The sequence below is a fragment of the Solanum dulcamara genome, chromosome 7 (genome assembly GCF_947179165.1).
Source record: "Solanum dulcamara chromosome 7, daSolDulc1.2, whole genome shotgun sequence".
NCBI lineage: Eukaryota > Viridiplantae > Streptophyta > Magnoliopsida > Solanales > Solanaceae > Solanum > Solanum dulcamara.
In genome coordinates, this window is record NC_077243.1 from 11,713,611 (window position 1) to 11,785,699 (window position 72,089).

General features: G+C 34.6%; 5 protein-coding genes and 2 pseudogenes across 11 annotated transcripts in view; 5 read left to right on the plus strand and 2 right to left on the minus strand.

Moving 5' to 3' along the window:
• The first annotated feature begins 12,341 nt into the window (after nt 1–12,341).
• On the plus strand, nt 12,342–19,123 carry LOC129896459 (CDT1-like protein a, chloroplastic). 6 transcript variants are annotated; one of them, XM_055972373.1, is made up of 10 exons: nt 12,342–12,493; nt 13,835–13,905; nt 13,972–14,081; nt 14,164–14,283; nt 15,417–15,642; nt 16,197–16,844; nt 17,738–17,939; nt 18,033–18,123; nt 18,657–18,726; nt 18,841–19,123. In XM_055972373.1, the coding sequence occupies exons 2-9, from the start codon at nt 13,861–13,863 to the stop codon at nt 18,709–18,711; spliced, it is 1,497 nt and encodes a 498-aa protein (XP_055828348.1). In that variant the 5' UTR covers nt 12,342–12,493; nt 13,835–13,860; the 3' UTR covers nt 18,712–18,726; nt 18,841–19,123. The 6 variants fall into 6 exon arrangements, 5 of the variants coding, with proteins under 5 accessions (XP_055828348.1, XP_055828349.1, XP_055828345.1 ...); XM_055972374.1 differs by having other exon boundaries at nt 12,342–12,481; XR_008767980.1 differs by lacking the exon at nt 18,841–19,123 and adding an exon at nt 18,359–18,429 and having other exon boundaries at nt 13,835–14,081.
• Nucleotides 19,124–19,563: 440 nt separating this feature from the next.
• LOC129894507 (putative F-box/kelch-repeat protein At1g20790) lies at nt 19,564–21,097 on the minus strand. Its single transcript, XM_055970219.1, has 2 exons — nt 19,933–21,097; nt 19,564–19,672 (listed from the first exon to the last, which is right to left on the minus strand). Exons 1-2 carry the CDS (start codon nt 21,095–21,097, stop codon nt 19,578–19,580), a joined length of 1,260 nt encoding a protein of 419 aa, XP_055826194.1. The 3' UTR covers nt 19,564–19,577.
• Nucleotides 21,098–26,450: 5,353 nt separating this feature from the next.
• On the plus strand, nt 26,451–27,811 carry LOC129894508 (putative F-box/kelch-repeat protein At1g20790; annotated as a pseudogene).
• A 2,234-nt stretch (nt 27,812–30,045) lies between these two features.
• On the plus strand, nt 30,046–38,698 carry LOC129896168 (uncharacterized; annotated as a pseudogene).
• A 2,319-nt stretch (nt 38,699–41,017) lies between these two features.
• LOC129894509 (pentatricopeptide repeat-containing protein At2g22410, mitochondrial-like) lies at nt 41,018–42,625 on the plus strand. The gene has a single exon (XM_055970220.1). It carries the CDS (start codon nt 41,018–41,020, stop codon nt 42,623–42,625), a length of 1,608 nt encoding a protein of 535 aa, XP_055826195.1.
• A 1,581-nt stretch (nt 42,626–44,206) lies between these two features.
• LOC129895138 (kunitz trypsin inhibitor 5-like) lies at nt 44,207–45,180 on the plus strand. Its single transcript, XM_055970796.1, has one exon. It carries the CDS (start codon nt 44,368–44,370, stop codon nt 44,983–44,985), a length of 618 nt encoding a protein of 205 aa, XP_055826771.1. The 5' UTR covers nt 44,207–44,367; the 3' UTR covers nt 44,986–45,180.
• A 571-nt stretch (nt 45,181–45,751) lies between these two features.
• The window catches only part of LOC129894273 (protein virilizer homolog), a 28,368-nt gene continuing 2,030 nt past the window's right edge, over nt 45,752–72,089 (minus strand). Inside the window, exons 3-28 of one of the 2 annotated variants that reach the window (XM_055969884.1) lie at nt 72,089; nt 66,170–66,832; nt 65,654–66,022; nt 65,450–65,554; nt 65,157–65,336; nt 62,299–62,440; nt 60,811–60,992; nt 60,448–60,533; nt 60,320–60,368; nt 60,019–60,085; nt 59,417–59,895; nt 59,236–59,335; nt 58,394–58,527; nt 57,891–57,958; nt 57,574–57,790; nt 57,229–57,444; nt 56,607–56,762; nt 56,450–56,503; nt 56,118–56,314; nt 55,926–55,995; nt 50,298–50,620; nt 49,050–49,224; nt 47,648–48,973; nt 46,684–47,487; nt 46,373–46,444; nt 45,752–46,084 (exon numbers count right to left, since the gene is read on the minus strand). The exon at nt 72,089 is cut by the window's right edge and continues 123 nt beyond it. In XM_055969884.1, the coding sequence (XP_055825859.1) occupies nt 46,064–46,084; nt 46,373–46,444; nt 46,684–47,487; nt 47,648–48,973; nt 49,050–49,224; nt 50,298–50,620; nt 55,926–55,995; nt 56,118–56,314; nt 56,450–56,503; nt 56,607–56,762; nt 57,229–57,444; nt 57,574–57,790; nt 57,891–57,958; nt 58,394–58,527; nt 59,236–59,335; nt 59,417–59,895; nt 60,019–60,085; nt 60,320–60,368; nt 60,448–60,533; nt 60,811–60,992; nt 62,299–62,440; nt 65,157–65,336; nt 65,450–65,554; nt 65,654–66,022; nt 66,170–66,832; nt 72,089 (6,256 nt within the window). In that variant the 3' untranslated portion in view covers nt 45,752–46,063. Of the gene's footprint in view, nt 46,085–46,372; nt 46,445–46,683; nt 47,488–47,578; nt 48,974–49,049; nt 49,225–50,297; nt 50,621–55,925; nt 55,996–56,117; nt 56,315–56,449; nt 56,504–56,606; nt 56,763–57,228; nt 57,445–57,573; nt 57,791–57,890; nt 57,959–58,393; nt 58,528–59,235; nt 59,336–59,416; nt 59,896–60,018; nt 60,086–60,319; nt 60,369–60,447; nt 60,534–60,810; nt 60,993–62,298; nt 62,441–65,156; nt 65,337–65,449; nt 65,555–65,653; nt 66,023–66,169; nt 66,833–72,088 lie in introns of both variants that reach the window. The other variant, XM_055969883.1, reaches the window with a different exon arrangement.

Consider the following 72,089-nt stretch of genomic DNA (forward strand, 5'->3'; position numbering starts at 1 on the left):
TGGCCTTGTTTAAGATTACTAATTAATAATAGTACTATATAAAGGATGTCTTATAGACTAATGTGTTCTATTGTCTGCAAAATAAACCCTTTTTATTGCACTAATCCAAATGTTCTCCTCACGTGGGAGTATTCACATAGTTAATTATTCCCAAAGAAAGAGAAACCAAAAGAGGCGTTGTTGTTACTCCATCTCATTTTATTAATCGTGTGCTGTTACAAATACGTAATCAAAACGCCTATATATTTTTTAAAAGAAAGAAATTAAAGTTTCACCAAACTTATATTATATATAGTTCTAAAAATGATAATTAAATATAAATATGAAGATTTCTATATATGATAACACTAAAAGTTACGTACTAAATTTACAATAATGAAAATTAAAGGATTATATATACCCTAATATAGTTCAATAGTTGGATCCCAATATACTCTCTCCATTCTAATATACTTGTTACAAATGATATGAACTTTGACCAATATTTTAAGATAGTACTTTTTGTATAGTTTTTGAATATCTAAATTTAAAATTTAAAATATTAAACTAATCTAATTTAATTTAACTTTGAAAATTAGTTAAATTAATTTTCAAAAAACAAAACGTGACAACTATTTTAAAATGGTGGAAGTATTATTTAGTATCGAATATGTATATTTCTTGTACATGGTCATTGTCCATGTCCTATTTTCTTTTTAACATTATATAAGGAAAAAGGTAAGCTATTAGTATATGCCGTAGTTGAAACAGTGAAAATTAGGTGGGATGGCTTCTTTTTCGGGCATGTTATGAGTTTTTATCCATAGTTTGAAAAATAATAGCTGAAATAAAATTCATATAAAAATAACCCGGCTTAAAACGTGAAAGAACTTATAAAGATTTATACTCATAAATAGTTTTTTGGTTTTAAACTTATAAAGATTTGAATTTCATGAATCTTTCCTAGGTTTTGAAACTTAGTAAAAAAAAAAACTAATCCCATGAATTGTTTCTTGTCTTTTAAAATACTTGTTTTTCAAGAAAATATTTTTTAGAAAAACATTTTCTTTTCTACCAAACACACCCATAATAGCTGGTATTAAAAATAGCTACCTATTTTATCCTTTGATACCTGATTGGTAGAGTTTGGTTTTTTCTATTCTAGACTAGATACTAGATTAAACTATAAATTGACCCCTTAAAAGTCTTAAACTATTGATTAGTCAATCTTTTCTTAACTATCAATGAAACAATTACTAATTGTTATTGTTATCACTTTTGTTGATGCTGTAATATGACAATTACACTAATATACAATAACTTAATTTTTTATTGCACAGGCTTTGACTTCCAAAGGGACACTACCATAGATTCAGGTTCCATGCACTTGAAATATTGATATCATATTAAGATTTATTAGGGATATTTACCTAATTGAAACGATTATTAGTTCTTAGCTATTTGTGTTAATTAATCAACTAAATTATTGGTAACTAAAATTTATCATCGGATAGTCATATCAAAATAATGGATGCATAGCATGTGTATGAATATATACATAAATATCATTTAACTTTGCTTGCTTAATTTATATATTTCACTTTATTAAATCACTTAACTACAATAAGTTGCGTTAATTTGATATAAACGTACAATGTAAATAAGTTTTACCCTAAATATCAATCTTCCTAGAAAATCCTTTTCAACTTTGCACCTAAATGTTTCATTTTGAGCAATTTTTTTCAGCAATGTGTGTATATTACATTTTTATTTGAAGTCAGTTATTTATCCAATATTTATACTTTATGTGCAAAAAAATTGAGTTAAACCGCTCATTGTTGGTTCACGATTAAATATATCGCCCGCATACATACAACTCATTTTTTGATAGGGAAATGCACATATATAATTTGATAATGGGGTGAATGGTTTTTTAACAATAAATGATAAATAAAACGAATTGAAAATAAAAACACAATAATTTGAGGATGGAGTGATCAATAATATATGTTTGTATCTAAAGTTATCCGAGCAGAGAATTCTAATAAAGATTAAAGTGATTAGAAAACTATGTATGGACCATATATGTGTTGGTGCAAATACTTTCATTGTGTGTTCTATATCACTTTATCATATGACCAATGTTATGATCTGTTATTGGAGAATATATCTATTATATATATAAAGTCATGAATTACATATATTGTTTGAAGAACCCATTACAAAAAGACGTGAGTTTTAAATTTAGTGAACAACAAAAAAGATAAGTTTCAATCCAACAAAATATATATGTACAGATCTGAATTCGATTCCCAAATATATTAAATCTGGTCCCAACCCAAACAAAATTGCTTAGAAATATACTAGCTCGACTAATTCATATTTGACATGGGATTTAATAAGGTAAAGGCTCTTTATCATAGATTTCTTCATGAGACCTTTAATATTTAAGGACGAAAGATCTCAATCATCGTATGACACCGTTATCCCTATCTAACCTAAAATAATGCATAAAATAGGGGATGTCGTACGTAGACTCCCTCCCCTACCACGTTTCATTATTTGGAGATTTAGGTACTTTTGATACATCTGTAAAGTGTCCAGTAATGCAAGAATTGACATGAAAGAGGTGAGAGTACGTAGTGCAAGCTGCCCCTCGATCTCTTTAAGGAGTGTTTGGATTGATTTTTTTAAATAGTTTATAAGTTAAAAATTAAAAGTCATGATTAAGTTGGGTAGTCAATTTTTTATTTTTAGCTTATTTTTGTACCTTTTAGCCTTAAAAAGTGCTTAAAATACTTTTTGTCTTTTTCAAACACTTTAAAAAAATTAAAAAAAGGTTTAAAAGCCAAAATCTACTTAAAATAAGTCAATTCAAACACTCTCTAAGACAATGACTTATTTATCTAACTGTTGTAGTAATTGTTAGGGTTTTGCCTTGATTTTCTTACCATATTTGAATTTTCTTTTGAAGGAAAGTTAAAGTATTACCATGATATTTTTACTTTTTCTGAAAGAAAAATATAATTTTCTTCCATATTTGATCGTTCTTTTCTTAAAGGAAAGTTTTGAGCTCTATAAATTGAAGGTTCCTCTTCTCATAGCATAACACAATAACATTCACAATGCAGACGTTTAAGAGTTTTGTTTATGGGAAGCTTTTCTCTCTGCGGTTATTTTATTTTTATTAGTTTTTAAACATGTAGGCCAATTAGCTAGACCATATAATAATATTATGTTTTTAGTATTATTTTATGTGTCGTCAGATTTATCGCCGACATAATTGTCATTGTAAGCTTTTGCATGACGCCTTGATTTTTTCGTACCCAACACATTATGTACATCGACTGTGTAAAGCTAATTTCACAATGTCATTGGGAGACTATTTATATCCAACACTCTGTGATAAAGTATAATTCCTACTCCCTCCGTCTCATATTAAATGGACATCTTCTTAAAAATATTTGTCTCATATTACTTGATCACTTACTAAATTAAGATAGAATTAATTATTTTTTTCTCATTTCACCCCTACAATTAATATGCTTTGGAAGTTTAAATAAATTTTGAAGATCCAAAAACTTTTTTTTTCAAGAGGCTAATTAATATGAACAAAAAGTAAAATAGTAAAATTAAACAATCTATTAATAATTTCTTAATTATCGTGTAAAATATAAAATGTTCATCTAATATGGGACGGAAGAAGTACTTAATAACTTGTAAAAACGGTAGTAATTGTTTTTACTTCATTAGATTATTCAACTATGATAAGTTAGGGACGGAGCCGCGGAGGCAGACGGGGTGGAAGGGGTAAACATTATTTATTTATTTATTTTACACATATATATAAATTGTTGAATTCTCTTTACATAAAAAATATGTCTTATTTATTTTGCACATATATAAATTGTTGAATTCTCATTACATAAAAATATTTCTTTTTTGAATCTCATTATTTGAATTAATTATTATTCTGCCACTAAATTCAGAAAATGTGTGCATTAATTAATTAAACAAAATATAAAACCAACAAATGCCAATAACAATGAAGGAATACACCCCCCTTGGGATTGGCCAAAAAAAACTAATTTAATTTGTATATGATGCTATAAAGTGATGGAAGTTCGAATTATAAAATAGACGTAGATGAATATGCGCTATTATTATTGAATTAATTTATATTTATCTAAATCATTTAACAATGATAAAATTGTAGCATTAATTTGATAAGTATTTATGATATTTACAATGAGACCGTGCATGATTTTGTGACGGAGGCATGACCAATCAATAACTGTAAAAGGCCATAGGCGCCGTCCATTTATTCTGAACTATATGAAAGTATATTATATGCACCTTTCTTAATTTCAATAATGTCAGTTTCAATGTATGTTGGTGACCTAAGCGTTTTATTTTTGACTTTCGAACTCGCTTTTTAAGATACTAATTATTTCTTTCCTCTTCATTTATATGATATATTTTTTTAATTAATTTTTAAAATAATAATATATTTTTATATGTAATAAAATGTAATTTAATTTTAAAATATTAATTTTATTCTTAATGAGATGATTTATAATCATATAGATACATATAATTTATTTTAGATCATAAGTTTTTTTTAAAAAAAATTAATTATATCTTAAATTTTGTGGTCAGTCAAATTACATAATATAAATTTGAGACGTGAATAATAGGTATCATCATATATGAAAATTCTTGTGAAGTTGGCCAAACAAATGTGGAAAATAGTGTACAACTTCTACTATTCTTACGTGGTCCAAACTTGTACTACTACTCACCATGTTTGTTCAAATTAGTATGAAACAAACAACTACTCAATGTACGTGTAACGCATGCAAAGTTGTGAACTCTAGCTAGAATTTGTGGAGAAGAGTTCAATTTTAAGTGAACGATTCCTAAATATCTAATGATGATGAATCAGACTTCAATTAAATTGAAGTTTGAAATGGACAGAGAAAGAAAAAGAAAAGAGAACAATGCAAAATACAGCACCTACGTGTCGATCAGAGGTAGAGTCGTATTAATTATGAAATATCATGTCCATAAGTCCTTTTCAACATTTTATTCTCCCTAGTTCGTTTTAGATTCATAAGACTAATTAATTATCTAATGAAATTAACTTCATTTTTTTGGTCAACATAATCCTGATAGCGAAGAAGAAAATATTGTACTACTATATATTATCACATATAAATTCAAAATTTAAAATTTATATATTTTACCTTTAAATAATTTAAGCATTGGACTTGTTATATTTTGAAGTTATAAATTCAATCTTATTCACTATTTATTACAATTACAAAAAAAAGTTCACACATAAATTTATGCTCTAAATTAAACGAACTTAATTGAACTCATACCAATAATAATAATGCATCCGCCCCTGACCATTTTGTGGTCCAAATATTTAGTCATGGTTGTTCAATGCATCAACTATCAAGCAAACAAAGTAACTAATTATATATGTGTTAAGTTGTGACCAAGTGGCAACACTATTAACTTAACAACTAATTGTGCTGCAACTATATATATCGATCTTACTAAATAGTATATACGCGTATAAACTCTAGTAATAAATAATATACTACATTTTTTTAATATATATATATATTGGCGTCTTATATAAACTATTTAAACAAAGAAAAACTTGTGTTTTACAAAGCATATGGTGAATCAGAATAGGAAGCCGTTTGAAATTTGAATTGACTTATAAGCTGTTTTCAGTTTTTTTGAGTGTTGTTTAGCTGGTCAACTTAAAGTCGTTTTGTGCTTAAAATAAGCCCCAATACATATTTGAATTTATTTGAATGAACTTATTTTATTATAAGTTGAAAACAGCTTATAAATCAAAAAAAAAAATTGGCTTGCACCTATTTTTTTTTTAAAAAAACTTATAAGCTGACTGGTCACGTTTCATTTAGTAATTTCTCCCAATTTTTTTTCTAAAAAATGTTCAAAAGATTGTTATTGTTAGAAATTTCATCCGTATGCGCTACAAATTCTCTCAATTACTCAACTTTCAACTCAACACAAAATTATCTATAGAAAGAAAAGAATTCAATACAATAAAACCTCACTAAATTAATACTCAATAAATTAATAATTTCTTTAAGATAAAAAAAAATTCCGGTCTCAATTTGGGCCAATAAAAAAAATCACCTATTTCAATAAGATAATAAGATAATATATTTTTTTAGAAGACCCATTTATAAATATATAGTCTCATTAATATTATAAATTAATAATTCTATAAAAGTACAAATATATCTAAGACAATTTAATGAAATATGATTCTATTGTATTTTATTAAATTTAAATCTAGTTGAAACTCATCTCTAACTTTTCTTATTGCATTCAAAAGTTTCGGTGTTGTTTGTTTGAACCGCATTATAAAATTGCGAAGAGTTCTAGATTTCAATAAATGTTTCCTTATGTTTAACTGGTTCCAAAGATATTGTATCATCTTCAACATTATTTTTTTTTCAATGGTATCCATAATTTCTTCTAAACTTTGGACCTCTAATACTCAGTTCTTTTCTCCCACACACCCGCTTTTGCAAGGCTAGCCGGGGGGGGGGGGGGGGGGGGGTTTCAGTATCATTTTTATCTGAATAATCCAACAAGTTGTTAACGTTTATTTTATTGCGGTAATCGAGATAATTAATTATAATCTTGAGTTAATGAATGATGTTTTCACAAGTGTATTTATTAACAAAAATGACATTTTTTAGGGATACCAATTTTGTCTCTATATCTTGTATATTAAAATTAACCTTCTTTAAATCTCAAACATTCTTTAAATTAATAAATATTAATTTATTGATTAAATAATATTTATATAAAATATTAATATTTTATGATTTCACCTATATTAATTTAATAAAATTTTAACGTATTTCATAAATATCTAACGGTGAATGGGGAACTCTATGAAATGGACCCAAAAAAGGCAGCGATGCAAACCTCAAATTACATACATATGCAGCAGCTACGTGTCACGGTTTGACTGTTTTAGTAAGTGCTCTCCCCATCAACATTTTTATATAAATTGAATGGGGGACCAAGTTTAACTAATTAAAGTAAATGTTATCAACATAGGTGGTGGTATAGTTGTGACACTGTTTTATTTTTAATTAGAGCTAATTTAAATTGGTATGAAAAGTTTTTTGTTGAAAGCACCACATCTGAATGAGTGTTGTAATTCAGAATTCAAATTTAATTGAAACTTCAATACAGACTTCAAATTTCGAATGAAAAAACAAAATAATAATAAAAAATTAAAGTAAATAAATTCAAAAGAAACAGGCCAGGTACATCTAACAACTTTTCAAATTTGTCACCAAATTTCATTTACTTGTTTTAATTGAGCATCTATATACATGAAAAAAATATTCTTATTAGACTTTTTGAATTTTAAAAAATTGTGCGTTATCGCAAATGTTCATTCTGTATTTAAATTATTCACTTAAAATATGTGATTTCTTTAAACTATATACACCATCCTCGACATGTGATTTTTTTATGAGAGACTAGTTTGTATAATTGGATGAGGCGATATGTTTTAAGTGATTAATTTATTTACTTAATAAATATTTTGAGGATACGCATAAAAATTTTTAAAATTGCTCTGAAGTGTCTCTCAAAAATATTTTATCATACTTAATTACGATGAAATATAATTTAAATATATAAATAATTTTTTTTTCAAAATTTAACCTTTTAGATGTATTAAGGCTAGGGGTGTACATAGGTTAGTTTAGTTTGATTTTTTCATTAAAAAATAACCAAATCAATTATGTCGGTTTATTAAACTTATAAACCAAATTAAACCAATCTAATGTCAGCTTTTTCGATTTCGATTTTAGCCGATTTTCTCGATTGTTTGATTATTTTTTTTACAATTACACCGAGATTGAAAAATAGAGCAAATTAAAGAGGTTGTTCCTTTGATCGTATATTTAATGCCGCACTTGAAGTACTCAATTGAAGATTGTTCTCTTGATCGTATGATTATCTTGGTTAAAGAGATCTCAAAGACACTTGAATAAATAAAATTGAAAAACATAAGATGTATAATGTCATTTTTAAGAACTCACGAAAAGACTCAATACATGTCAATTTTTTTAATTATATTACAAGCTCAAACATGAAATATTATATGTAAATATTGAAAGCTATAAACTAATTTAAAAAATAGTTACAAAGCATATTATAATTAATATTTTTTTGTATATAAAAAAATAAAATTATATATATATTATATCAATTCAATTTAATTTTTTTCTATTAATATCAAACCAAACTAATAATGATTGATTTTCTTAACATCAAACTAAACAAATCAAACCATAAATCGAATTTTTTTATCATTTGACTTAACGTTTTGATTTTTACACCCCTAATTAAGGTAAAGAAAAAAGGAAAATGTGAATTGTAAGGCAGAGACGGCAACGGAAAGCAACCACCTTTTCGCTATTTGGCATTTGCCCATACAAGTAATATCACGTACTGTCCAAGCCAAGCAGCCGCTTGTGTGTCAACGCGTGTCTTCCATTTCACCCTCCCCTTCTCCATTATTACCACTTTTTCTTTATTCAATTCAATCATTGTATGTCCCTCTATTCGTGAATTAAACGGTGTAAAGTTTCATATAAATATTTGAATTTTTTTCTTATTTTCTCCAAATCCTTTTGAGTAATAATTATTTTTTACTTTTAAGAATAATTTGACAATAAATAAAAAAACAATAGTGAAAAAAATATAATTTAAATTATATCCTTAAATATTTTTCTTTCGTAAATTCACTTAATATAAAATTGAGGGAGTACAAAATTCACAGTTTGAATTTATATGAAGATATTTAATTAAACATAAAATTTAAAATATAAGAAGAATTTTTAAATTTATGATTCAAAGTAAATTATAGATATTTATGTGAATAAGTAATCTTATTAAGAATAAAATAAGAAGTTTGAATTTAAATTATTATTCATGGTGAAATTTAGGAAGATGGGAGGATATTCACGCAAACTTTTTCAAGCAAAAAATTATAGCATATATATATAAAGAGATAGAGAGAGAAAGTTTTAATACTGAATAAATATTAGAGATCGATTCAGTGATTTAGGGGGTTCAAAATTTACTTTGAGGTTTTAAGTTAAAATTTTAAATACTATATTTTATTTTTTGAATGCTTTTACCGAAAATCTTAAATTCACCATTATTATTATTATTATTAGATAAAGAAAAACATTATTCTTTTTGAGAATGACAATAAATAAAAGAATCTTACTTAAATTGAAACGAAGTGCTTATTTTTCAAGTTCTAGCTTTTATACACAGATATTATTAGAAAAGTTAACCATATGAAGCCATGTACAGAAATATAATTAAAACCTATTCATAATATAATAAATGAGATTAATGACCTCGAATTATATTGTCTGCTACAATAACTAAATAAACAGTAAGTATATGAATTTTCTTGCAATCAGATACTAATATGCTTACGTCATGACGGTGTCTTCGCCGCGTGTAAGGTGCACGTGGAATGACCAGGGAAGTTGGTCGGCGGGGGGCCCACAATGATTTGTTAGGTGGGGCCTGGTGAGTTTGCCGCTATCAAATTAAAGATTCGAGGGAGATTTCTGGACAGGAAAAAACCATAAATAGAAAATGATAGTACCCTTTCTTTGATGTCAGATTTCAGATTTTTTGTAAGTTGATTGATGTTGTTTATAAGGATTTTCTTCTTACGCAATGTAATTAAGTTCATCGAAGACATCATTTTTTAAATAAAAGTATATACAGGTTGAATATTAGCATAGAAGATTCAAACATACATCTTTTTCATCTATCGTATGAATACTATTTTTGTATTTTCTTAATTTTAAATTTTTATTACTACTTATTGTTTATGTAGCATTGATTATCATTTTAATTTGTTATTATTGCCTTCTTTTCATCATTCTTGAGTTAATAATCTATCGAAAAAACGAAAACAACATCTTTATCTTCTTGAGATTGGAAAACGATATGTGTAAATATTACCCGCCCAAAACCTCATTTTGTGAACTTTGCTACTGTCTTACTCCCGAAAGACTTTACAGGCCTCAAAATAAATATCTTTTTTATTTGACACAGTAGTAAAATCTCATTTTTGTTGATTCATGGGACATTTGAAGGTTATTATTTTGATTAGTCATATGTAATTCATTATAAGATGCAAATAGAATTTCCTCAATTCCCAGAAAGAATGTTTAAATCTTTATTTTGTTATATGATCATAATTTACGTTTAATAATAGTGATGTATCAGTGTCATTTAACCAAAAATGTTGATGCTCTAAGATCAAAACTTTAAGAAAATGACACTTTTTGACTGTTTGATAATTAAATTGAACTATATATGGTGTGACTTTCTAATAAAAAGTTTGAATTATAGGAGTAATACATTTATCCATTAATAGGTTACTTTTACTTGCATATAATCAATCTTATTTTTAATATTGTAACACTCTCATATTTTAAAGAGTAGAATTTAAAAAGAAGTTGCATATAAATATAAACTCTATAATAAATAGCTAGAGATAACATAATAACTATCTAAAAGAAGCAAAAACGAAAGTTATATTGGTTCTTTCCCATTCTTGGGTGAGCTCATTTATTGATGATAGCAATAGCCAATAGGGATAAAGATGGTAAGGGAATTATTCTGGAATTGAGCCCCCCCCCCCCCCCCTTCTTTTCTTTTCTTTTTTTGGATTTTTTTGTTACCTCTTTAAGATAAGTTTGTTAGAAAAAAGAAAAAAAGGTGTTCCAAGAATTATCCTTCTACTATGAGCCCGTTTGGATGGGCTTAAAAAAAGTAACTTTTATGTATGAAGTGCTTTTAGAACTTTGAAGTGCTAAAAATTATTTTTATAAATAAGCAGTTGAGTGTTTGGATAAAAGTGATTAAATGAGGAAAATAATGTGAATTTTAGGGTTAAAAGAATAAAAAAGGTAGTTTGAGAATTTAGTTAAAATATAAGAGATATAAAAGTAATTTCCATGGTCAAAGAAAATGACTTTAAGCACTTAGAGAAAAAAGTTCGGAATCCTAACTTTTCATTTTTGACTGACTTTAAGAACTTTATGGCTTAAAGGTAGCATTAAGCAAACAAGTCCAAAAGCTAAAAGGAGGTTTTAAGTTGATTTTCAAACGGGCTCTATGTTTGCTCCATGTAGGGGTGTTTAATGATTATTGAGTTAAATTTGGAGGAGTTAACCTTCAAATTGATAAATAGGGAGGTTAATTTTTAAGTTGATAATTTTGATCAAGATGGCTATGTAATGGATCATTTACTAACCCACCTAATTATATCCAATTTTTGGTTTCTGGTTTGTCTTCTTATAGTAATTTGTTTAATTATTAAATAGAATTAATAAGAAAATTTATTATGATTATATTTTACATATAGGCTAACTTGAGCTATGCCAAATTAGGAAAAACCCAAATATTTTGTGTTCAATCTTTAAAAATAATCCGTCATGAAAATATGCTTTGTGCCATTTAAGGCACTTCTACTTCTTAATTATATTTTAATATTTGTAGTCAATATAAACAATTTTTTTTTAAAAAATAATAAATATCTTGTGTTGCTTCTATTTCTCCAGGGTTAGTTTGGGATACATATATAGCCCAAATGATGCATGTTTTATATCGACGGACTAAGGCTATATGTTGTGGAAATATACTAGTTCCATTTAAGGCATAGTATAATAGTACTTTTCAAATCTATAGCAATCCAAGAACAAATATCTAAAGAAGTGAGGTTTAAATTTTGAATATTAAAAGTGAATTTAAATCAAGTGGACGTTATTAAAAGCATTGCCAATTCATAATTGTTGCAAACTTGAAGAAGTGGGTTTTAAAATTCAAATATGAAATCTGAGTGTGGAAAAAACTCGTGGACAATTGAAAACACATGCGTGATTTTTCCACCGGGTAAAACTCATTCAATTAAACAATATAAGTAAAATGAAGACCATCAAATTAACTTATCTAACAAAAAATTGTAAATAATTTAACGACACTCAAAAGAATTGTCCATCAGACAAAAAAACGTGCCTCAATTTATTGAGATAAGTGCAATGAAAATGGCATTAAATTATACCTTCCAATAATACCGAAGAACAATTGAACAAAATAGATACGATAAAGATAGTATCAAGTTATGATCACTGGACAAAACTCATAAACAATTGAGATTAAGAGCCTGTTTGGATTGGCCCAACTGCCTAGAATTGTATGGGCCTTCTGGCCCAAAGTTTTATAACGAGCAGATTTTTGAATGAAGATCCAACAGCTCTTTCCCTCCTCTCACAACGGAAAAAAATAAATTCGACTAGGGTTTCCAATTGATTGGCTAGTTTTTCAAATCGCTCTTGTGATATACAAATTCAATAGCTGTAAGAGCTGATTCATATTCCCCAAGGTAGATTTGAAGGTGACGGTTTCTCCATTTTTTTACTTTTAAACTTGCTCGGACCATTTTAGGTTAAATTTTCTTTTCTGTAATTACTGGGTAATACAGTTCATGGCAACCATGTTTCACTTACGAATTTGAAGATCAGTAGGTTATATTCATGATTTTTCAAGTAAATGTTGAGAAGAAGGATTAAGATTAATGATGGAAATAACTGTGAATTACGGTACTGAAAAGTAATTTATGTGTACTCGTACTTAATGCTCAAGCTAGCATTACCGAAGATGCAATGACTCGAAATGATCTCCGAGGTTTAGAAAAAGGCTGATAATTTTTTGTTACACTGTAGCTGTTCATACTAGGAACTTATTTTCCATTTTGGATGTGTTTGGCATGGATTTTCAATTTTCCTGTGTTTGGTTTGTCAAAATATTTGAAAAATATTTTCTCTAGGAAATCAAGTTCCTTAAAACTGAGGAAAATGAATTCCCCAATGAAAGTAGGGAAAACAAGCCGTTCCAAGTTTATTGTCTCTTCCCACCCACCCAATCCCCCCTACTCCCACCCCCGCTACCCCCGAACGCCCACTCCCCATCTCATCCCGCCTCCATAGTGTTTTGCTAGATATCATATAAATGCTCTTGAGATAATATTTTCTTGCTTACTTACCAAACAATAGAATATAAGTAAGAAATCACTTGTTTTCAAGAAAACATTTTCCGCGGAAAACATTTTCCTTCATACCAAACACAATGAGTTTTAATTTTATGTTGGTCAAGTTGATCTGTATTTTCTCAGTGGCCAATTTGTTCAACATAGGACGTCGTTGTGCTAGCTATATGCCTAAATGCTAGTAGAATATAAAAGAGAAAGCTTACATCCAACCTATTCCCATAGAATGACGTGGGATTTTGGTTGTAATTGAATTTTTTTGAAATTGTAGCTCACGGCTACTCTTTGTCTTCCTAATTATGTTTGTGTTTGCTGTTTTTCTTTTCATCTCTTTTAAAGTAAATTGTGACTTGATTATACTTTATTCTGTCCATGTGGGAGACTATCGGCTTCATGTATATAGTCCTCCAAAGAAACTGTCACCAGTAGGCTTTTTATTTGATTGCAGGAGTTGGTCTCTGGTCAATCAACTTCATTATGTAAAAAACACTTAAATAGTTGTTTTAATGAATGTCTCAATTAGTTTTATGCTGTTCTCCATTCAGTTCAGTGGATGCGTCCCACTTTTACATGTTGTGAATGTGTTGTCCAATGTCCTTGCATTAGATTAAGGTAGCCAGTTCCTATATGATTTTATTGATTTTTTTTTGTAATGTAAAGGTGCTTCTAACACGAGCTTTCTTCTTCCAGGTTTGTACTGCTCTTTATATTAAAACATGGAGAAAACAGATGCCGTAGTTGCTGAAGCAGGAGTTCTGGAGGTAAAAAATCAAAGCTTTGTGCTCGGGACAGAGAAATCAAGTGTTTTATCTCCTCTACCCTTGCAGAAGAGGGAGATCACTGGAGTTGCAACAGATTTTTCATCTTTGACACCAGCGAAAAAGAATGAGCAATCACTCATTACCCGTGAGATAGATATTGCTGAGCTTCCTGAAAAGTCTGCTCCTCATTAAACTAGATTACAAGTTTATCCATGTAATAGTTTCTATCTCTAATAGTGAGTCTGTATTGATCTTCAGGTACAGAAACTTGTCGGAGTTCTTTGATCGCATGCTTTGTTCATTGAGGTTGATTAGTCTACGAAAACGGTCACCTACTTTTCAGAACGTGTCCAGTCAGATTGAAGTACTGTCAGGAAGGTAGCTGGGTGCATAACTCTTTTTTCTTGACTATCTTATCACTGCAGATTTTCTTTTATATCTGTTCTATACTCTGAATCTCTTTCCTGCATGTGGTAATTGGTCTTACCTCTGCAATTTTTTCTTGATGGTGGCAGCTCTCTTTCTGGTTATCATTCTTGAGAAAATAAAAAAAAAAGTGTTCTGAAGCTAGTAAATCATGTTATAGTTTACATGAAAGATATTACCTTCCTTCAAGCTCTTGTAAATATCTCTTCTTTCAGAACTACCCATGTTTGGATTAATGCCTTGAGAAAAAAGAATTTAACAAATTGAAGCTATTAAATGGCGCTTGCTTCAAAACCAGGTGAATTTTGTTTCACCAAACACCATTCTCTAATAATTTGGTTGAAAAAAAAACTTCCAAAAAAAAAAAACTTCAACATTTTTTTGGAAACAAACACCACCTAAATCCATTCATTGAACTTTCATTTAGTCTAAAAAATCTTTTCTGATTTATCCCTTAAATAGCGATATAATGTGCGTTGCGGTTGAATAGTAAATCCTTGGTGTTGCAAATAGCAACATTTACTGAAAAGAAGGGCTTGAGAACTACTCGTTTTTAATCTGCTGAAAATTGCGGTTTCTGAAAGAACTAGAGCATTATGTATATAACAGTTGTTTGTTGACTGCGAGCCATGAGATTGGGATGCCTGATGTTTGTTCTATTACCAAGAGCAACTAGCTCACTGGTAAGCATTGATGGGTCACGGAGATCTGTTTGGCTTGTTAGTTGTTACACAGATTTCCCCTTATATAATAAGTTGTATGAAGTGAATTATCATGACTTTGTTTAGTGACAATTAGTCCTTCTTTTGTTGGAAACATGTGGATTTATGGATTTTATGAAAATGAGCTTTGGAAGGGTGGTAAAAAGTGGGTTCAAATTTGCCTACGACTGAGGGCGTAGTGTTGATGTGGATTTATGGGGTTGCAAATGCTATCAGTTTCAATTCACTAGTAAATCTACTGTCTACTAACTGTAGCCATATAATGTATGATACAAGAGTATATTGGTATCATTTTCATTCTCAGTCCATAGTCAGAACATTTTTCAACAATTAATTTTATACTCCACTACTTCCTTTTGTCAGAAAATTCACACACAGGCATCTCGCACAGATAATGTACATAGTCCCTGAAGCCATTCAGATAGAAAAACTACTTGTACATGATGTTAAGACCATGTGTATGAAGCCAGATGTTAAAATTACCTTGGATTTTGATGTTGTGGAAGATCACCAAGAACACTCAAAGTTTATGACCCTCAGCAGTCTTTTTGTGTCCAGGCTTATGAATTTTCTCCATAATCATGCTCAGGTAATAACCCTTAAAGTTTTGGTATTTGCTTGTTTCCAGAAGAATTCTTCAAACTAGTCTTGACAACGAGTAGAATTATGCAGAATCTGGTCGGTAAACAGTTATATCTAATTGAAGAATACCCTCCTTATTTTTCTTTTTTTCTACTTGTGCATAGATCTTTTCTCCTCTAATTCTTGAAAAAATTGCTGTTTGATAACCAGATAAAGCTAATTGTTCAAAAATATTTCTCGCAATATCACATAACTTTCAATTGCTGATTTATTAGGTTCTTTATTGCCTATTTTATGAGGATCAATTGTAAAGGATTTCTTTATTTGGATGGATATAAGTCTTCTTAATCCTGAACTATGTATTATAATTCTATGCATTGGACTTTGGTCTTGCTATAACTTATTAACTCTTTCTTGAAATAATTTTCTCTTTAAATTGTTTTTTGAAGCTTAGAATGTGTGATTTCCCGCTATTTGGAGGTCAAGACATAGGTCATGCATCTTTATTTGTGCAACTAAGTTGATTCCATATATACTGAGATTTTTATTTTTTAATGTAAGCAGGATTGTGATATCCCCGAAGCCGTACTTCCTGACCCGTTTAATCAAGGATGCCTCCCTAGCAATGCAGACTTGCCTGTGGATTTATCAAGTTCTCATGAATTCAAATCATTATCATCATCCCATCTCTGTCCATTCTTCAGTCCACGCTTTTCTCGGCAAACGGCTTTTGTAGAAGCAAAAATAGATCAGTTCTCGGTACCTTTGTCCACATTCTCACCTTGTGAATCTGAATGTACATTGAATCAGGAATTTGACTCTTCAAGGACATTTCCTGAGTCATCCAAATCTTCCATCAACCTGAACAATGTTGAAGAGTGCCAACCTATATCTGGTTGTAGTTTGGTTGGAAATGAAAGCACTCCTACGAAGATTCTGCCTGAGAGTGAAATAATGCTTGAAACACCTACCCAACCCACACCAAAGAGATCGGTTCCAATTACCGAAGATAAGCACAAGAAAATGACAGACCAAGACTCTGTTGTTCCCAGTCTAACTGTCAAAAGATCATTAGATTTTTTTACATTGGCTGGCGAAGCGATGTCTTCAGATTTCATTTCTGGCAGTATAGAACATCATGACCTTAACATAGAAAGGAAGACTATTTCAAAGGAAGATCATGTTAATTCTGATATATGCCCTAATGAGGTAACATTTATTACCTGGGAGTTCTTAGATGTTCTTACATTTAGAAAAGCCACACAGAACTCTCTGATATCAATGTGAGCACTCAATAGCTTACCCTGGGATTACTGTGTTCTCTTCGCTCATTTAGTCTTGAAACGTGATCATCCACTATCTTCGACTAGTTTAAAATGATTTTTTCTTTATTACTGTAGTCAGTTTTTGCTGTTAAGATATTTCCTCCCTCTCTCTTAGGTAGAAGCAGCTAAGTAATTTGCTAATTTGGGCATCTGTTTCCTGGTTGGCTATTTGGTATTAGTAGAAGTGTCTTGTTGCGCATCTAAGGGTGTGGGCTAGTGGTCAAAAGTTAATACTTTTGTGCAAGGAAAAGAAGGGCAAGGTTTAAATAACAATTTTAGGTAGAATCAAAGTCCCTGGTACTGGATCAATAAATTACCTTCTCCCGCAAACAATATGTGATGGCTCAAAAAAGTCATATACAAGAACAGCCAGAGATAAGTAGTAGAAAATAACAAGTGAAACACTATTGCCTTATGACAAGAAAGTGAGAACACTATAAAATGGTGGATACATCAGTTTTCATACAATGATAATTTGTTGATATTTGGGAAAGTTTCCCCGATGTACAAGTGGTATTCTAAAGTGAAGAACCCACGCATGGTTCTCTACAGAAAAAACCCAATCATCTGTACAATTTTTTTTCATTCATCTTAGACACTTTTAGACACTTTGTGGATAAATGGGATTGCCATCATTCAGATGTATGGTTGAGTTTCCTTATGTCTACTTAGCATATTCAAAGCTGAAAAGGCAACTTAGCAAAAATGTTTCCTCCACATTTTTGTTTGCTTTATTGATATGTTTACCATGAAATTAATTGTGAATCTTCTGGGTAGGTTCAAGAAAAGAGTTGCTCCTTGAGCAAGGAAGAGAAGATTTATCAAAGTCATTTAACTGCAGCCTGGCAGGAATCCTTCAGTTTATTGGATCTTGTTCGTCTAATTCACCATATTTTTCAGTCTGTTGGCTGTCGATCGATGACTAAAGTGGAACTCGTTCACAAGATCATAGTGAATGACTATGATATTGATGAGAATAGTATGGTCAAAAGCTGTATCCATTCTTTTCTAACTATTGTTCACTCATATTCATCAACTTTATGATAGAGAAATATATTTTGTCTTTGCGTAGCTGATGTGGAAGGGCAGATAGAACTTCTTGAGAGGCTAGTTCCAGATTGGCTATGTAAGAAGTCTGCTCCTACTGGAGACCTTTTGTACAGGTATCTATCATGTAAAACATTGTAATCAATTTTGTTTTGATTTTACTATGTTGAGGGAGCATGGTGTGGTACTGTTTTTTTTTTTTTTTTTTTTGTTTCTGTTTTAGAGGGTCACAGGTTCAGTCTCCAAAGAATCTAATTTTCCACTGATAATTAGGTGGTTTTGTGGACTCGGAGACTGTTCTCCTGTAAAATCTTTATTCATATTATATTGTTGAAACTTGGCTTTTAAAAGGTAGGGTCAATATTGTTGCATTGATAGTTGCTCAATTGGCTTGGTACCAGCACACCTGCTGCTGTTTTCTGGTATCTGTTTTGCACAAACCTTTTAGTTATTGTCCCTGTGAACAGAGAAACAAGAGAAAAGATAACAATGTAAAAGAGGGCTCCTTATATGGAGTTTGAGAGGAAAGAAGGGAAGTTCCCTACTCTTTGAGATTCCTAATCATGTTAATTTGCATGGCTTCGTTTGGTGGAGTATATGATTGTTTTTAAAAATTATTGATGTATTGTGATGCTGTTTCTGGGTGCAGTATCAAGAAAGCTTTGGACTTGAACTCTGTCTGCAAAAGGGTTGTAGGTGTATGATCTATTTGGTGCAAGGTTAGTGTCGTTGCACTTTTATAGAAGGGGACAACTATCCCGACCCTTAGTTGTGCTGTGAAGACTGTATGAGTGCTCCTCTGTGAGCTTGTGATGATTTATCCTCTTTTTCAGGGTACATTCTGTTGGAGTTGCTCAAAATGGAAACATAGTTATGGTTCCTCGACCCACGTGCAGCATATATGAGAACTAGGTGCATTCCTGGAGTATTCGAGACAAGGGAGGGTGATGATTAACGTCCAAATCATGTAGTGAATGCATATGTTAGCCTTGTAATTTTTCTGAACTAGACTGGTATCAGTGATGACTGTGGAGCAGCTTGTTTGTATTTAAGTTGCCGTACATTTGTACTATGGAATTGCTAACCTAATTGATTGATAGAGCAGCTTGGTGTATATTTCCTCCTCGTCATTCCTACTTTTACTTCCTCTCTCCCCTAACTTTACATGAATTTCAACGGGTTTACTGGAAAATTCTATCATGACTTTTTAGGAGATCTTAAGGCAGGATGTAATGGTCATGGTGACAATGTTCTTAAAAGGTTGCAACTTTCCAGATTCTGTACACGCGAATTATTGTGATCTTTCATTATTGGAATTCATTCATCACTTGAAATGTGCAAACAAAGAAATACAAAGTTTTTATTCAAAATGCATATAGGAAACTACGTCTATTACAATATTACATTATTTAACTTTGCCCTCAATCTCCCAGAAATAACAAATTAAGTCATGTTTGAAAGATAGTGAGGGCAAAAAGTCATGTCTATTACAATATTTCTCCTCCTCCTCCTCCCGCTTCTTCTCCTTCTCCTACTCCTTCCGCTTCTTCGCTTCTTCTTCTTCTCCTCCTTATCCTGCTTCTTCTCCTTCTCCCGCTTCTTCTTCTGATGATGATGATGAAGATGAAGATGAAGATGAACTTTCTTCTTGGATATTGGATATACCTGGACAAAGTTATATACAAAATTTGAGAAGAATTAGAAATGATTTAGACTTGTTTCAAGTAAAAAAGCAGACCTACAAATTAGAAAACGACACTGAAGTCAAACAAAGAAGGCACGCAATATCTCTATGAAAATGTCGAATCGCTCAGTTGACATGTTTTAAACATAATTTTGAAAGTAATCGCTAATCCTGACCTCTAGTCTCATTTAGGACATCACAAGAACTAAAAATGCAAAATTGAACTGAAACTAACTGGTACCTTCGATAATAAATCTTCTGATGTCATACAAATTTGCAGCAATATGCGCCTGATGATCAGCCGTTACATCATTGAAGGGCGTCGTATGGACAAAAGCTAACGTCGGGCGGAAGCAATACATGGGATAGTTAACTCTGTGTAACACTGCAGTATTTTCGTACACATTGGTATTAGTATCATACTCGAATAGATCATGATTCTGTGTCAAGGGACGTTCTACCAGAAAAGACACTTGCTTGCTGTCGATCCATACTGGAAACCCCTTAATGAAGCCTTCCGGACCTAAAATAAAGTTGTCCATAGTGTGGGTAATCCTCCAACGTCTGTTAGCACTGTCATAAGCAGCAATGACTATGTACATTCTGAAAATGAATACAAGGGTAAGTAAACCGTGCGCCATCCCTAGCCATATATCCTGGCCAGTCAAAATTTTACCGTAGCTGCGATCATATAAGTCAAGAAACTCAGGACGGTCAATTAGCATAGCCTCTTCTCTCTTCGTATCAAAAGCTAGAACACTACCGTCACTTCTGAGCCAATACAGAGAATCACGCCAATAAACAGGTGGACTACCAAAGGGTATAGATAGGAAATTATTAATTCTCAGTTGGATTTCACGCCACAAGCCAGATTGCTCCGATGAAATTAGGTGAAATTTGTAGAACAAGTTGGAATTTTCAACTAGGTTACTGATGGTTACCAATTTGTATTGATCTGAATTTGGGTAATCAACCGCTAGTCCTGTTCTTTCGAAACCATTTGCAGAAGACTTTGGGTATGGTATCAATTGGTGCTCTCTAGTTGTGGGATTGAAAACACAGTAATGCATAACTCGTTCAAAGTCAATGAGAATGAGACCATTACATGAGGCCAAAATCTCAACTTCATCGGGTAAAGTCGTCACAGATTGAGTGATTGGGTTTAAGGAGATTTTGCGGAATTGTTTTAATGCAAACCCATTAAATATTGAATAGATGAGTTGTGGAGAAGTGTCTTTATGACGTTGGAACAAAGTTTGGGAAAATTCAGGCTGAGAAATCATACGGTTAAATTTCTTGGATAGAAGTTTACATTGAACAACAACCTTCAAGGGCAAGCGGGAGATGATCTCCCCAAGGATATCTTCCTGAAATTCCTTAACATTTTTCTTCTGCTCTCTTTCCATTTTGTTATGTTTGAATTTTGTTTAACTAAAGAGTCCTGTGTTTATAGCCAACTTCTACCGTAACTTTTACTAAAGGGCGTGTCGTTTAAATGAAGATGTGTCTTTTAAATGAAAGTGTGTGTCGTTTAAATGAAAGGGTGTGTCGTTTCAGTCTCTTATGAAAGGATGTGTCGTTTTATTTCTTTGGTTACCAACAGTTGTATTTGAATCCAACTTCTACTTTACTTTTACGGAGAAAGAGAATATTTCTGTACAAAACCTCTGTTCTTCTCGGAATATCTGTTCCAAAATGATCAAGTTTAAGTTGTGTCTTTCCAATAGTTTTCCGGGGTGAGATTAAATTAAAATGCACTTAACAACAGAATCGCAGTTGAAGAAAAAAAATCACATAGAAATGGTTGATTAATAACAACAAAAGGATCTTTCGCGGTTGGTTAATTTGCTATAGTTAGGATAAATAATAGAATTTGGATTCCAATGTTATGTATACTAATAAATGGTTGATTTCAAGTCTTTACATTCATGAATGAAACATTTTATATCTTCCTATTCTACTTCTTCTTCTTCACCCATCTCTGCAATTCTGTTATCACCGAACAACAAGCAGACACTTCCGAGGATATTTATACAATTGACGCCACCAAGCCCGTAGAAGAAGCCCATGACTGTTACTGTAAATGAATTCCTAGCCTTTTAGGTACTGTCTGTTAATTCTTGTAATTTCTGTATTTCAGGTTCAAGTTCTCCTATGATTCTCTGTTCGCAGTTATCTCAGGGCAACTTACTAATAACTTGACATTAAAGTTTTATTTATTGCCTGTTATCAATAGAACCGTATTTTGGAGAGTAGTTAATCTTTGATTACAAACACTTTTAGTATTGTCGCGTCTATTGATTTGCGAATTCAAACCTCAAACGATGGCTGCCTAATTATCCAGAAGAATGTTCTATGGTTTTATATCACAGTGAATCATGGGTGATTGGCACTCATGGTGAAGATAATAAAGTGCAGAGGCCACATCTATTATGATATTCATTCTCTGAAGTATGGTCAAGCTACTCTTCTCATGTATCTCCTTTTCTGGATGTAGCCATTCGTCCAAGTTCTCTTTTAGCATGAACTGAAAGACTAAAGCTTTAAAGTCATTTCCCTTGAAATCAGACCTTGAGCATAGCTGATGACTTGACAAGGTTCCGGTGCCTTATGTTTCTCAATGCTTGGCATTCTGCTAAGAAGCTTTTTGAAGCACCTTCATGCTGAAGTTTGAGTATCTTGACAGCAATGACCGTTAAATCAGAGGCAAAAGTTCCCTTGTAAACAGTTCTGAAACTGCCAGAGCCAATAATATTTTCAGAAGAAAATCCACCAGTTGCAGTGCGAGCTCTTCATAAGAAATGTTGGGGTAGCAATGTGCAGATTTAGACTTATCTTCAGGTGCTGGTTGATCTTTCAAATTTCTTCTCCAATAAAGGAAAACTACTAACAACGTCAAGATTGAAAATGAAGAAGCAAAAACAATTGTCAAAATAAACTTGAGGGCAAGTACATGCTTCTTCTGTGTCTTTTGTTAAACACAAGGTCGTAAATGCAGCTCTTGAATCCCACCACAGAGCTCGGAGTTTCCGCTTAATACATCTACACTCAAATTTGAAAATATTCCAGTGACAGGAACCTGACCCTCTAGATTGTTAAAAGATAAGTTCAAATAGTGTAAGGAAGAAAGATTTGAAATGAAGTGAGGGATTGGCCCTGATAGGTTATTTAGGGCAAGATCCAAGGATTGGAGATCTGGCAAATCTTCTAAATCGGGAGAGTTATAAGATGCATAAATATCTGTGAGGGATGTGAGAGCATTAAGTTGTTGTGGTATAATTCCTGTTAGGTTGTTTTCAGGAATTCCCTATCTTAGCAGTTGGTTACAGTTTCCCAATGTTGAAGGTATGTTACACGACTTCAGTGAGGTTTCCTATTGAAAAAGGGATGACCCCTGTCAAGAGATTGTTACCCAAGTTGAGACCTCCCAAGTTTGTAAGTCTTCCAAATATTATTTTAACCAGTACCACTCATCATTTCCAAAGAATGATAAGAGAAGGGATAAAATGTTTTTCTACTGATGAATCTATTTCCTGCGGTAGATCTACAACATCTTCTCAATTCATATTCCCCAAGCAAATTTATTGTTTCCCCAACCTCATCAGCTTGTTCATCACATACCTCATTGATGATCGAGTCTCGCTGGATGTATATATTCAATATCAGGTGTCCAAGCAGCATAGCATCGATAATTGCCACAACATCTTTATCCTCCACCACATGATCGTGATCCTTCACCTTTTTATGACGTGAAATCCAACTGAGAATCAATACTTTCAACCCTATATGCTTCGGTAGTCCACCTATTTGTGGGCGCGATTATTGGTTCAAAAGTGATGGTAGTGTTCTAGCTTTTGATACAAAGAAAAAGAGGCCATGTTAATTGACCGTCATGAGTGTGTTGATCATTGCGTGTCATCACTTTCCATATATCACGACCATTGAAAATTTTACCACAGAAGCAAACACAATGATCGATAAACTCAAAACGGTCAATTAGTATATTCTCTACTCTCTTCATATCAAAAGCTAAAACACTACTGTCACTTCTAAGACAATACAAAAAATCGCGCTGGTAAACAGGTGGACTATCGAAGACTAAAGGGCTGAAAGTATCACTTCTCAGTTGGTTTTCACGCCACGACTCAGATTACTCTAATAAAGTAAGTCAAATTTGTATAACAGGTTGGAATTTTCAGCCAACATATCTATGGTTACCAATAAATATTGATTTGAATTCAGGTAATCACCAACTAGGCCTGTATATATTGCCAAATTTATTTGTTGACTCTGGGTGTAGTATCAATTGGTGTGCTCTAGTTTTTGGATTGAAAACACAGTAACTCATAATTTCTTCAAAGTCAGAGAATCAGACCCTTACATGAGGCTAAAAATTCAATGTCATAGGATAAATATAAAGTCGTCGTGATTGGGACAAGGTTCAAGAAGATTTTGTGGAAATTTATGAACAAACCATTTGATGAATAGATGAATTGTGTAGAACAATCCTTTTGACATTGGAAAAAAGAATGGGAAATTTCAGATCAGAAATTCTACCTAAACTCTTGCTTAGAACTTTCCATTGAAATGCAAACTTCACGAGGCAAGTGGGAGATGATCTCTATTACTATACAAAATAATTTACAAAAGAGAGAGAATATGATTTTATTAATAATGAATAAGGTATTTATATAGGACGGTGGATCCATAAGGATCAGAAACGAAATCAATATAATCAATCAAAATAAATGACAATCTTTACAATTATGAATAAGGATCATGAAAGAATTCAATACAATCAATCAAATCAAAAGAATTCAATACAATCAATCAAAATAAATATAAAGACAATCCTTACAATTATGAATAAGGATCATGAAAGATACAATCAATCAAAATAATGACAATATCTACAGCTATGAATCATCATTCATATATAAGTTGGATTACGAAAATGCATTTAATTGACAATTTTACTCTTCATCATTAAAAAAATGTTATACCTCTTATTAAATAATACTCATGAATTTAGGACTTCTTATTTCTGATAATCACTTTTTAAAACTGGTCTGCATTGATCATGCCACAGTTATTGTCTTCTCCTTTTAGCTTCTACTATTGAACTCATCCGTTGCCAACCTTTTCATATACTTTGTATTCTTTACAAAATGCTTAATATATTGTCTCTCTTCTTTATGTCAAATATTTATTTCTTGGTGCCTTTTTTTTTCTTCTTATTTGGGAACAGGTGGGTATTATTGATATAAAATTCATTTTTTTCTACTGTATACAAATATGTATAAAAAGAATTAATCCCTTTATTGTTTCGTTTCAGGACTTTAATTTGATTTATTTTTCAGTATTCATTGGATATATTCTTTTTTTTTTAATCATGCCTTAATTATTTTTCTATTCAAATAGTCATTTCAACCTTAGATTGTTAGATGCTACATTTTATTATTCGTAGAAATTAACTAAAGTGATAGCTTTGCCCTTTGATAAAAAAATATTATAAAATTATTTTTTTGTAAAAATATAATACTGGCATTCTAATTAATAATAAAAAGGTAAAACATGTCATATGGATTACTTCCTCTGTGCATCTTTACTTGTCGAGTATGCTAAAAATAATTATCAACTTTACTTGTCCAATTAGGAAAATTAAGAGATAATTTATCATTTTGTGTCTATTTTATCTTTGTTGTTTAGAGCCCGTTTGGATTGACTTATAAGTTGCTTATAAATTGTTTTCAGCTTTTTTGAGTATTTGACTGACCAACTTAAAACTATTTTGTGCTTAAAATAAGCCTAAAAAAATAATTGGATTTGTTTGATTTAACTTATTTTAAACAGCTTATAAACTAAATAAAAATAAGTTGGGTTAATTCTTGTGTTTGTTTGTTTGTATTTTTTTGTGTCAGTTCTATCTTATGATTGGTGATTCTTTTTAAATTTTTTGAAAGTTTTATATCATCGTTTTGAATCCTCTCATGATCATAACCAACATGTGCTATTTTTTATAAAACAATTATATTTATATAATTTAACTATTTTTTTGGTGAACTTCTCAGATGAAATAATTCATAATGTTGAATCAGATAAATGATATATATATGTTCATGTAATTCTTGATGCATTTTATAAAGAAAAGATTATGTGGATCAAGCACCGAAATCGGAAACAATCTTGAAGAAATTGCTAACAAAATATTTTTCAACTGAGGGTAGAGTTCTAGCTTTTGATTTATAAATGAGACTTAAGGTAAGATATTGTGTGGCTTCTTAAGGTAAGATATTGTGTGCCTTCACAGATGAAAGAAGACCAAGCAAGGGTATATAGCAATTCCGGCATATCCTATTCTGAATAAGTGAACTTACGGAGAAAAGATGGGGAACAAAAATGTGCTGGTGCATTATAAATGTATCAAATAGGAACAAAAAGAAATAAGGTGTTTTTATACCATGTAAAACTAATTCACTTATTGATTTAACACACTTGTACTCTTCAGCGGGATATAATTATTTTAAATAATATATATTATTTGTTGTTTTGATTTCTTAATGGACTGGTAAGATTCATTATTGGTCAACATATCTAGTTCATTGATTGGTCATAAGGATCTACTGAATCACTTTGGAGATTCACCTAATTATAAAATTTGTACTATTTAACACCAACAAGAACAGTGACTATTTTTTGGTAAAACATTAGATGTCTTCCTTTCTAGACTCGAAAAAGAGAATATAACAAATTAAGGGCATGAGAAACGGCAACAGAGCAGATGAACACAACGGTATATTAGTGAGTATAAAAATGCCGGATGCTATGGTTATGGAGATCATCTCCCGCTTACCCTTAAAGTTTGTTGTTCAATGTAAACTTCTATCCAAGAATATTAAAGGTAGAATTTCTGATCCAAAATTTTCCCAAACTTTGTTCGAACGTCAAAAAGATTGTTCTACACAACTCATCTATTTATCAAATGATTTACTTGGAGAATTCCACAAAATCTCTTTAAACCCTATCGCAATCATGAAATGTGAGTCGACTTTACCCTATGACGTTGAGATTTTTGCCTCATGTAATGGTCTGATTCTCTTTGAATTTGACTAATTTAGGATTTATTGTGTTTTCAATCCGTTAACTAGAGCACACCAATTGATACCATATCCGGACACTACACCAAAAATAATCTTTAACGGCAATAGCTTGATTGCCACTAAAAATATCTTTTTAGAGGCAATTGAGACTCTTTGTAAATGTCGCTAAAGCCTATAGCGACATTGGATCTAATAGCAATTAACTAATGCCGGTAAAAGTTTTAGCACTCTTTGTTAATGTGTATATTTATTGCCGCTAAATGTTGTTTTTGTTGTAGTGGGAGTCTACAAATATGTGTGGTAATATAGGCCTAGCTGTTGATTACCCCAATTCAAATCAATATAAATTGGTAACCATTAGTAAGATGACTGAAAATTTCAACTTGTTCTACAAATTTCACGTACTTTCATCGGAGCAATCTGATTTGTGGTATGAAATCCAATTGAGAACCAATTTCAGATTTTTATCCTTCGGTAGTCAAACTGTTTATTGGTGAGATTCTCTGTATTGGCTTAGAAGTGACAGTAGCATTATAGCTTTTGATACAAAGAGAGAAGAGGCTATACTAATCGACCGTTCTGAGTTTATTGATCATTTTGATCTAACCTACGGTAAAATTTTGACTGGTCGTGACATATGGCTAGGGATTGCACAAGGTTTACTTACCCTTGTAAACATTTTCAAAAAGTCCATACTCATTGCTGCTTATGATAATGCAAGCAGTGGTTGGAGGGTTTCCCAAACTTTGGACAACTTCATATCTGGTCCGGATGGCATTAACAATGGCTATCCAGTCTGGATACTTGACTAAGTATAATCTTTATGAGTACGATATTGACACCAATGGGTACAAAAAAGCTGCAATGTTGGACAGAGTTAATTGTCCCCTCTATCGCTTTGATCCAACGTTAGCTTGTGTCCATAAGACGTCCTCCGATAAAGTAAAGACTGCTCATCATTCATATATTGCTGCAAAGTTGGATGAGGTCAGAAGATTTATTATCGAAGGTATCAGTTAGTTTCAGTTCAATTTTGTATCTTTTAGTTCTTGTCATGTCGTAAATGAGACTTACGGTCGGGATTAGCTTCTAATTCTTCTCAAATTTTGTGTATAACTTCGTCTAGATGTTTCCACCCAAGCAAAAGAAATTTCATCATCAGAAGAAAGTTCATCAGGAGAAGAAAAAGAAGTAGAAAGTTCATTAGAAGAAATATTGTAATAGACCTAATTTTTAAGTATGCTTTAAAATTTTGTTATTTCTGGTTGAAGTGAACAAGAAATGTTGGTGACCCGAGTCAATGATAACTATTTGACATTTGTGAAATTGATTAATAAAGTTATTTATCTTATTTTTATATCAATAAGGTCATTAAACTTATATCTTTTTTTTTAAAAAAAAACAAACTCCAGCAGCAAAATGGACTTAGTTTACTGGAAAGATGAATTGGACAGACCCACAAACTAATTTTTTTACCCAATACCAAATAAAATGGATATAGAAACTACAAAATAAGATTATTATTTTTTTAAAAAAAGAAAAGTTCGACAACATTAATCAATTCAAAAGTGGGGGTGGCGGAAGAGGGAAATAAAAATGGACAACACAGTTAATATTGTGAGTATGAGCAAGTGAGAACATTGATGATAGTTCTAGAATATAATTAAAGATAATAAATTACAAATAAGGGGGATTAAATGGTCAGCAACATGTGACATTTGAACAAATATTTTTTCTACAACATTAATCAATGCAGAAAAAGTTCATTTTTCAGTTAGAGTTTTACACATCAGCTTCAATTAGAATAAGCCTGAAATTTTATGGCTTACTGAGAATAGTGTGTATATTTTAAATTCTTGAGAATGTGCACAAAAGTTTTTTTTGTCAAAGTTTGAACCACGAGTATCTGATAGAATCATATTATCATGTGTTCAGACGTTCAGTTGAAATAAATCGAGTATCTAAATGAAATTTGTGGACAAATTTGTAAAATTTGTGGACAAGTTACCTTTGTCCAAATGACCAAAGAGAAGATTCAGGGAGTAGTTAAAACCCGGCTCTTTCTTTTTCATTCCACCATCCTATAAGGAATATTAACAATGTTCTCACTAATCCTCCAGCCAACACTCGAACCTACCTACCGAAATGCTCAACCACTTGAGCAAGCCTAACTTGTTTGAATTTTCTTTTCAGGGGTTGTATTTGCATTTTGAATCTGAATATAAATCTTTTTGGGGGACAACTTCTGCATATTTCAAGTGTTGAATGCCAATAAATGAAAGATTATAGCATCACCAGGGGAAGATATTTGGCTCAAAATTTGCTTGACACAATTTGTTTGAACTTCTTTTTTTCCTCAGATCAATAGGGTACTGATCATGATGATCCAACTTTGGGACAAGAATACCTCATGTGTGTCTAGAATACCTCAGGATCATGACACTTTGAGTATCGTTGCGTTTATTGATTCTCATATTGCACCCACTGTCAGGCTTCCACATATCACAGTGCTATTTCCGGACCAAGAGGCTTTCATTATCATTCTAATCTCACTTTTGTTTTGTTAAATTCTTGATGCTAAAAGAATCGGATGCATCTAAATAAACCACGGACACAGCCTATCCAGGAAGTTGATAAAATTAGTTAATTGAGGGAGAACGAAAGCTTGATTCAATTATTGTATATATTGCTTATTCATATCCCTACAAATATTGAAAAATCAAATTTCTGTTTAGTTAGCAATTCTCATAATCAAGAAACTAAAGATTAGCCAACTGACTAATGTTATTTCAAAATAAATTTTTACATATTGAGAAGGAAGACATCCTTTGAGGTTTGAAAAGGCAAATCAATAAACGCAACGGTTCTCAAAGTGTTTGTAATCAGAGATGCGTAAGAAATGTTCTCTGTAAAATTTATTAGAAATCCTCGCAAGAATAAGGACACACCGTTTCATTTAAAAGACACTTCTTTATTTAAAATATTTATATTTATTATTATTTAAACAAAAGAAATATTCTCTGTAAAAGTTATATAGAAGCTGGATTCAAATACAACTGTTGGTAACCAAATAATGAAACGACACATCCTTTCATAAGAGAATGAAACCAGACTCCATTTCATTTAAAAGACACTTCTTCATTTAAACGACACACCTTTGATAAAAGTTACTGTACAAGTTGGATATAAATAGGACTCTTTATTTAAACAAAATTCCAACATAACAAACGACAAGAGAGCAGAAACAATATAATATGGAATTTCAGGAAGATATATTCCTTGGGGAGATCATCTCCCGCTTGTCTTTGAAGTTTGTTGTTCAATGTAAACTTCTATCCAAGAAATTTAATTGAATGATTTCTCAGCCTGAATTTGCCCAAACTTTGTTCCAACGTCATAAAGACACTTCTACCCAACTCACTCAGTCTGTGACGACTTTACCCGATGAAGTTGAGATTTTGGCCTCATGTTATGGTCTCATTCTCATTGACTTTGAATGAGTTATGCGTTACTGTATTTTCAATCCCATAACTGGAGAGCACCAATTGATACCATACCCAAAGTCTTACACAAATGATTTAGAAAGAATAGGCCTAGCTGTTGATTACCCGAATTCAGATCATTACAAATTAGTAACCATCAATGTCACATCCCAAAATACCCCCTAGACGTGACTGGCACCCGCTATCACCACATATTGGGCGAACCAAATATCCATACACTTAACCAAATTTTCTAAGCACTGAAATAAAATTTGTGCAACTCCAAAACTCATCTATACTCCTCAAATATGAAACAATTATCAAGCTAAAATCATATATCGATTTATGAAAAGAAACGGGCACTTAAATAACGTATATTTAGCTCAAATCCCACAATAAGATCATGGAGCATCTAATAGAGTTACATGAGTTCAATGTCGGGCATGCAAACCCCAAGAAAAGAAGATGTAAGCTACAAATAACTAGAGCTGAAATAGTAGCCTCCACGACCAATGCGAAGGCTCACCTCAGCGATAGAATCCACGCGAATGAACTAGTTAGCCACTAGTCTCACCCTCCCGCTAAAGTATCTACATAAACATGTAAGTAAGGAGTGAGCTATATATAAATATAACCCAGTAAAATCCTCGACCCGCTACTTTAATACCCCTGGAACAAGAGTTAGAAAATACATCTACACAATAAACACATAATGATATGCACAAGAGTGTATTTCATAATATAAAGCTCAATAAGTCCAACTAAATGTTCCAAAAAGGACACTACATGTTTCCACTCAATCCACACTCCAAGCTTGTCATAAACGACAGTGAAGGAGATCATACCATCACCCCGACAAGTCCATGACAACATATATAATGCCCCAAAGTGTACTATGACAACATTTACAAAGCCCCAAACATATTACAGTAGCATAGGTATGCCCCTAACATATTACGACAACTAGGTATGCCCCTAGTAATTATATCACGATAACGAAGAAAGATATCCAATGTCACACCACATATAACTTATAAAAATATTTGATATTCTTCACAAAATAGCATATCTACAACTGATCAAAGACCTCCAATTCTGCCAAGCGTGTGCTTGTCCTAACATATGAACCAGGCAGAGAAAATTATTTTTAAAAGCAAGTTTGAAAAGCAAGCACTAAAACTTAAAGTCTCACTTACCTCGTTAACAACAAGTTCCACAACCTTGCACGCATAGACCACCAACCAAAACAGCCTCCACTTGCTTCAATCTATGCAAAATATTGATTAACGATATTAATAATACTAGTCTAAGCAAGTCTAAATATCCCAAACCTTTTAAGCTTAGGGATAAACCTTAATATCTTGCACCTTAAGCCCCTTAAGCCATGGATATAAGTGGTAACAAAATATGCCAACCTCACTGACCAGTTATGGTACTTATTGCAATGGATAAAAATAAATAAATATTAGAAACGAGGCTTCAGGTCCAGCAGGTCTTAGATATTTTTATTTTTCATCCTTAACTCTGCTAGTTTTCATGTTAGTGAAACTATCACTATTTTATATTCTTCGACCATTAGCATAATAATACAACCCTCTAGTTACTAACCAATCATTAACTAATCATTATTCCCCCCCCCCCCCCCCTTCAATCATAGCCTAATCATTGCCTCTTAAGTTTACAAGAATGTAAGAAAATATGGCAGTCACATGTATGGAACTACATTACTGCAGCCAGTAGTTGGAAATAACAATAGAAAATCTAGATGTAATGCCCTCTAAATAAAACAATTGGGAATATCCAGTACATGCTGAGATCTCAATGTGTTCTTTGCAAGCAGTATACATATATACTGCAATAAGGAAAAAAAAGAACGAAACTTGATGCCAATTACTTGATGTTTATCACTCGAAACAGTGATACAAATTTCCTTCTGTGAACTTCAGTTGTTCCCTCCAGAGAAAGTTAAGAAAATAATAACCCTACTTTCTACTTCTTAGGAAAAAGGCACGCAACAACAATAATAAGAGAATAGGGTTGACCCACACCTTTTTAATTCTTTTTATTATTATTATTATTATTATTATTATTATTAAGAGTTGAAATTACCAATTAACCCTTCATTACAAAAAAGGTTATTACAATCAGTAACCTGGTTGAAAATTCCAACTTGTTCTACAAATTTCACCTAATTTCATCGGAGCAATCTGGATTGTGGCATGAAATCTAACTGATAAACAATAATTTCCTATCTTTATCCATTGGTAGTCCACTTGTTTATTGGCGCAATTCTCTTTATTGGCTCAGAAGGGACGGTAGTGTTCTAGCTTTTGATACAAAGAGAGAAGAGGCTATACTATTGACCGTCCTAAGTTTCTTGATCATTATGATCTCAGCTACGGTAAAATTTCGACTGGTTAGGATATATGGCTAGGAATATTGCAAGGTGTACTTACCCTTGTATGCATTTTCAGAATGTTCATAGTCATTACTGCTTATGACAGTACAAGCAGACGTTGGAGAGTTTCCCACACTAAGGACAACTTTATTTTAGGTCTGGAAGGCATTATTAATGGTTTCCAGTCTGGATCGACAGCAAGCAAGCGTCTTTTTTGGTACAACGTCCCCCGACACAGGTTCATGATCTATACGAGTATGATACTAATATCCATGTGTACGAAAATGCTGCAGTGTTACGCACAGTTAACTCTCCCATGTATTGCTTTCATCCGACCTTAGCTTGTGTCCATACGACGCCATTCAATGATGTAAGGGCTGATCGTCAGGCGCATATTGCTGCAAATTTGTATGACATCAAAAGATTTATTATCGAAGGTCAGTTAGTTTCAGTTCAATTTTGTATTTTTAGTTCTTGTGATGTCCTAAATGAGACTTCAACTGAGCCCATCGACATTTTCATAAAGATACTGTGCGCCTTCTTTGTTTTGACTTCAGTGGCGTTTTCTAATTTGTAGGTATTGGAGGATTAGATTCTGTTAGGTCTGTTAGGAGTAGTTAAGTCAGCTCCCTTGTATTGTTAGTTAGTTAGGAATAGTGACAGCTGGAGCTGAGCTGTTAGAAGTTAGTTAGTGAATTGTGATTCACGTGTGATGTGTGAAGATTGTATAAATAAGTCTCAGTGGATCTGAATCTGTAATGAGAAAAATTCATTCAATAGCAATTCTCTCTTCTTTCTTCATCTTTCATTTCCATGGTGTTCATTCTTCATTTTTGAGTAATTGTTCCTAAGGAACTAACTATGTAGTCACTTATGTTGCAATGTATCATGGTATCAGAGCCACGATTGCTCTGGTAGATCAATTTCCGCAAAAGAAATACGTCATCTTGGATTGCTCTAGAGTGCAACTGTAGCGGAACTCAGAGTAGCAACACTTCCACATAGTCATCCCTTGTATCTACAACAATTCGACACACCTGGTACAACATTGATCACAATCAAACTCAGAGGGCCAGAAAATTATGGACTCTAGAGTAAGATCGATGAGATTGGTATTGTTGGTGAAAAACAAATTGGGTTTCGTTGATAGAACCTGCACAAAGAACCTGTATAAAGGTGAATTGGCAGTGCAATGGGAAAGGTGTAACGCAGTTGTTCTTTCATGGATAAGTAGCACAGTGACATCCAATTTTTTGACTACGATTGTGTATGCATCAAATGCCAGACGAGTTTGGGATTATTTCAAAGAAAGGTTCGATAAATCAAATCTCACTAGAGTGTATCAATTGTGGACAGAAGTGGTAAGTTTAAAGAAAGGTAACAACTCTATTACTGATTACTACTCTAAAATGAGAGCTCTATGGGATGAATTTGATGTTTTAGTACCATCTCCTTCTTGTAAATGTGATGAAGCTAAGTCCTACATAGATCGCTTGCACTAGCAAACACTTTTGATGTTCTTAATGGGACTGAATGAATCATTTAGCCATGTGCGTAGTGATATTTTGTTAAAAACTGAGACACCTAGTGTGAACCAAGCATATGCCAATGTTGTACAAGAGGAAAGCCAAAGAGAGTTAGGAGTGACCGATTCGGGCAAATATCCACTCACAATGATGGTAGGAAAGACACAAAACTTCAGAGGAAAGAAACCAAGATTTGGAGCAGCATCTTGTGAAATATGTGGTTTTAAGAATCATCAAATAACAGATTGTTATAGGTTGGTAGGATATCCATCAGATTTCAAAAGTAAAAGGAAGAACAATTAACCAGGGAATCAGACTGGACACTATCAAAATGGAGCAAACAACTCCAGACAAGGGACCTACAACAACAATGCTAAAACAGGAAATTTCAGACCATATGCTAACAATGTAAGTACTGAAAAAATAGAAATTGAACAAGGCATGAGTCACAATGAACTGAATGAAGAAAAGCTGAACTAAGTGAGGAACCTTTTGCACAATAAAGGACCAGATGGAACAAGTGAATGCAAAGCTAATTTGGCAGGTACATTCTGTTTAAAGGTTCAACCTAGTGTTTATGAGTGGATCATTGATTCAGGGGCAACTCATCATGTTACTTCCTGTAAAGAATTACTAAATGACCCAAAACAGTTGGTAGGTCAAAGTGTAAATACAGTCCAACTTCCAACAGGTAAGAAAGCTGAGTAAGAAGCATACGGGACTCTATTATTTTGGGAAATTTGACAGTAAAGAATGTTCTGCATGTTCCTGATTTCAAATTCAATCTCCTTTCAGTTACAAAGCTTATTAAGGACCTGTCATGCAGTGTTAGTTTCTTTTCTAACTTCTGTGTGTTGCAGGGTCTTTATAGTGGCAAAGTGATTGGGATTGGTAGAGAAGATAAAGGCCAATATCTGTTGAAAGATGAAATAAAGGCAGTAGTTGGTGCAGCAATAAAGAACACTAATAACACTGATTTGTGGCATATGAGGCTTGGACATCCACCCCTCAAGGCTATGCAATACATTTCAGCTCTCAAGGAACTTGTACACACTAGTACTCACCATGACTGCCAAACTTGTCCTATAGCTAAGCAAGGTAGAATAGCTTTTTCTGATAGTCATAGTAGATCCACTTATACCTTCCAGCTTATACATGTTGATGTTTGGGGTCCATATAAGATACCTACCTATGATAAGAAGCAATACTTTATCACAGTAGTTGATGATTTTAGCAGGTTTACTTGGACACGTTTGATTTAATGTAAGAGTGAAGTGCATCTCATTTTAAAAAACTTCTTGACAATGGTTAATACTTAATTTGGTGTTCAGGTTCAAACTCTAAGGTCTGACAATGGTACTGGATTTTTTAATTGGAAATGTAGTACTTTACTTTCTTCCCTTGGTATTATTCACCAAAGTTATTATGCTTATACACCCTAGCAGAATGGGGTAGTAAAGAGAAAACATAGGCATATATTAAACACTGCAAGGGCTTTGAGGTTCTAGAGTGGGGTCATTGTGTTAAAACAGCTACTTGTCTTATCAACAAGATTCCAAGTGCAGTTTTGCTTGGTAAGTCACCATATGAGTTGTTGTATGGAAAGGAGCCTAAGATAGACCACCTACGAGTGTTTGGTTGTTGTGCTTCGCCTCAGTACTACCTAGACTAGATAAATTTGCCCCTAGAGCTAAAAGGACTGTTATGATGGGGTATTCAGAAACTCAAAAGTGTTACAGACTTTTGGACCTTGAAAGTAATCTCTTCCTGGTCAGCAGAGATGTTACTTTTATGGAACATGTGTTTCCTTTCAAAGAACCCACTCTTCATTTGGATTTGCTGCCTCATCCACAAACTACTCCTATCTGAGACTGTTTCATGCCTGAGCAACAGTCATCTGGTGCTTCTGCACATCCACAACCATCTGTTTCTAGTGAAGCCACTATTGATCAGTCAGCTTCCCCAATACTAGAGGATAACTATATGGAGCCTGTTGTTGATGGGATCCAGAATATTACAACTTCTGTTGCACCTGTAGTACCTCCTGTTGCACCTGCAGTAGATAATGTTGTAGCCCCTCCACAGGAGATCAGAAGGCCTGCTAGAGCCTCTAGGCCACCATTGTGGCATAAAGACTATGTAATGCCAAGAAAGGCTAATATAACTTGTTCCTATCCCATTGAACACTATCTTTCTTATTCCAATATGACTGCCTCTTATCAGTCCTATGTAGCAGCTTTCACAGTTGCTGCAGAACCTTCAAACTTCAAGGAAGCTTCCAAGTGTCAAGAGTAGATTGATGCTATGCAGGTTGAGGTCAATGCTTTGGAGCAGAATCATATATGGATTATAGTTGATCTTCCTCCTGGTAAGCAGCCTATTGGTTCTAAGTGGGTTTACAAGGTAAAGCATAAAGCTACTGGTGAAGTAGAGAGATACAAGGCAAGACTTGTTGCCAAAGATTACAATCAACAAAAAGGGCTTGACTATTATGAGACTTTCTCTCCAGTGGCCAAGATGGTCACTGTGAGAACTGTCATCAGTATAACAACTTTTTCCAATTGGCCTTTATGTCAAATATTTGTTCACAATGCTTTTCTTCAAGGTGATTTATCAGAAGAGGTTTACGTGGACTTGCCTCAGGGCTTTCAGACGCAGGGGGAGAATAAGGTGTGCAAACTTCTTAAATCACTATATGGCCTTAAATAAGCATCTAGACAGTGGAATCTCAAGTTAACTGGAGCTCTATTAAGAGCAAACTATATGCAAAGCTCCTATGATCACTCATTATTCATAAAGAAGGATGGGAAATATTTGTGGTCCTGATTTATGTAGATGATTTACTCATCACTGGCAACAGTGACAGGATGGTCAAAGAAGTGAAGTCTACCTTACACAATAGCTTCAACATGAAGGATCTTGGTGATCTAAAATACTTTCTTGGCATTGAAGTTTTAAGATCTAAGGAAGGGATACTTCTTAATTAGAGAAAATATACCCTTGAACTCATTTCAGAGTCTAGGCTTAGTGGAGCAAAGCTTGTTGCTACACCTCTAGAGGAAAATATCAAGTTAATTTCAGTTGACTATGATGAGCGTACAGGGAAGACAGATGATCCCTTATTCAAAGATGTGACTGCGTACCAAAGACTCATTGGAAGACTGTTATATTTGACAACAACTAGACCTGACTTTAGCTTTGCAGTTCAGGTGTTGTTGCAATTCATCCAAAGACCAAAGATCTCACACTGGGAAGCAGCATTGAGACTTGTAAGATATATAAAAGGGTGTCCAGGTTTGGGAATATTGTTAAGCAGTACTGACAACACAAGTTTAGAAGCATATTGTGACTCAGATTGGGCTTCATGCCCTAATACTAGAAGATCTGTGACAGGTTATATATTAAGCTGGGTGGATCACTAATATCCTGGAAATCTAAGAGACAACACAGTAAGTAGAAGCTCAACTGAAGCAGAATATATGATATGGCAGTGTATGTATCAGAAGTTGTTTGGCTAGTGGGAGTCTTAAAGGAGCTAAATGTATCAGTTGACAGGCCTGTGAAGTTACACTGTGATAGCAAGGAAGCAATTCAGATAAGTGTTAATCCTATCTTTCATGAGAGGACCAAACACATTGAAATAGATTGTCATTTTGTGAGGGAGAAAATCAAGGATGGTTTAATTCAATGTGAGTATGTGAACACAAGGGAATAGCTAGCAAATTTGCTTATCAAAGGCCTGGGAACTACTCAACATCATCATCTAGTGAACAAGCTAGGAGTTTTAGATGTATACACAAACTCCAGCTTGAGGGGGAGTATTGGAGGATCAGATTCTGTTAGGTCTGTTAGGAGCAGTTAAGTCAGCTCCCTTGTGTTGTTAGTTAGTTAGGAATAGTGACAGCTGAAGCTGAGCTGTTAGAAGTTAGTGAATTGTGATTCACGTGTGATGTGTGAAGATTGTATAAATAAGCCTCAGTGGATCTGAATCTGTAATGAGAAAAATTCATTCAATAACAATTCTCTCTTTTTTCTTCATCTTCCATTTCCATGGTGTTCATTCTGCTTTTTTACCTGAAACAAGTCTAAATCATTTTTAATTCTTCTCTAATTTTGTATATACATGAGAAGAAGCAGCAGGAAGAGGAGGAAGAGAAGAAGGAGAAGGAGAAGGAGAAGGTGGTTCATCAGGAGAATCATCATCAGGAGGAGGAGGAGGAGACAAAGCAGTCCAAGAAGGAGAAGAAGAAGAAGGTGGTTCATCAGGAGAATCATCATCAGGAGGAGGAGGAGAAGAAATATTGTAATTGACGTGACTGTCTGCCCTTGGGCATAGTTAATATTGTAATAGACGTAATAGATGTGGTTCCCTATATGCATTTTGAATAAAAACTACTTTCTTTTTTTTGCAACTGCTGCACATTTCAAGAGATGAATTCATATAAATGAAAGATTCTAGCATCGCCAGGGGAAGATGTTTGGTGAATCTTCTTCTTACAAATAGAAATATGAGACTTCCACGAGACAATTAACAAGCAACGGTTTAAAATAATTACTATTATATAATTTCCTGACATCTAAGTGCCTAATCTTCAACAAAAGTAATAGCATATAACTACAATTACATGTGTTCCAACAAGGGAGGCATCAAATATATGACTGGGGTACCGATTCTCCTTCTCTTTTTCCATGGAGTTATTACTTTGTTCCAAACCTTTTTAGAACAGAACTGACTGGATTTACGTTAGTTACAGTCCTACTGCACTATATAATGGTTAAGAACTACGGAATTACAGTTACTCAATCCACCTCCAGGCATACCACCGTTGTGCTTATGCAGACATTGCAATTCAATATAAATCCGCAACTTCTCAGCTTATAACTAGATGCATATACATATGCTCTAAATTGGCTAAATTTCCTCCTGTAAAGAAGTTGAATTTAAAAGAGGAAAGAAAAGAAAGGGTAGTTTATTCAGAATGAGACTCTTGATCATATTGAAAAATCTCTTGCCAATTTTTTTTGGGGCTCTTCTGACACCAAGATAAAATATCATTGGTTCTCTTGAAAAAAGTTTTGCTTCCCTAAATTCGAAGGTGGAATAGGCTTCAGAACTCTTCAAGACATTCGTAATGCCTTCAATGCGAAAGCATGGTAGAATTTCAGAGCTCAAAAGTCTCTTCTGACCAAGCTTTTGGAAGCCAAATATTGCAAAGGACTGATGCTGTTAGCAAAAAGAAGAATTATACCCGATCTCACGTTTGGAGAAGGCTCGTGGATGCTAGAAAATGATTGTGAACATAATATTTTTTTAAAAGTGGGCAATGGTAAACTTTCCTTTTGGTGCGACAACTGGACTATAGAAGTGCTCTTGCGGGATTGATACAACGAGATAATCATCCTAAGAGTATTAAAGTTTCTAACTTTATTGAAGAGATTAAAAATGGCCTGAATTAAAAATGGATTAGGCCATGACCTGTCCAAATTTACTTTGGGTTAAATTGATCTAAAAATCAGTTTGGATCATCACCTGGCCAATTTGACCCGCTTAATCTAAGCAACTCTAACATGATAAAGAAATCCTTTTAGAACATCTTTATGGATATACATAAACTATCTGGTCAAAAAGCTATTGTATTTTTAATAATATGATATTTAGAAACAACTCCAAAAATTACAATTATGAAAATGCCAAAAACTGATTCTTCATACTCGTAAAACCAGACATGAATAACTACAATAAACTTTAGTTTTCATCCTTGTCAACATAACTCAATAAAGAGGCAACAAATAGCAAAATCAAAGTTTTCATCCTTGTCAACATGCCTCAATAAAAAAAACCAAGAACTTTTCCACCAACATTCTTACTCCGAGCCTCCTCATGGTCCATGAGGTAGTCAGACCCTCAAACACCATGTTTTGAAATTTTAATATTGGAGATATTCACCGGAAAAAGACCCACAAACACCATGTTTAATATGGACTTGAACAATTCTCCGCTAATGAATTAGTTTTGGGGGTTGACTTAGGCCGAAGTGTGATATCTTTACATAAACCAAATTCACGAATTGATTAAATGCACTTATACTCTTAAGCAAGATATAATTATTTTGAACAATATGTACTAGTTGTTGTTTTGATTTCTTAATGGGAAAGATTCATTATAGATCCACAAATCTAGTTCATTGATTGTTCACAAGGATCTGCTAAATAATTTCGGAGATTTCCCTAATAAAGTTTTATACTAATTACACCAATAAGAATAGTGACTCGTTTTAGGTAAAATATTTTTGATGTCTTTTCTTCTAGACTCAAAAAAGAGAAAAGAACTAATTAAGGGCATGGGAAACGACAACAGAGCAGAGAAACATAATGGTATATTAGCGAGTATAGAAATGCCGGATGCTATGGTTATAGAGATCATCTCCCGCTTGCCCTTGAAGTTTGTTGTTCAATGTAAACAAATTCACTAATTGATTAAATTTACTTATACTCTTAAGTAGGCTATAATCATTTTGAACGATATACATTATCTATTATTTTGATTTCTTAATGGTAAGATTCGTTATAGATCAACATATCTAGTTCATTAATTGTTCATAAGGATCTGTCAAATCACTTTGGACATTTCCCTAATAAAGTTTAGTTAACACCAATAAGAACAATGACTTATTTTAGGTAAAATATTTGATGTCTTCCTTGCTAGACTCGAAAAAAGAGAATAGAACGAATTAAAGGCATGAGTAACGGCAAGAGAGGAACACAAGGGACAAAAGAAATGTTTCCTTGGTAAGTTGCAACTGTGAGTGTTGGTACTTTGATGATCCAAAACAGTGAGAAACTGGTAGTGAAAGCTACAACTTTGAAACGTCTACTTAACAAATGTGTAAACCATGAGAATTTGATTAAGCAAATTCATGCTCAATCCATCACATGTGGTCTCTTCACCCAATATCATCAATCTTTTGCCTGCAAATTGCTTAATATATATGCCAAACTGAACGAACCATTTGCTTCCTACAAGGTGTTCGATCAAATTCCCCAACCAGATATTGTCTCCTGGACTTGCCTTTTGTCTTTGTATTTGCAATTACAACAACCCACTAAAGCCTTTTCTCTGTTCACCCGCTTACTCGTTTCAACTTCTCTTACACCTGATTCCCATTCCATAGTTGCAGCTCTCTCAGCTTGTGCTCGCACGCAAGACCTGATTAATGGCAAAACGGTGCATGCTATGGTCTATAAATTTCTTAATCGACCTGAACCCATTGTGGGTAATGCTCTGATCGATATGTATAGCCGCACGGAGAGAATCTTGTTGGCTCGACGTGTATTCAATAGTATGCACGTTAAGGATATAGCTACCTGGACTAGTTTGCTCAATGGATTTGTAATTTCCGGGAAAATCAAGTCTGCTTGGAAGTTGTTTGAGGAAATGTCCCACAGGAATGCCATCTCGTGGATGGTGATGATTGTGGGATGTGTACGTGGTAAAGAACCGGTTGGGGCATTGGAACTTTTTAAGAGAATGAGGAAAGAAGGTGATGACAACCCGACCTCAATCACAATAGTTTCTGTGCTATCTGGTTGTGCTGATATTGGAGCTCTGGATTTTGGGAGGGCTATTCATGGATATGTAAACAAGGTAGCTGGTTTTGCTATGGATGTTGGTGTAAACAATGCACTGATTGATATGTACTCTAAAAGTGGGAATTTTGATTTTGCTATGATGATTTTTAAGGGAATGATAAAGAAGGATGCTTTTTCGTGGACCAGTATGATTTTAGGCTTGGCACTTCACGGTAGAGGAAGAAATTCCCTCGAGTTTTTTGATGAGATGTTGGAATCTGGGGTGAATGCAAATGAGATTACTTACCTCTCAGTTCTATCTGCTTGTAGCCATGCTGGATTAGTTAACGAGGGGGAGGAATTATTCAACAAGCTGAAGAATGACATTTGTTGTGCAACTAAGATAGAACATTATGGATGTATGGTGGACCTCCTTGGTCGTGCTGGTCATTTGGATGAAGCGGTGCGATTGATTAACCAAATGCCTATGAAACCAGATGCTGTCATATGGAGATCACTTCTGAGTGCTTCTGTCATGAATCGAAATTTGGAATTAGCTGAAATGGCTGCCGGGAAAGCACTTGAACTAGAACCTCACGATGACGGGGTGTATGTACTACTATGGAATTTGTATAACTCTGGTAACATGTTGGAAGATGCTTCCAGGACTGTGAAGATGATGAGAGATCAAAGAATCAAGAAAAAGCCTGGTTGTAGTTGGATCGAAATTAAAGGAATTCTTCATGAATTTGTGGCTGAATCTTCCAGACAACATGTCTATGATGGTATTTACAGGGTATTAGATACAATTCTAAAGCAATCAAATTTGGAACTTTTTACTAATCCTGCAGAAATGTAGTCTTTTGGTAGTGATACAGTTTTCTGCCCTGGATTCTGGTGTGATTATGACAAAGGACAAAAAGCTCCAAGAAAAGGCTCCGGTCCGAGTTCTTTTAACTATGGAGGCACTGTTTAATTTGGGTAGATAAACACAATGCAGTAAGTGTCGATCATCTTTGGCAATGTGCAAATGCATTTAGTGCACTTGTGTTGTTATAATTTTCTTTTGTGCATTGCTTATTTTGATCAGTATCATCTGGAGAAGTATGTTCTGCTTTTATGTTCTCTTCTTCTCCATCCCCATTCCTTCACACAATCAATGTATTTCTGGCACTATTAGTGTGACAACACTACTACAATCAAAAGGTGATTTCTGCCAGTAAAGAAATGACACCTCAACCCCAAAAACTAGCTTTTGAGGGGAGGATTATCCAAGTTAATATAAATCCCAACCAATATTGGATTCTAACCCACTCTAATACCCCTTCACGCCCAAAACCAACTGGAGCATGGACCTGGAGTCCAAACAAGGATGGATCCGACTTTCATACTATGTAAAGATGGATCCGACTTTCATACTATGTAAAGATGGATCCGACTTTCATACTATGTAAAGATATGACATCTGAGCCTAATTCAACCTCAAATGTCCCAACTTTTGTGGACAGAGGTACTCAATACTTGTGTTAGTGGGAGGTAGTAGGTAACCATAGAATTAATTGAGGCATCCACAAATTGACCCAAACACCATTGTTATTAAAAAAATAAAACTGCTACATCTTGCCAGAGAGGAGATTCTGATCATTGTTCTTTTTTAATCTTCTTTTTTTTTTTTTACTTTTTTCTTTTGTGTGTGTTTTTTCAAAATTCAGCAGCTGTAATCCGCAGTAGAAGTAAGAAACTTCCATTTTCTTCTCTCTGATGGATACTTTAAGAGATTTTCTTTGACACATCATGTGAGGTTCATCCAGATCATCTTATCCAGAGTATCCACATTTAATTTTCATGCTTAGCTAATGCATGATCTAATCTCAATAAAATATTCTCAATAAGTAGAAGTGTAGCAGAACTAGATGGGGATCAACATGTAACTCCAATAAATAATGTTGACCTGATTAAGTTTGACCTTTTGAATGTTGAAACTTGTACAGAAAAAGAATCCATATATTGTAAAAAAATGAAGAAAGTAGTTGCATAATTTGCCAGTCATAAGCTTGTAACGTGCCGTAAAGCAAAGTACATGTTCATTTTCTCAGTATCTTATCAATTTGTCAGAAATTACCCCCTCATTTCAAATTATTTGTAGTGTTTGTTTATAGGCCTTTAAGAAAACATTAATTAGAAGGAGTTTTGACAATTAATTCCTTATTCAGGTCTTTGTATATAACCTTTTTTTTATTTAATATATAATTATATATTGTATTTATGTGTCATCACCTTATAATTGAGGTGTTTGTTGTCTTCAAGAACAATTACTATCAGGATAAAATGAAAAAAAGCAATTGATCTTTTTATTGAACTTCTAAAATAACAAATAACTTAAAACAACTATTTTTTAAAAACATGATTGATAATTTGAGAGGAGTAGTAATTTGAAACTAGACATCTAGTATATGTGAAAATCAAACACCACCCAAAGAAGAAAATCAATTTTTTTAATCCCATGGTCATGTGCATCTCTTGATTTCCCACACCTATAAAACCTTCAATTTATTTACAACACTATTACATTAACTCCACATACCAAAATACAAGCTCAAAATGAAGACCAACCAACTTTTCCTTCCCTTCCTCCTCTTAGCCATCTCTTGTAACTCTTTCCTCTCCTCAGCTGCCGAATCCCCTCCGGAAGTAGTCGACACTGACGGAAAAATACTCCGGACAGGCGTCGATTACTATATTTTACCGGTAGTACGTGGCAGAGGTGGTGGACTCACCATAGACAGTGTTGGCAATAAAACTTGTCCACTTGATGCTGTTGTCCAAGAACAACAAGAGATCAATCAAGGTCTCCCATTGACATTCACACCCTTTAATCCAAAAAAAGGCGTGATTCGCGAATCGACTGATTTAAACATCATATTTTCGGCAAATTCTATATGTGTTCAGACAACACAATGGAAGCTAGATGACTTTGATGAAACAACAGGGAAATACTTTATTACGCTTGGTGGAAATCAAGGAAATCCTGGTAGGGAAACTATAAGTAATTGGTTCAAGATTGATAAATTCGAACGCGATTATAAGCTGAGATATTGTCCTACAGTATGTGATTTCTGCAAAGTCATTTGTCAAGATATTGGCATATTCATTCAGGATGGAGTAAGACGTTTGGCTTTGAGTGATGTCCCATTTAAGGTCATGTTTAAGAAGGCTTAGAGGCTAATTAACTCGTCAAGAAACAAAAATGACAAAAGTAGCAAAGTACTCTTTACTAATTTATTTGAATAATGTCTGATATTGTGATTAAATGTAGTTGTAATATGATAAGAGAAGCATGAGCTTCCAAAGTTAAAGAATAAACAAGTTATAAATTTCATGCATTGTACTCTTTTGATAAATAAGAGAAGAATGACGAGCTTCTAATATTATATATTGTATGCTTTATTTTTCTTTCTGCAGATTTGTTACGAGAAAGCTTAGATTTACAAAGGGAGAAAATTTTTATTTTTAAAATCGCCCAACTTCCAACTTATCAAGCAATCATAAGTTGATTAAAGAATAGTAATACTTGAAACAAAAGTAGTACGATTCCCTTCGCACTAATCTATGCAGTATATCAACAATATTTTCTAATTTTCTTTATTCTTTTGGGTGTAGGCTGCTTAATTGAGACTCAAGATTAGAGTTTTCAAACATAAGCTAGTTCATCACAGGATTTAAACGAACGAATAAATAACAAACCACTGATTTCAAGAATGAGCTGGGCAAATATAACATTCTAGAATTGACCACGTTACAAAAGGTGCAAGTTGCAGTTCACATCACATCAGGAATAAAATAAGAGAACAGTTTGAAACGATTTGAACATGTCCTACGACTTTTAGATGAATCGATCTATGTGTGAAACTATAATAAATGCATATAAAAAAGAGCAAGTAGACTTAAAACTCACATAAAAGAAAGTAGTCTGAGAAGACCGGAATCCACTGAGACTTGGCAAAAATAGGGCTCAACGGAAGAAAAATAACTATGTAAGTGAATCAAACCACAAGAGAGAACAGCTACGCTAGCTGCAAAAAACTTTTACTTCTACACATCCAATGATAAGTTCTTCTAAAGCTAACAAACTAAATTTAATGTACAATGACATACAAGTTTATAAACATTGATAGTCATAAATATAACATTTTCTGTACAAGAGGCCGACCACTGTTTCTCCAAAACTTCTCTATGCATATTCTTTAGGCAAAAGACCAGAATCCAGAGTGTAGCCATGATTCCACTGGTATCCCACTTAGAGATGGCCCAACCTCTCCTGCCAAACCATTAGCATTATTAGAAACATTCCTCCATAGAAAACAAAATATAACTAAATAAAGGAAGGAGACTAAAACAATTTGATACCCAAGGTACATTGGGTGACAACATAAAATCAAAAAATTGTCACATTTGTGTCATATGGGGAGGTGGGGGGAGGAGGGGCTATGCTCAGCATAGCAATATTAAATTGTAATAATGCTCAATTGCGAAGTGCACAGCGGTGGGGCAAAAGAAAGAACAGATGAATGTGTTTAACTGCATAATAAGCAGATGGCAGTCATACCTGAAGCATCTGCATCAACTTTGGATGTTGTTCTAATAGCTGGCAGAGTTTGTCACGGTCACTCAAGAGAGACTGCAAGGATGAGTAATTATCAAAATCAACTAGATAAATATCTGATATAAATAATACTGTATACTTAATAGTTTGACACAATTTCTAAAATAAAGACACTATAGTTGATCCAACTAGTTAATGAACTTCTATAACTATTTCTAGTGTTCCGTAATTTGCAGTCTCCTAATAACATCAACAACAGAGAGTTGGATGCTACAAATGCAATGTGACACACAAGTCAGTGTTAGCATAAGTACCTGAATAGCTTCTGGAGATCTAAAAAAATCTTGTAATGACATCCCAGAATCTTGTTGCTGGGTGACAACATTGCCTTGCTGCTGCGGTACTTGAGAGAGAGAATGTTCTATTTGTTGCTGTTGTAACGAATGTGACACAATCTCCTGCTGTTGGGTCTGGTAGTACACATGAGCTGGAGAAACTTGAGGTTGATGCAACATCTGTGGTGACTGCATTTGCATTTGCAAGGGGCTTTGAAGCAAAGGAACACTTTGCTCTGACTGGGGTGAAGCTGGAACAAGTGGCCTAAGATGCTGTGGAGGACGAGGAAGTTGAGGGGGCTGGAGTGGCTGCAGCTGGGTGACAGATGGTATAGAGTGAATGGCAGGAAGATGCTGTGAGATACTAGGGAGCTTTTCATTGTGATATGGAGCTGAGCTACTTCCATAAAAACTAACAGGCACTGATCCATGCCTATTGAATAGCAAGGGTGGTGCTAATGGAGGTGGAGGATAAGTTGTTAGAATGGGACCAGATGCTGAAATGTTACCTGGTCGAACATCACTTGAATATGCAAGGGAGATCTGCTGAAGTTCATTAGTTCCAACACTTTGATTATAAATTGGAGTCTGGGAAGTTGGATTTTTTAATGATGATAAATTAGAAAGGCTAATTGTATATGGGGGCGGCGTTGGAGGAAGTGGTGGAAGAGGCCTAACAGATCCTCCAGGTGAAGAAAGTGATGTCCGACCAAACTTCGTATCTGGCAAAGGACTGGAGGTCACAGGGGCTGAAGCACCAGCTGATAAGTACTCAGCTTGAACCTATTACAGAGGAAAACACCAGTTTTAGCCAACAAATAATAATACTAATAATAATAACTGAAAATAAAGCACAAAGATTGCATCTTCTCACATGGAAGCCAGGTGGTAAATGAGGCTGGACATCTATCATAGAGCTAACAAATGGAGAAGATTGGCTTACAATACGATCTGCACTTTGCGACAGCAAGGATGACATTGTTGCAGGAGGCGGAGTTGGTGGTAATGGTGGCTGCATTTTCGGGTCAAAATATCCCTGGGACCCAACGTTTGGAGGAGTAACTCCACTTTGCTGACCAGTAGGTCTAGAATAGAAGTTAGGTGGCATTCGAGAATCAACAGCTGCCTGTACAGATGATGGAGAAGCCTTTGTAAATGAAGAAACACCTACACCAGAACTAACTGCTGCTGCAAGCGAAGCAAACACAGCAGAGGTTTTAGGAGGGAAATTTTTCATGTTCTCGTACTGATCATTGAATTTCCTATCTGAAGATATACTAGGTTCTCGAGCCAACGGCAGCTCAGGACGAGAAACCGACATCCTAGAAGAAAATTCACTTTGAGCATTTTCATCAGCATTTGAGGCCACAGGTGTACCCAGCTGGGAGAACTGGCTAGTTCCATTCAACTCACTTTCTGTCTCTTCAACGATTGACCGAGGAGAGTTTTGTTCAACAACTACAGATGCAGGCTGGTGTAGATTATCATCCGGCTGAGGAAAAGGCAGTTTATCGTCAGGTTCAGATTCCTCTGCATCAAATACAATATCTATTCCCTGGAGATCATCATCGGGATCAGACTTCAGGGGACGAGATTTACTTGACTTCTCCGCATCTGTTTTGTTTTCAGGTATTGCTGCTTTCTCTTGTGCAGCAGCTGAATCAGTAACCATGATCCCTGGAGGATTTTGGCGTTCTCTTTGCCGAGCCATGAATTCATCCACGTGAATAGACGGTGGTCTCCCACTAGTAGATCCTATTCGTGGGACTGCTATTACATTAGGATTATTAGATCCATCAGCAGTTCTTTCCCTTGCAACATAGTCATCCACATGCATAGAAGGAGGCCTGCTCGTGTTTGGCTTGCGCTGGCGGAAAGTGTCCCTACGAGTAGGACCTGAAGGGACAATGGTAGGTACAGAACCCCGTGAGAATGCACCCGGTATGGCATTCTCAGCTGAGGCACTATCTCCCCTGGCGCGTCTATTTGGCCCATCCATTGAGGAGATCTTCCTTTTGCTAGTAAGACTTGTCTGTGTCAAACTATCACGCAAATTTTCAGGGCACTCCCATGAAAACTTGTCTCCAAATTCATTTAAATCATAATCTTCAATCCTTTCAGTACCACCGTCTACGATGGTGTGTATCTTTGAGGAATATGGGGTACCAGTTGCTGAAGGAAAATGAATATTGCTCATTATATCATCTGCCTTAACTGTGCCAGTAGGTTTGTGCAGAAGAAGCATTAATGATCTTGCTGACTCCTTGATCTGTCCAATAAAAATCCAATTACTACATTTTTCGAAGCAACAATGAGAATGAATCAAGAACAGGAAAATTGGATACCTGGTCCAAAGAAATCTTGTCCAATACAGGCAAGAAGGAACTGTCACTTGATTTCAACAAATTAACAAGTTCCTCTACAGATTCAATGCTCTCTTCAACAAGCCCGTCCATGGCAACGTTGTCATTTTCAAACCCGAAGAGGTACTTGATTGCAGCAACTCTCTCCATGTTCATACTGAAGAATTAACAATAGTTTGAGAACAAAGTGCACATCAAATTACAAGAGAAGTCAGTCAGCAACGCCATCTCATGTAAAGATTTACAGGTCATGGTGCTGATTTTGACAAACATTCGTCCAAATAGGATAAAAAACGGGCTTTAGAAAGTACAGAAGAGTGTTTCGCATGCAGGAGTTGTTTATAGATAACAACAAAAAGGACATGAATAGATCTAATCACAACTCTCATAAGCCCGACCCCATATCAATAAATGCACATCTGAAAACAAATTGATATCATGTCTTTCAGTTGTTAAAGCACGAGGAACTGCATATACATAAGTGGTATTAACTTCATGTGTAATGCAAGAACAATACCCTAGTTACTCTTTCATATAAAGAGGTCAGTTAAGCAAGATGCTTGCTCTGAAACTCTAGTATCAGGAATTTTTCCAAACGATAGAATGAAAACTTATCAGAGGAAGTCCAATAGGGATGAGAAATAAACATGAAAATTAAATTAAGGGGCTCGTGTAACATCAATTTAGTAGCAAGTTACATCCATCCTAACATACAACATCAACAATTAAAGCTCAATCAACTTAGGGTTGGCTATATAAATCATCCTTGTCCAGTAGCTCCATTTAAACTCATCTCAGTCCAATGCTATATAAAATAAAATTTGAAACAGCCTACGACAACCAGATAAAAAGTTTCTAATACTAGGAGTCCTCCACATTTGCTAATGGCAAATAAATCTCTAACAAGACAAAAGACTCAGCAAATATTGGACCTACGTAAATGTACTAACATGACTATAACCTAATCCCAATTAATTGGTATCAACTATACAGATTATTTTCTTCTATTATCCCCCATTTTTCTCAAGGTCTTATATGGAATCCAACAGATTGCTGATCTTTCAAAACAACTTCCTTTCATGGAATTAAGATCTAAAATGATAGGCATGCATCTGAATGGATTTGAACTATGGCCATGCATCTGAGAAACAGGCTAAATCCTCACGCTTAACCAATGCACTCTCAGTCCCCTCCATACAAAATGTAAAAATTGAACATGGAAAAACAGACCTTTCCCTGTCCATGCAGAAAGACAATGCTGCCGAAGATAATATCCCAATGCCTTGAACAGTATAAGTTGGTAGATCATCCTTTGAAGCAGGTGTCTTTAACAGAGTTTCCCAGCAAAATAGCAATGGAGGATGCTTTTTCCAGTCACGAGTGAAATCATGGCTTAGACCATTTTCAAATTGTTTCTCCAACTCCTGCTCCTCAATGCTAGAGGACTGAACATGCAGACAAAGCGAAAGCAGAGCATCTTTTCCTTTGGCAGATGACCAAAGTAATCTTAATGCTAACAGGCATGAAAGCAATTCTTTTCCGGCAGGTAGGACCTGATATGTCAGAAGATTCACAAATGAGCCAAAAAAAAGAAAGAAAGAAATATTCTTATTAAGTTACATTTAAGAAAAGAAAACAAGAAAACTATTTGTTGAGTTATATCATCTTAAAACCTAGTTAGAAATTGAACAAAAATACTAACCCAGGATCGGGGCACCAGTAACAACCCGAATTATATTTTACATGGGCTGAAATCCAAATGACTGAAAAAGTTCCCCACAGAATTAAGTTATGATAGAAATAGGACAGTGCCATTAGAGTTCATTATGTAAATCTGGTTTTTCAGTACATGGGATGTACTGTTCAATCTCAAAAAGAAAAAAGAATTAAGTTATGATGGAGGCCAATCCCGTTCTCTAAAAATTCATTCAAAGGGGGGGGGGGGGAGGTTAGTCGTGTGCATCAATTGATCTCATTTGGTAAAAGTGCAGGTTGGAGGGGGCGCAAGTTAGACAGGCATTTCTTGTAGCAACCCAGCCAAAACATGCCACTTCTGAAGGTGATTTAGTCTTCCATATCATCTTCCAAAACCATGCCTCCTGCCAATTATTCAAATTTTCTTGAATTATATTATAGCAACTACGTATAGTAAAAAGTCCTTAACTATTTGCCAGTCACACCAGTGAATATTTTTTTGTTAAAGGTTCTAAAATAGTTAACAGCTGAATGATTTCAACTATTCACCAATCATTAAAGTTCCTTCTAAAACTGAATATTCCAACCCACTTCAGAGCAACACTCTGACACCACACAATCTTTGTTCACAGAGTCTATATAAAATAGGGAACTACTCTTTAAGTTCTCAACACCAATCCATTATACTGTAACATTTTCCACGTATTAACATAACCAAACACCAAAAAATGAACATTTCGTCTAAATTTCCTTTTTTATGGACCAAGGTTCTTTCCACATTCTTTTTTTCCTTTGTAAATATGCAAAGATTTCTGACTTGGAAAATATAATTGGAAACCAATTAAATGGGTCTTTTTCACTCGGTATAGAGAACATGATGGATACTGTTAAAGAGGTTTACCCATCAAATTTTGTCTGGCTTCAATATAGTGAATTGGTTAATTAATTTTGGTCAAACCTCAAATCTTATTTGTTTTCTCCTCAAACACCATTAACAAACACAACAAACATTCATGGCAGCTTCTGGTTCTTTTACCACCAAAGTTTTAGATAACCCTTCACCCCTCCCTTCTGTCTCCTGGAGCACCCAGTGATCATGAGTTGCCCCCATCTCATCAAAAATTTCCCCCCTATTTTCTCTTCTTTTTTTTATCAAGTATATGTATTTCATTCATAAACATGGCCATACATACAGCAGGGGTAATACCAAAAGGTAAAAAATCAAACGAAATGATTCTTCTACAAACTCCACTCATTCTTCTATACAACAAGGAACTTTATGGCACCAAAAGTAAATAAGTGACCTAAGACTACTCTTCAACTTAGTAAAATCGACTCTTACCACATTGAGAAAAGGGAAAGGAAAGAGATGGTTGTTGGAGAAATGCTACTAAATGTCTTGGGGAGAGGGAATGCTTACAAACTATACTAACAGTTTTTGTTTGGGATCTCTTAGTGCTCCATTTTTCTTCCTACTTCGTCCTATAACACTTTTTGCTCTAACTTGGATCTTCAATCCAACAGGCTAAAAGCTGAAGTTTGTACCTTCTTTCTTCCCCCGCTACCCATCCACCTCCTTTAGGAATAGGAAAACAGACAAGTACGCAACCATTACAAGCAAGTTTTGCAAAATATGAAAACCAAAACAGTTAGCAGATAGTTTAAAAATAGAGTTGTGTGAGAATGAAAATAAGAAAGTTTTTGTTCACCAAAAAGACCCTTGTATATCAAACTATAAACCCAAAGGGTCATAATAGGAGAATCAAGATATCATTCAAGAAGATGGATACTATGGGGTTGTTTGGTAGGAAGTATTAGGAGAAATAGTCCATGTATTATGTATGGTATTATTTAGTACTATGTTTGGTAGGAATTTTGGGCCAATGTATAACTCATCCATGGATCAGTTATACATCCTACATGGTATTAAATGATGGATAACTAATACCTTCCATTTGGCGGTATTAGTAATACATAGGTTTAATACCATGGGATTAAGCTATGTAAAGACAAAAATATCCCTCAAATCCTTTTAATCATTTTATTTATTTTCTTGATTTTATGTTTTATATTTGTACTAGTAAATTTATTTAAATAAATTAGCTTACAACAACAACAACAACATACCCAGTGAAATCCCACAAGTGGGGTCTGGGGAGGGTAGGATGTACGCAGACCTTACCACTACCTCCTCATGGAGATAGAGAGGTTGTTCCGAAAAACCCTCAGCTCAAAAGTCAAAGCGCCAAGTAAGAGAGAAAAACAATATATATATCATAATGGCAAAATGATGCAAATTTTACAAGACAAGCACAATAACGATAACAAAGTAATGTGATAATTAAAGGCAATAACAACACAACTATAATGGCATGCCTAGACCTACGAACAACCCTAAACCGACACAAGGCAAGACACCATTCTATCCCTACTAACCTTCTACCCTAATCCGCAACCTACACTCTTTTCTATCTAAGGTCATGTCCTCGGTGAAATGGAGTAGCGCCATATCTTGTCCAAACACCTCTCCCCAATACATTTTCGGCCTACCCCTACCCTTCCGCATAACCCCTAAATCAACCCACTCGCACCTTCTTATTGGGATGTCGACACCCCTCCTTTGCACATGCCCAAACCATCTCAGTCTAGCTTCTCTCATCTTGTCTGCCCAGAGGCCACTCTCACCTTCTCTCGAATAACCTCATTCCTAATCTTATTACTCCTAATGTGTCCACACATCCATCTCAGCATCCTCATCTCCACAACATGCATCTTTTGAACATGAGAGTTCTTTACCGGCCAGCACTCCACTCTGTATAACAATGTCGGTCTAACCACCATTCCGTAGAACTTACCTTTAAGTTTAGGTGGTACCTTCTTATCACACAAGACTCCAGAGGCAAACCTCTATTTCATCCACGCTACCCCAATGCGACGCATGACATCCTCATCGATGTCCCCACTGCTCTGGATGATGGATCCAAGATATTTAAAGTTTTCTGTCTTGGGTATAAGTTGAATGGCAAGCCTCACTTTCATGCCTTCTTCATCCATCGGGACGCTGAATTTGCACTCCAAGTATTCAGTTTTGGTCCTGCTCAATCTGAACCCTTTCATTCGCAAATAGCATACACCATGGAACCTCCTCCTGAATAGACCGTGCCAGCTCATCCATCACCAAGGCAAAAAGAAAAGGACTCAGTACATATCCCTGATGTAGTCCCATCTCAACAGAAAAATGCTCTAAGTCACCTCCCACCATCCTAACCTGAGTCTTGGCTCCATCATACATGTACTTTATCGCCCTATATGCACCATCGAGACACCTTTAGCCTCCAGATACCTCCAGAGAACATCCCTCGGAACATTGTTATGACCAGGTTGGTTCCCCATATGCTGAGGCATATCATGGATTCTAAAAGTAATGTGATAAAATGCTAGAAAACAAAGACAATTGAGATACAGCAAGCAGGTTAAGGTATAATCAATTTTGGCTCCAAGCTTTTCTAAAAAGTACATGCATACATCAATGTACCACTTCTTTATATGGTGTCCTCACTTTTCAAAAGTTGATTCAATCCCAGGTGGGTATGCATGTGTATATATATACATTTTGAGTTAACAACTGAATTAGTGTAAACTGCTTCCTAGTCCTACATAAAGAAGTCTTCCTCTTTCCCCCTTTATTGCCATGGCAAAGCTTTATGTTTGATTTTCTACAAGTATACATTAGAATTAACATAAATGCCCTGCGAAATTGAACGTATTCGACCCAATCTCAAACAAACAGAACCCAAAAAATGGAGAACATGGATAGCACCTGCTAAAAGAGATTACCTTCCATGCAACATAACCAATTTCAAAAAAATCAAAAAGAGAGATTACTTCCTTTGATCTTGTACCTTTCTACACAACTTTTATAAATAATTTAGATCACAATGCTACATTAGATGCATCAATTTTCACCTTGCAACTGAGAGCAACCTCGGTAAAACCAGACAAATGACAATCTCAATCTCTTCCAAACTCAACTAACCTGTTCAAAATTCCTCTTCCGACCAAGATCATAACACCATTTTGGAGTGGTCTTCTTACAAATTTTATTATTTAAAGAGAGTTGTTTGTTGCTAAATAAATCAAATACAAATCAATACAATATTTGAAATGTGAGTTGTTTAACATGTACTAATTGAAAAGGCAAACATATCACCACATGTCGTTTGTGATTTTAATTGAATGTATTATTTGTTGATATATATGTGATTTTCTAATAATTTGTATTTTAAACAATTTATAACTTGCATACACATTAAAACTACGACTTGCAATTTTTATGTGTAAACCTAGATGGTTTATTCGATTTTACAACCGTTTACCATTTTTTCGGTTTTAAAAATAGATGGTCTTGTCTTTTTTAAAATTGAAAATTGATGCTTTGTGAGTGATCACTTTATTAAGATGACAATTATTTACCCTCAAATAATTCAAGTGAGAAAATGACAAACATGGCAACAAAATTGTTCTTCTACTAGCAAGTTAGAAGACCACAAAAAAAAATCTAATCAGACATTTATCTATCTTGATTCAATTACATAAAATAGAAAATCTCATAATAATCAAGGGTATAATTGAAAAGAAGCTTTTTGTAGAATTGTAATCCAAACACAAGATTAGGTGGAAAGCAATGAACCAAACACTTGAGAAAAATAATCCTTGCATCACTAATCTCTGAGTTACTATTCCATGCGTTATTAATCTTTTGTACCAAACAACCCCCGTGAGTACTAGTTCAAGAACGAAAACCCATCCTTTTTCGGAAGGACTGAAGAAGAAGCAAATATGATGATGCACTAATTACAAAAGGAAATAAAAGGAAAACGTGATGGTGTCTAGCCAGCCCAATAAAAAACAAGAGGAAGAAAACGTCAATGTACCATAATATTAGACAGTGCAAGATAACTTACGAATCAAAATTCAAGGAAATATGAATGCTGCCAAACTTCAGAAGCTTAACCAAAGTCTTTTTTGATCAAGATACTTTATGAAAATCTTAAACTGATCTCCAGAAAGCAAATACCAAATAGACCAGAAATAAGATGCACAGCCACCCATGAGTAATCCTACCTAAGACATAAATGAAAACAGATAACAAAAAGGAAATACCTTGCAAAATTTAAGGAGCAAAGACAAAAGCAAGCAATTTTCTTCAGCAGTCATATCTTCAGGGACGTGTCTGGAAATCACAATAAATACACCAGCAACATAAGCATCAGTAGAAAAAACATGGAAACTCAATACAACCAAAAAGAGCTACACAAGAAACCAGATTGCTGGACACATGTAACCCTAGCTAACCTCTCAACTATTCCCGGGGTTTGCAGAGAAGCTTTACACTCACTAAGTAGTGGAATGGAATTGAATACAGGCACACACCAACTAATGAGTGAAAACCCTTTCAGAGCAACCTGTTTTGCATCCGAACTAGCAACAGCTAGACACATTTCTAGAACCTTGATTAGCATCTGAAGGCCACCCTCCTTCAAGAATAACCGCTGAGCACAAAAAATGTGATAAGCAGATAACATTCAGCTGCTTAGTAGCAGATTATAATTATAAGTGAACGCTTAGTAACAGCTACACATGTAAAACTAGTAAAGCAGATTGAATTTATAAGAGAATGCAGACACCTTTCCGTGTGGGTGCTCTAATAGTAGAGACAGAAAGGAGAGCAGTCGCTGGACCTGAAAGAGAACAGTTGGCAATCATAAGCAAACAAGTTCAAGTTAATAAACAGGAAAAAATCAGAATGTCATGACACATGTAAAGAGGGAAAGTAAATGTTACCTTGTAAGCATCCAAATCTGACAATGACAATTTTTCAGAAAGATGATCGCCAATCCACAATACCATTGGCCGTAGAAGTAGTGAAGCATTTTCACCGCATATACATGCAATGCGAATAATGAACACTCGCAGCATGTCTTGGATGACCACCAATGTCTGATAAATTGCACCCCATAATCATCAGACAAATTGCAACAACAAACAACATACCTAATGTAATCCCACAAGTGAGGTCTGGAGAGGGTCGGATGTACACACCTTACACTTCTACCCCTTTGTGGGGTAGAGAGGTTGGATCCGGTAGACCCTCGGCTTAAAAGAGGAAGAATCAAAGCGGAATTGAAAGGAAAATAAGGACAGAAAATAGCAAGCCAAACATCAACAGATAGTAGAAAACATTGAGGAATAAGATACTATGCTAATACTACTAAATAAGGAGAAGAGACGAGAAGGCTACCCCCTGCCTCTCCCACATAAAAGTGCTACAAGACTGGATCAGACAAATTGCAATTCAAGGATAAATGAAAATTTTCTCCAAAACTGCCTATTAAACTCCTAAAATCAGACGTAAACATCAGAAGATAATAGAAAGAAAACTAGGGAATGATGAATAATTACTTACACTGGTGGAGCAACATAGGATAATCTGCGCAATTTTGCCCAAGTGTGGTTTCAACTGGCCAAGCAGTTTCTCCCGTAGTCCAATCTGCAAGAACCAATTAATCTCTTTCTCCTTCTTAGGCCCTAATAATGTCCTCAGAGCCAAGGTTCTCAGGACACTCAATGTGGGTGTTCCATTTTCCCAAAGCCACACCCCTTCCTCTGCGAATAAGTCATTCTTGAATGTACATATATGATCCAGAGAAGAAATAGTCAGATTCCAGCTAGCATCAAACACAACATATCTAGAAAAACTGAATATCAAGCTTGCTGCTGAAGAATGAGAGAGTTATCAAATGTCACATACCAATATGCAAAGCAGACTACAGATTTCCTTGGGACCCAACGCCAATACCGAAGTTGCATGAAGACTATCTAGGAGGAAATGAAAAAGGCCAGGGGTCCAACCATAAACTGGCCAACAGGCTAATGCAGAAACTAGAAGATCGCAAGCAGCTTGAAACCCAAGTGCAAAACTGGGGTAAGGATATGATACATCTGCTGCACAGGCAGCTAACTTTGGACTGCAACAGAGGAATACAAATAGTTGAATAAAGAAAGAAGGAGAAAACCGGTGAAAAAGAATTGCTGGATTTAGATGAAAGTGCAAGACATTTCCCTTACCTCACTTCTCTGTGCAACTGTAGAAGAGCATTTACTAGCTTAGTATTCCTGTGCTGCTCCTTAGCTTCCTAAAAATGGAGTAAGAGAACAAATTGCCCCTGTCAAGAATATGTCGTGCAATGCAGAGCTTCGGAAAATATTGATCATAGAGATTATAAAAGGTAACCACCAAACCAGAGATGTGCAAGAAAGGGAAACAGCTCATTGAATTAGATCTAACAGTACAATAGACAGCAACTACTCCAAACATCTTGTAACTTCTGTTTGGGCATGAGCTAAACTCTAATTGCACTAACATAAGCCCTCATTAGTTATCTATAAAAGATGGAGAATCTTGTTTCAGGACATAAATATGGCAATGCTCTTGGAAGGTCGACCTGCTCTATATTTGAATGAGGAAGGAGACATAATGCAAAGATCAAGCATTTGTAGACTGGCACTGAAAGAAGCAACTTGAAAATATAACAGCAAGAACTTTCTTCCCTAAAGTAGTTGTTACAAACCTTTAGCTTCTGCAACAGATTAATCAACAGCACCAGACAAGGAATTAGTAAATCAAGGAGGGTCTGTTCACGATTACGTTCCAGTAATAAATCTGAAGTTGAATTACATTCTGTACCCTCATCAACTAGGTAATCTGAACAAGGGAAAATGGAAACATCATGAAAAGACTGTCGTGAACAACATATACTTTGAAAAGTCAGTAAAAACAGAAAGTAAAATAGAGAAAGGAATTGATGATATGATGACCACTAAATAAAAGTAAAATATTCATAAGAAAACCTAAGTTAGGTCTTCCTAAAAGACTCCAAGAACGAAGTCCATAGAGTAATAGGGTCATAATGACAGATATCTGCCAGAAGCAGACTCCAAAGCATGCCAATTTACTATACAGCCTATTATTTGCATATTAATGAGATTTGGTTGGCAGAGCTGACAAATCTGAATATTTTTTCACTTTTGTTTCCAGGGGATCTTGCGGCCATAGTGAAACGAAACTAGGGGAACTGCAATCTATTATTTGCTATGGAAGCGCTGTGTTAAATGCCATGTGAAGCTTGGTCCTGTTCATGTGGCACTGGTGCTATGACAGATATTACAACAAAAGATTATGCACCACTTAGACCTAGGTTCTTCTGATTGGAGTTTTGACAAGTGTTCCATAGTCGGAAAATATGTTGAGCGTTTATTTTCTTTTACTTTCAGATACAATGTCACATTCTTAGTATGTTATTAACACTTTAAACATCCAACGTGGGGTCAAAAGTTAGGAAAGCAAAGTGTAGGTGTATGATCATAGCTGAATCTTGAAATTCAAGCAAACATGAAGGTTGGAGAAACTGACCATATATGTTTGAGGACCTCTCAAGCATGAGCCTGCAGTTGATCAAAACTGCATGGATAACCATGACAGCGCCTTCATCATAAAGAGCAGCAGTGACAGTCTTCACCAACAAACAACAATATTACGCAAGAGTTTTACTGAGACATGTAATATGATCAAAATAACACCACTAATGTCATACCGAATTATCAGAAATAAACGCCAAAATTCGAAATGCTGTTGTCAGCTGAACAATAGATGAGTCACGAAGAACAACACCAGGAAAATCCTTCTCAGTGATGCGTTTCCCAAGCATATTCTCTATGATATTACCATCAGTGTAGGAAGAATCCCCAATGACATTATCAACATCCATGCCATCAGATGCCAAAACACTTGTTGAGGCCATGTGAGCATCACCTCCAGAAGCTAAAATAGCAGTATAGCGTAAAAGACCAATTGCTCCACTCCTATGGTACACCACACTAGCATCAATCCAATCCAAAAGCCTCGCAGGAGCATCTTTTTTGCTGGATCCTGGGGAGGATGAATGTAAGACTCTATGAAGTTCTTTAGCATGTCCAATCCAAGACCCCAGAGAAGATGCACTTGAGTCCGAAACAATGACCTCAAAAATTTCAGCCGTAGAGTGGAAGATAGCAAGGTTCAAAGGTGGAGCTCCTATAAATCAAGAAGATAATACACATTATGCAAAGACTTCAAAATTCAAGGAGATCAGCATAAAGTAGCATCAATTCCATATTTTCTTGAGGTGAAATTGCTGCAAAATGAATTCTAAAGTACCACTATTTGGGGAAACTGGATCCAATTCCCTGACTGAGTGTAGTATCGCAATTAAAGCTGAAAGAGCCTACATGATACAAAAGAAATTTTAGACCATGGAAATAAAACACCTGAGACGGTCAAATACACATCATTGGGAACAAGGGAGAACTCTGTTGCTAGAGTTTAAAAACAAATCAATAAATAATAAGCTATAAACAATAAAGATGGTGACAGTAACTGTGTTAGCCAGTAACGCTCACACCTGAATCTTTAAATACTTCCAGTTACTTTAGATCAATGCAGAATTAGAGCACATTACCTCGGGGAAATGAACCAGAGCCAACAAAGCTTGGCGTCCACAATCAGATCTGGGGAACATCTCAAAAGCATCAGTTAAAAGGCTTAGTGATTGTTAGCCTTTAGTATGAAACAAAAACAAGCTCTTACCTGGCAAGACCACAGAGCTGCCATACTGTCCACAACAAATCTTCAGAGTCTGGACTTGACGTCACTAAACGATCTATGGCATTGATCTGCAATAGGTACAAGAGTAAATAGAAATATAGTTGATTACCAGAGAGAAAATATGAACACAAAGAGTTTGAGGGTGAGGACTGAGGAGCTGCGAGGAGAATTGTTTTTTTATCATGTAATAAATCTCATTAAAAAGGAGCAAAAAACAAGCCTGTATACGAGAAGTATTCTACGAGAAAGTTTGGTTTGTTGCTTTCTTTCGTGTCTATGTAACACAGCAGAGTTCAAAGGAAAAAAGAAACAAGACATGGATTATCAACAATAACCAGAACTCACTGCCTTCAAATGCATCTCAATGATCAGTGCAACATCATGTGGATGACAAAAGAAACCCTTGGATATTAGGACAGATGCATGTCGAAGGGAAATGGACTCTTCCTTTTTCCAATTATCAGCACCCCTTAAGGCCTGAATTATTGTAGTGGCAACTTCAGGGTCGCGACCAAGAAATATCAACCCTGAAAACAGAAATAGTATATATAACAAAGAGGCTTAGAAGTGTCAAGTAACACTACCATAGAACTGAGTTAGAAACTAAACATATCATATTCTCTTATTATATCAAAAAGAGTTGAGGCTAACGCAGGCAGGTCTCCATCGACGTCCCTGCCTCAGCAAGGGTATTTTCGAAAAAAGTAAAAAAAAAAAGTTTTTCTGTTCTACTTTAATATAATTAGTGTACAATTTTTCTGAAACTATGGGACCCACTTTAGCTATGCCTTTATCTTTAAATTCATATCCTTTAGTTATAGCTTTATTACTTTGAATGTCCCCAATATTTGGGTAAATTTTGTAACTAAAGAGTAAAAATTCAATGATCAATTAAGAAAAATACTTTAATTATGGACATCCCAATTGGGTCTCTTCACATTAGATTTGCGAGAAAAAAGAATGAAATGATTTATATATATATAATTTATTTTATGGCAAAAATTTAAAATCATTTAATCAAAACCACTTAAAATTTATCAATATTAATAATATTTATCAGATATTTATTTTACACTTGTTGAGATGATTTAAAATCATTTAATTAACACCACTAAAAAAATAAATTTTTCAACAAATATTGGGCATCCGCACAACACGGTTTTTCGTAACTAGTATTAATATAAACCAAACTTGAGTGAGTAGAAAGAAGAGAAAGAACAATGGCCTCAAAGTACATTCTCTTATTATATAAGAGAGAGTCGAGGCTAAGCAGATAGGTCTCTGTCAACGTGCCTGCTTCAGCAAGGGCATTTTCCAAAAAAGTAAAAAGAAAAAAAAAGCTTTCCTATTCTACTTTAATTTAATTAGTGTACAATTTTTCAGAAGATATGGGATCCACTTTAGCTATGTCCTTTAGTTTTAAATTCATATCTTTTAGTTATAATTTTATTACTTTGAATGTCGCTAATATTTGTGTAAATTTTGCAACTAATTTGAGTAAAAATTCAACGGTCGATGAGGAAAAATACTTTAATTATGGACGTCCCAATTGGGTCTCTTCACATTAGATTTGCGAGAAAAAAGAATGAAATGATTTACTACAACACAAATATATATATATATATATATATATATAAAATTTATTTTAGGGCAAAAATTTAAAATCATTTAATCAGATTCACTTAAAATTTATGAATATTAATAATATTTATTTTACACTTGTTGAGATGATTTAAAATCGTTTAATTAACACCATTTAAAAAAAAATTGTGAACAAATATTGGGCATCTGCACAACACGGTTATTCATAACTAGTATTAATATAAACCAAACCTGAGCGAGTAGAAAGAAGAGAAAGAACAATGGCCTCAAAGTACAATACAATATCCACAAACAAGTCCACCGTGCAAGCTGTGTCAGACCATAAAGCACAAGATGACAATAGAGCTGCAGACAAAGGGAGAAAACCCCTCTCCTGCTCACAAGAAAAAGAAGAAGAAAAAAGATTTGACAAAATTAGTTTCAATACGAAATTTTATGAACAGGAAGAGTAATGAACAAGACTTTCTAGAAAATCAAAGAAAGGCAAGAGCCAAGGAGGTAAAAAGAAACCCAACAGAGTACAGAGTGACCATAGCAGTAAATCTAGGAGGCATCACTCCAATGTTAACTCTAAGAATGACTTCAATATGGGAACTCCTGTAAGGAGTTTAAACAGTTGTTTTATAAGGTCTTTTCTTTTATGAAAATGAAAACCTTTGTTTTATAAATTTGAATTTCATTGTTTGGTTTTTGTCCTTTTATTGGCAAGAGAGGATCTAGATTTGCACACATACTATAATTTAGGCCTTTAATCTTAACCCATCAAATGCCCAAAACTTGATCACTTTAAATCCTAACCCCAAAATTTTCTAGCTCTGGAAATATTGTAATGCTTGATGATTAATTCAGGCTACACAAAGCATGCTAAATACAATTAAGTACAAGTGAATGAAGTGATGACATAAAAATAACTACCAAATGGACCCAAAAAAGGAGTTCAGTCTTGGCTAATATGGTATTAGTAAACTGATCACAGACAAAAATTTATATGGGTTTAAGCAAAAGGAAATATGGGGAAACAAAAGTCCATATAAACCTCAAAGAAATAAATTGGTCACCCCAACACAGGACTACACCCTTCCTTTTTGTGCTTAATCCCTATTAGAACATAGTCATGGTATGGAATCTCTTTCTAGATACATTAGACTGCTTAATCAAGAATTGAAACAGTATAACCAGCCAGGGGAAAGAATGTCGTAAATCTACTCATCATGTTCTGTGCAAGTTGGGTGAAATCTGATTTTTATACAAGTGAGATTTTATCAAATTCTTCAAGATATTCCATGCTTTTTTTACTTTTTTAGTATCAAGTACTACAACAACAACAACAACCCAGTGAAATCCCACAACGTGAGTTCTGGGGAGGGTAAAGTGTACGCAGACCTTACTCCTACCAAGGTAGGACGGCTGTTTCCGAAAGACCCTCGGCTCAATAAAAGCATGAAAAGAGGTCAGATACTGCTAAGAAGTACAAGAAGTTCAAAGCGTTATGTGAAAGCAAATAACGCTTTTTTGTTCACTTTACCAGTCTATTTCAAAGTAGGACCACAAGTTCAACGGGTTACATGGATTGTTGCTTACAAATAGGGGTTCAGTAATTGTGCTTCAGAGAAATCATTGGCTGGATATCCACATAGTAATTCGCACTAATAATTAAAGACCTCACTCTCTTTTTTTACTTTCTAATAGGATCGATCCCTCACTGATACATTTTCCCTGTGATTTCGGATAGATTGACAAACAAATAATTAAAAAAAGGAAGATGCGTTTGAAACAATAGCTTTTGGAGGATCCAACACAATCAATGTGAGACTACTTAAACAAAAAAAAAATCTGTTCAACTTGCTATGTTACTGCCAGGAAGCCTTCTAGGTTTGCTTCAGTATCTAAAGAATCTCTTCACCATATAAAAAGAAGCCACATATGTGAAACTTAAAAGAAAGCATTGATGTCATTCAAAAAGTCCATAAAATAACAGTTTGAATTACTTTTTTGAGAAAAAAATAATCGTTTGAATTACTAAATCAAAAAATTAGAGAAGTTCACTCTATGGAAAATCCAAATTAAGGGAATGGAATTCTGCGAGAACTGAGTTGACGGTTTACTAAAATGCCGCAGTTATACTCTATTGATTTGGTTTCTGTACAAGTAACGTGCATTTCAATACCTTAATTTACTAGTGCATTTCCATCAATTCCATTCCATAAAATTTAGACAAAACAATAGCAATGCATTTTATTTTATTTTTGAAGAAATTCATTCCTTTGAGGATAAAAATAGCATTTTAAATGGCATATTCCTTTGCTCGCTGATATTGTTTGTTAACAAATGACATTTTATTTCCAAAATCCATCCAAAAAGTTAACAAATGAGATTTCCCCAATTCAGGAGAGATGAACCTTACAAAGAAAATGAAGTAATATGAATCAATTCCAGGATTATAAAAAATGAATGGATGCCATGATGGTCAAATATAGAGCAATTATTTTATCCCCAATAAAGGAAGTGAACTAAAAAGAGCTTATAGTGTATTACCAACCAGTTAGAAGTTTGAACAAATTTGTAAGAGAACTACCACCAAAAACTCTTTTTTATGATAAGTGAGAATTACAACTTAAATGAACAGAATCATTCACACCACTAGCCATTCTGTCTTTCGGGATGAAGGGTTAAGATGAAATAGATCAAATCGACCATGGTTTAATCCCTATGTATGCTTATCACCGTCATCATTCAGGACCACGGAAGGCAAAAGAAATTATTCATCCAAAAATTGTTCTATTTTAATGCATAAAGGAACCATCCTTCACTGTCTTTCAGCAGATCCATTTACGAAAATTATCGCTAGGCAATTGGCCAGATGAGAACCTAAGATCAGAACATGCAGCAAAATGAAGCAATGGATCTAAGGAAGTCAACTTTGAAACACAACTTTTTTCTATTTTTGTGTTGGCATTCGAGTTGTCTATAAGTCAAAACCCTTTTTGTGGACCACATTCTTTTCTGAGTTACTGAAAAGTTAAGCCAAAATGTTGGGAGGAAGAGAAAAGAAAAGGCTTCTGGACTACAAAAGGTTGGTTATAATATACCTTCAGAAGGGAAAGCAAATGTTGATCCATGTCATTGCTAGAAAAGCAACAACTTGATCGAGTAATCAAGTTACTGGTAGAATTACATGATAATTGTCCACCATCACCAAGAACCAAAGATCTACTTGCACACGCTACCGGAGAAGGATCTTCAATTGGGCCAGAGGAATTTATTAATTTCTGCACAAATACTTGTCAACAAAAATGGATGACAAAGCAATTATAATACCACAATAAACAGGTAACGACAGGAAAGCCAAGATGTACCAAATGTAAAGTGAACTTTAACTGACCAAAAGGTTCTTGAGTTGAAGTTTAGCATTGGCAAGGATATCCACTGTTGCACTTGTAGCCTGACCAGAGCCAGAAAGACCTCCCAGGACAGACAATATGGAACACTATTGAGAGTTAAAAGAAAGAGTGAGATCACATCTCCAGGAAAATGTTTATCAACTGCACAACAAGACATAAAGGAGGGCATTAACAAAATGATTTACCTCATATCTGGAAGAGACTTCATAAAACCGCAAACGATGAAGTATATAAGTGGCAAGAGAGGCTACATCATGCCGCTGATTGTGCAATAATAACTTCAACAATTGATTATATCTCTCACTAGTACCAGAAGGTATATTTTCATCCTCACGAGGCCACCATCCAAGGAAACCTTCGCAACCAACTGAATGACGAGTTGCCTGTTCAATAACTCCAAGGTGCAGCAATTTGAGAGCATTAGAGTTCCGCAAGCTACTAGAAAAAGCATAACCAAGCTGCTCCATGCCACCACAGTTGACAAAATGATAGCAGCTTTCTCTTGCAGATGACACTAAAAGAGCCAGAGTCAAACAGAGAACCATGTTCTCACTCTGAAAAGAGATATCAAAATCAGAAACATACATGACAACATTTACACATTAAAACTGTAGACACGTCTAGAAAATGAATAAACAGAAAACTTCAAGCTATATTCAAATGAGGATATGATATAACATACAAGCTACATACTCAATCACCTTTGAAACCTCACGATGAGCAGCAGCATCAGGACTACTACCAAATTTGAAGTAGTGGCTTAAGGAGTCCAGCAGTTGCTTTGGAGCAGCAGTCTCAATCTCAGATTCTATTAACATAGCATCTGTTACAAATTCAGTAGAATGGTCGCCAGGTTGAAAAATAAAGCTATTATGCATCTCCAAAAGCTCATTTTTGGCTTCAGCAATTGCAAGTTGAATTTCTTGATTATAAACCAACTTATCCAGCCCAAGTTGCTCGTGCATTGTAGTTATAGAAGGAAAGCAAGGAGTTGCATAGATTGAGGCCACTGATAATAAGGAAGTAAGAACCTTATTTTTCATGAGTCCAAATTTTGGTGATTCCAACATTCTAAGAATAAGTTGCAATAACTGCCTGAGCTCGAGAGAAATGGCCTGAGGAATACTTTTCAAAGATAATGATTTCAAAGAAGACAATGTTTGCTCAGTAGACAGATTATTTGGACGCAATGCAGGTGGGAGGTCTTCAAGGTCTCCCTCAACAACACTAACAGTATTAGCCAAAGAGCCATCTAAATCAACATCTATATTGAATTGGCCAAGATCTTCGATGGTGTTTCCATACACAACCAAGGTAAGGCTTCGATAGCTGCCTCGTACAACCAAATGATTGGTAACAATTGCCTGCACAAGTCATCATTCCCTTTAATGAATAGCAAACTAATAAAGCTTCTCATTTCCAATTCCAGGTTGAAACTTTTAGGAGGACAAAACGTGTGACAATAAAGACACAGATAAAATACAAGGAGAGAAAAAAAAGAGGGAAGTAATGTTGCAAAACAAGTTCAGATTAGCTTTGTCCAACTGAAGTCTAGTATGCACCATAGATAAACCTAGTAGTTGCATATGATAGCATTGACACTCATAGAGCCCCATGAGTTTGCTGCAAATATAAAGAGATCCTCAACATGTATTTTTTTCACCATAAGGGAGCAGCATGGAACCACCTCTCACAGGTAATAATAACAGGAAAAGGAAAAAAACAATATAAAGTTCTTGAAATGAACTGCTTTATTTTCTTGCACAGTTAATATTTTAAAAATCTATTCATGTTTCACAAAACCAATTATCTCAGAATCAGTCCAAATCCAATCACTCGTAAAATACAAAAAAAAACAGAACTAAACCATAAAAAAACAAGCTATTTTCTTGTCCAAACACACCCAGAATGACTGTAAGCTAACAGAGAAGACAGATATCACATTTCCCCAGTGTAAGTGGACATTTAAGACTGCCTCTTAATTATAAAACAAAAAACATAAAATGAAGTCCTCTGTCTTATTCTGACACTAGGTGATGTCTTGGTGATGCCTTGAACTGCTATTTGCTTCAAGCAGCTGCCTCATTTGAAGAAACGAAAATCATGGAGGACATGCTCAACATGTTTGTTTAAGCTTATTTGGATGGACATAGATAGGATGTTTTCTGGGGAAATGTCTTTGACCATGCAGAGATCCATCTGTGTTCAATGTTTTTACTTGTTGACAGATGAACCAAACATGAAATATGTTGGATACGCTTCTCTGATAGATATCACAGGATACTTGTAATAGGGGATAGGACATAGCTATGGCTCATTTGTTCTTTTGAACTCTTAGATGGCTCTAGCACAGCCTTTGTGCTCTACTTATATAACATGTTACCATTCTCAAAAAAAAAAATGTTGGGACACACTAAGATTCAATGAATTTAGCCACTTTACCAACAAGAAGTCAACAACAACAACGTACCCTTCTTATATCATGTCTTATAGGGTTAGCATCCCTTGGTGCTTCATCAATGAAATCTAAAAATCACAAGATGTCCATAGACTCTCGTTACTCTAAGTTAATAAAAAAATGTACAGAACACATCTATAAAGTGAGAGATACTAAAACAAAAGACATGCTAATAAAACTTAACAGATGCTGAGCCACAAGAAGATAACTGGCAGTGTTTGTTCTTTTAGTGTGGAAGAGGAGTTTCAAAAGAGCTCGTAGTAGGAGATATTTTAGTGAAAACTAACCCTGACAGCACAATCACCAAGTCATTAGATGGAAAATGTAGCTATCAGAAGTACAAAGATCACCAACTCCAAAGATGCATTAAAAGTTGAAAAAGCAAACCATATTTTGATTTATGAGGACAAACTAGTATTTCCATTATATTCCAGTTGGCATTCAACTACTCATCTACACTAGTCTTGCCTAGCCAACTTGGGAAAACTATGATACATAAAAGAGCACTACCACCTATTGACCTTTCCAATTTAGATAAGTACTCATGACAGGCTGCAACAACAGCGTTATGATTCAATGAGTAACAACATACCAAATGTGAGTCTCCACTTCTTTCAGCAGAGTCTCAACTATTGTTGACCAATTTCCAGAGGTTGTTCCGTGCCTCAGAACCAATCTCACAGTTCAAATCCTGTCGAGAAGGAAACAGAAGTGTGTGCAGTTGGACATCATCACAAAACTAGTATCTAATATTTAACCATCCAATAGAAAACTACTTCAAGTTTGAAGCTATTATCCTAAATCTTATACTTGAGTCTGATTTGACCTTTAAGAACCTCCCAAAAATTATTCGGGTGTCCAAACTCTAGTGTAACATTCACATAAACAAGGTTAAATGACAAAATTATCCAGGCGTCCAGCTCCTCATTATTTCAAACAGAAAAGGAAAAACAGTTAAATAATCTTAAAAGGGAAGAGATGGTTGTAGCACCCCAAGGTTGTAGCCTAGTGGTCATGGTCAATGAAGTGGGTTGAGAACCATGAGGACTCAGGTTCGAAAACCAACAGTTTGTCTAAGTCTTGGTGCACAGAGTCACCTGGTACAGTGGTACTTGTGTTGGTGAAAGGTAGCAGATAAGTAGAGTTGCGCGCACATGATAACAATAACATAACTAGTGTAATCTCATAAGTGGGCTCTGATGAAGGTAATGTGTGTGTACACCATACCCCTACAGTTATTTAAGGCTGAACCCATCGGTGGCCACCTAAAGTTGCCACCAACTTTCACTTAGTTATCTTAAGTATGCCTTGTTCACAGTGTTGTGAAAAAGCGCTGAAGCGCTCGCTTTAAGCGTGAAGCGAAGCGAGGCGAGGTACTAGCGCTTCAACATCGTGAAGCGAAGCGATTTCGAAAAAGCGAGCGCTTCACGGGAGAAGCGAGAAGCGCGCTTCATCTAAAAGCGAGAAAAAAGCGAGCTTTTTTGGAAAAAAGCGGCGCTAGGGTTTTTTTAAAAAATAAAAACTGTATAACTTCTGTGACTTCTCCAAGCTGCTCTTTCAGTGTGACTTCTTCAATTCGACAGTCCAACTTCAACATTTCAACGTCAACCAAGTTAGTTTTTCTTCTTCTCTTCTTCTGTTTTTCTGTTCTTTTCTTTCTATTTCTATTTTTATTTTCATTCAGCGCAGCTCTGCTCTCAACTGCTGCGATCTTCTTCTCTTCTTTTCTTCTTCTCTTCTTCTCTTCTTCTTTTTCTATTTCTGCGCAACTGTTGTCTGCGAAGAATTATTTTTTTCAACTTTTATTCAGCAGTTTGACCTTTTTTTTAAAGATAAAGCATATGCTCTGTTCAAGTTCATGTTCAAATAGAAGTAGAACTCTTGTTGATGAGTCCTCCGATGAGGAAGAAGATGAGGACCAAGTAGAAGTAGAACCCTTGTTGATGGCACTTCAAGAGTTTGAGGATCTTGTTGAAGAATAGGATTTTGCTCTCTTTGTGATTTGGTTATGCATTTGCTTTATATGTTGTTACTTATGAGGATTATTGACTATCTAGTTACTTTTTAATCTAATTCTTTTGAGTTCTTGATTATTTATCTATGCATATTTTATATTTTATATTTTTATACTAAATAACGCTTTTTCTGAAAAAAGCATGCGCTTCGCTTCACGCTTCTCGCTTCTGTGAAACGAGCCCCCGTCGCTTTTTTCCGCTTCTCGCTTCTCAAAACACTGCTTGTTCATTTTAAACACCTCATATCGGGATTCATTGTGTCATTTTGATACTTTTTCAACATTCAGCCAAATATGTAAAGTGTGTGTAACACACTCGCCACTGACATGTCAAAGTGGCGAATTAAATGAAGACATTTGTCATTTGTGCATAGAATAATTTTTAAATAATCAATTTTGAGTAGAAAAAAAGTGACCAATAACTCGACGACATGTAGCATTTTTAAGCCAACTAATTTTTAAAAAAAAATAAAAAATATTAAACCCCAACCCCTCCCCCACCCCAGATCGTCTTCTCCATCCCCCAACCCCTCCCCCACCCAATTCATCTTCTTCACTGCCCAACACCAACCCCTCCCCCGCCCAGTTCATCTTCTCTATTCCCCAACCCCAATCCCTCTCCCTCCTAGTTCATCATCTCCACTCCCCCACACCAAGTTTGTTTTCTCTACCCCCAAACCCCAACCCCACTTTTCCTGAAACAATTTCAATGGATTTTAACTACTTACAAAAAAGTATTTTACAAAAGCACAATTTCTTTTGCAAAAACCTCGTGCAACCAAATTTGTTTTACTTACAACTTCAAACAAGATTGAATTTTTCAAATTTAAACAAATAGTTCGAGAAAAACATATTTTGCTGCAATTTTCTTTTTTAAAAAATTATTTTGATTTTCTGAAACTATTTCAAGGAGGAACAAGAGCAATAAAATAAGAAAAGGTGTTTTGAGTTTGAGGAAATCTTTTGGCACTAGAATCCGCTTGTTTGTCTGTGGCATCATTAAATCTATTTCACCATGTAAAGAGTTTAAACTTGGGAGATGGTGGCTGAAAATGGAGAAGAATAAGAAAAAAAGAAAATAAATATTGGTGAAATAAGGTTCTCACGTGCGGCTAATGAGTGTATCACACTCACTATGCCATATCAGCAAAAAGTGTCAAAATGACACAGTGAGGCCTGACATGAGATGTCTAAAATGAACAAACTCTAGTTGAAGCGTCCAAGTGAAAGTTGGTGTCAACTTTAGGAGTAAAAAACACCACAATTATAAACAAAAAAACTTTAAAAAAAGGGAGAGATGGTTGTAAATTACTGGAAGACAGTTTTCTTACTACAAACCACATAGCTGCTTCTATATAAAAAAAGGAAGCCCAGTGCACAAAGCATCCCAGATGGTAGCAAATTATTGGGAAGACAATTGTTATCACTGCAAACCACATAGCTGCTTCTATAAAACAGGGCAGCCCGGTGCACAAAACATCCCACGCTCACGCAGGTCCAAGGAAGGGTCGCATCCCAAAGGTCAAGTCATAAAATAAATCCATCAACTTGAAATTGGTTTGTTTGTTGAGGTGGAGCTTAAAAATATGGACCAGCTTATGAAAGCTGGATTCGATCATGGGCCAATAGGTTTCTTTCTCGATTGCATAGACGTCAAAAGTTTTGGAAAATATATACCAAAAGGTCAAACAATCCATTTGGAACTAATTAGAAACATATTCCATTTAGGAAAAGGCTCTCAAGATAACCTACCAGAGTAACCAGAGCATTCACACTTTAATAGGATAATACCAAACAAATTCCTCCAAATGCACTGTAGCTAAAATTGAAACAACCAGTTATAAAAGGAAGCTTCAGTCCTAAAAGAGAAAAAGTGCAAGCAAATATACAGCAGGACGTCATTAAAGGCCACAAAATAAGAACTTCCAAATGGATTTATCCAGAAAAAAAATATCCGCATGGATTTGTCATACGAACAATAATTACACCTAAATAAAAGACATAAAATAGAGTAGTACTTTCTCCTATACACCGATTTCAAACAATGTGGATTAATTCTTATTTCTTACAACAAGATCCTAAACACTAAACCCATTTCTAAGACCGCCATATGAATAAGACAAGAATTACACAAATTTTACTTGGTACC

Bases quoted from the DNA above. Each gene is read 5' to 3' on its own strand.
- LOC129896459 (XM_055972370.1), top strand. From the start codon at position 13,861: ATGGAGAAAACAGATGCCGTAGTTGCTGAAGCAGGAGTTCTGGAGGTA. The intron at 15,643-16,196 runs GTAATAACCCTT...TTTTAATGTAAG, and splicing joins TTCTCCATAATCATGCTCAG to CAGGATTGTGATATCCCCGA. The intron at 17,940-18,032 runs GTATGGTCAAAA...GTCTTTGCGTAG, and splicing joins CTATGATATTGATGAGAATA to CTGATGTGGAAGGGCAGATA.
- LOC129894507 (XM_055970219.1), bottom strand. From the start codon at position 21,097: ATGGAAAGAGAGCAGAAGAAAAATGTTAAGGAATTTCAGGAAGATATC. The intron at 19,673-19,932 runs GTACCAGTTAGT...AACTTTGTCCAG, and splicing joins CAGAAGATTTATTATCGAAG to GTATATCCAATATCCAAGAA.
- LOC129895138 (XM_055970796.1), top strand. From the start codon at position 44,368: ATGAAGACCAACCAACTTTTCCTTCCCTTCCTCCTCTTAGCCATCTCT.
- LOC129894509 (XM_055970220.1), top strand. From the start codon at position 41,018: ATGATCCAAAACAGTGAGAAACTGGTAGTGAAAGCTACAACTTTGAAA.